Genomic DNA, 68490 nt, shown 5'->3' with positions numbered 1-68490 from the left:
GGGGAATGGGGAATGCCTGGCGGACCTGTTGCCATCATCATCATCATCATCATCGCAGCCGTTGTGGTCGTCATCATTTGATGCGTCAAACATGCGCTCAAACGCCTCGATAGCGACAGCGACTGCAACAGCAGCAGCATCACCAGCAGCTACTGCAACTGCAACAGCGACGCGTTGGCGACTGCAGAAAATTTTTATTATTATTATGACCATTTTAGCTACCAAGCAATGCGTGGAGCAGGCAGTCAAGTGGGCCGAAACGTGCACTGAGAAAATAAATAGATAAATATGAAATATAAGAAAATCTTAGTAAAAAGTCACCAATTTTTTATTTGTATTTTGCATTTCATTTATCATAACAAGGAACTACTATCTTATCGTCATAATTAATGCCAAGTACAGCTCCCCCTTTCCATTTTTTCCCACAGTGCAACTGCAATGTCTGAGATGCGTCTGCGCCGGCGCAGCAGTCGGCCAATAAATTGTGACGCTAATGTAAAGTGTGGCAAGCCATTAGTAGAACGAACGGCAGCTCAGTCAGGATCGGTTGTTGAACCCCCGGGACAGCTGACGGGTCTGGATTGTGGACTCTGGAAGCGGGATCTCAAGCTGGTGCCATAGCTATCTGTGTGGGAAGAGAAGAGAGATCTGTGTACTGGGCGTTGGTAGTTGGTAGCAGCGACTGCCACGCCCTACAGCGATTGTCTATTTATACCTGCCCACTAAGTTGGCATTTTTATGGCATCCGCCGCAAACAGATTTCACTTCCAGCGGAAAACGGAAGCGGCCAGTTGGGTTGCACTGGACAGATCGGGTTGGGGCCAATTCAAATCAACTCCCCAGCGGAGGCAACTTCCTCAATGATGGATATATAGTTATTCATACCCTGTAAAGGGGGTATATGGGGTTGGATAAGGAAATAGCCATTCATAAAAGTTAAAACTGTGCAGAATTACTTTTGTATTCTAAGAAGTTTATTCCATTGTTAATAGGTCATTAACAGATTTCCCCTTTGGCAAAGATCTGCTTTATTTTCCTCTTTAAAAGTGTATTATAAAATTCGCTGTGCCCAGGAGGCTTCCTTTCTCGTTTTTTGTAGGCGCGTTGGACTCTCGTTTGTGGTTTCGATTTAATAGATTAATTAGAGGCCACACCGGACCACAGGCCGCCCAGTGATCAAGCAAAAGTAGTTGTCGCCGTCGGACTTCCGTCAAAAAAAAGAAAAAAAGAAGAAAAACCATGCAATTGTCGCAGCAGCAAAGGCAATTTCAGCAAGTTAAAGTTTATAAAGCGCAGCAATCGCAGAGGTCTTCGCCTTCTGCGGTGGCTGTCCAAAATTCTTCTCTTTTTTCTCTTTGTTTGCCCCGACCTCAACTTTAACCTCCATCCTCAGATGCAGAAAACCACAAGGCACTTGATGCCAAGCGATGGCGGCGCTGGTGGCGATGCCGCAGTTCACTTGGAGGAGGAAAGGCTGCAGGAAAAGCGGGTGGCGGCGGCAAGAGGAAGAGGGAGGAGGACGCAACGAGGACAGAACGTGGTTAGCAAATTTATTATGTAAACGGAAATACGGCATATCCTTGCCCAGGCGCTGTCGGCGCCGCAGCAATAGAAATAGTTTTCAGCCCGCTGGTAAAAAAGCAGGACAAAGGACTCCCGATTCGCAGTTAGTGATGCTAAAGGTTTAGCTTACAAAAAAGTATTAGTAATTATAAATGTTTCTTTAAAAAATTCCTTAATTATGTTTCTTAAATATCATTTATTAAAATTTGTATATATTTTTTATACTTATTATAAGGCCAACTCAGCATCTCTGGATGTAAGGAGCTCGAAGGAGCCTGCTCGTAAATCGCATAAATTGTATAATTCTGGGCACTCCATTGCTGTTGTTCTTGTTGCATGTTTGTTGCTTTGTTTTGTTGGCTGTTTGCTGTTTGCTGCATTTTGTTGCCAAATTGCGTTTGTAGGTGACTCCATGTCCTTTATCTCCGCCCATCGCCTTCCGGAGTTCAAATGAAACAATATGCTGCCAAGCCAAACAGGAGGCGTCCAAAGTGGCCGCCCGTCCGATGACAGGGGCGTGGCATTAGTGGGATTAGTGAATTAAGGACCGATGGCGACACCTGCGCCAGGAGTCAGCAACTTTGGAAAGTCTCTCTCTTCGGATTGAATCCCATTTGCCGGCTCAATTAACAGTAACTTAAGGGAATCGGGTTCATTTAAATTCATGAAGTTTCCTTGCCACGTGGTCAGGAACTTTCCGTGGAAAAAAGTTGAGGGGGGAAAACTACATGAAAGGAAAAAGGTCAGAACAGACAATGACAGTAGACAGGACGAACGAGCGTTGACCACAACAGCCGCAGGATAACGTACGGAAAAAAATGAATAGAGAAACAGGGAAAGGAAAACAATTTTATGGAGGAAAAACACGAAAAAATAGTGAAATGGCAAAACAAAAAATAAATGAAGGCAAGAGGAAAATGAGTGCAATTTGATTTGGTCTATGGATTTTGGAGCCAGCTTTGGAAGAAGCTTCATTTGGTTTTGAGAGTCTTAAAACGGCATTGCACTCTTGCTTAACTCAAATCTTAATCTTAAAATTGTTGAAGAAAATCATGTTGAAAGGATGATCTAAAGAGAGATTTCTGTACTACCTCAATAAATTACTTTTATCTTAACATTAATTTGCACTTTCATTTAATTAATATGACAATGTGATATTTTATGAAATTCTGCAATTTAAAGTATAATAATTGGTTTAAAATCAAAATCCCAATCTCAGGACTGAAACGTATGAGTAATATCTTAAAGTGAAATGACTCTCTATTAAAACTTCCCTTCCATTTGAATAGCCAGGGATCGAAGAGGTCCACGAGGTCCATTACCAACTCCTCCTGTCCACATTGGACTCCACTGCTCTCTATCTGGTTGAGGTCACACGAAGGCATCAAATAGGCAAAGTTTTTTTGGTAGCCAGAGCGACGCCTTTGGGCCAAATTTATGACATTGAATTTATGTGCAGCAGGGCATGCCGCCTCTACAACGGCAAAGTGGGCGGGGCAGGAAGTGGAAGTCGGGCAGGAGCTGCCGATCGATTTGGCAGAATTAACATCTAAACAAGTGTCGGCCAGTAAAGATACTCGTGGAGAAAAAGGAGAGCCTAAGAAGCCCATGGAAAAAGCGCGTTAAACTGCTTAACACTTCTGCATGGTCACCCAAAAGAAAATGGAAATGAAAATGGAAATGGAAACTGTGGCCATAACTCATGCGACACACGATTGCCGGGGTAAATTGTCTAAGAAAAGCCAAAAAAGGAAATGCCAAATGCATTAAGAAATAAGCAATTTTCTGCAAGCAGAAGAAGAGGCAAAAAGTAGCCAGGAGATCGGAAGAAGGAGACAGAGAAAAGAAGCCAATCGGGGGAGGAGTTTTCCCCGGGAAATGGTTAAGGCGAGCCAAGGACACCAAGAACTAACCCCCAGCCCCGAAGCCTCCATGCTAAGTAGTTGCATTAAAAGCTTACAACAAAACCTGCGACAGCAACAGACAGACAGGACAAGAAACAAATTTTGGGTAACTCCCTGCGCCTGGGTCATAAAGTCAGCCCCCTCCGCCGACCTGCCCGAAAGTCCTACTCCCCCTCCACACCACTCCCCCTCCACACCACTCCCCCTTCATTACCAGTGTAGCCTTAGTGCCATTTTCCTGGCAGCGACTCAAAAATGTGCTACTCCTTGGGCGGCATTCGGGTTTGCCGCTTGTAAATCATGCGGATTTGTATGCACAGTTCAAATGCTTAAATAAGATCCCTTTAAGGTTAATTTTGTATTTAAAAGTTCATTTTATGTTTATTTTATTAATTTATTTTCGCTTAAAAGATTTAGTAAGATATGGTATTATAAAATATTATTAAGTAAAAGTCTAGCCTACATTAGTAGCTTATATTGGTTAAATTATTATTAAGTATATTTACTAATTTATAACTTTTATTTTATAAATTAATTTTTTTTCAAGAATTTTGAATTTTTTTAAATGTAACGCATTTTTTATCGCCTCCTAACGTCTATTTTAAGAACTATACACACTGATCCTTAAAAGCTGCAATAGAGGACGCCACAATATATACCAAAAGCTTAATCCAATATTGCCACTTCTTTAAAATTAAGTTATTCCACGCGTTGCCATCAACGGCAATATTCAGCTTTTAGCAAGTACACCTACCAAATCTGTCAGCCTATCGTCATCGAACCAAAAACATATGTTTCTTTCGATAATTTCCCGAACAGAGCGATTAATTCGAGATTGGAAAGTGAATAAGAATATACGTGAAGAAGGCGAGATAAGCAAACGGCAAAACGTGAGACTGTGTGCGTCCTCCGTCTCCTCGCACCTAAGTGGAGCGCACTTAAAAAATATTTTGTGGATGGAGTGGAATAACAATAAATAACAAATAATCAAATGCATAAGCAGAAAATGCTAAAAAGCTACAAAGAGAGCCCAAAGTGATAAATAGCGAACGGTGAAAAGCACGCGTTTTCCGCTTTTCCAGCAGCCGTGTGCCAATTCGTTTTGCACATTTCAAGCAGCCGGATATTGTGGAGGCAATGGAAAGCGAAAACATGTGTGCATGTGTGTCGCTGGGATAACGGCGAAAAAGGCGAAAGAGGAGCTAGTGAATTAGCGAAAAACTTGAGCTGAGATCCAAAAATCGGATCTTAAGTTTGAGGAGGACAAAAAGAGAGAGAGACGAAGCAAAAGTTATTCACATACACACAAATACACATACAAGCGCGACACACGCTCTCCCGTGTAAAACCAATACAACAACAAAAAAACAACAACATGCAATATTTGCAAAGTAGTTAAATAATTCTGCCCTGTCTGCGCTTTATTTCCTTCTTCATTTCGGTTCTTCTGGTTTTTTTTTGTTTAATTTCAACAAGTTTCTGTTTCTCGCTTTTCCCTTACACACACACAATCGCACTGTTCTTTTTTCGTTACTACTTCAAAACAACAAAAACACACGGCACACGAACACTAAAAACACCAACACCAATACAACGTCTCGTGTGACGTGCGAGCGCAGAAATTGTCGTCTTTAGATTTTGTTTGTGCACTTTTCGCCATTTCCCTTTGTGTTCCGTTGTTCGCGGAAGAGGAGGGGCAGAAGGAATAAGGAGAGTGGCCGAGAAGCACCTGCGAAAAAGCGGCACGAGATCGCCAGAAAAGCAGAAAATCGCAAGAAGCAAAAGCGACCGGCTCCCCACTCATACTCAAACAAAGCACACACACACATATCCAACACTTGTTGCAGCGGAAGAGGAGAAGGGGCAAGAGGGCGATAAGAAGGGTAGACAAAGGAGAGAGACGAGGAGGAGCAGGAGAACAAGTGCCTAAGAAAAAAACATCGCCCATCTGCTATCAGCGAATACCACTGCAAACGTAAGCACGGGGATAAATAATGGGGTGGAATAGACCTTGAAAATACCCTATAAAGAATATTGTCCATAGAAAATGGGCTGTCTTATTCCTTATTATTTATTATTTAACGTACTCCCAATACCTTCAACATTTTGCCAAATACTAGATAACCATTTCTGAAAACTAGATTTTAGAACTTCATCGGCTTTCTTATCTGCCTAATCCATTTTCGAATCGGTTTTGTATTGCAAAAACATCGATCGATCATCTTTTATATTAGCCGCCTGCCCATAGTCCTGACCAGTTTCCCCTTTCCCTAGTCGGTTGTAAAAAGTAATGTCATAAAAAGTTCATATACCATTCACGAGGGACACAATCAGCACGCTATCCGCGGAGAAAGACCGGCTGATAAGTGATAAGCCGCACGGACAGGCGGTGCAATTTGCCGATGGCCCGGCAATCTCGCATCTGATAAGGCCGGAATCACGATTTTCATGTGCCGCACATTCAAATTAAAGGCGTCAAGCTATAAAATGATATATGAAGAGCTTAGCCTTTATCAGCGATTGTTATTTTTGAACGTGTACATTAATGGGTAAAATACTGAGGGGATCATGAAGGTTTAATTTAAGGCCCACGAATGCGTTGATCTAAACTTTATTTTTCTATTTTCCAGATGGTCAAGGAGAAGCCCAACTCGACTCGTATCTACGACAAGGATGGATTTAGGCGGCGAGCTGCTTGTATTTGTGTGAAATCGGAAAATGAGGCGGAGGTTAGTGGGAATAAAGCATTAATTATTAAAGAAGAGACATCGAAAATGAGATGGCATAAATTGGCTTACCTTAATAGTTATTTTAACAATTTCAATATTTTACAAAATCTATTTTAGAAAGAATGATATATTTTATTTTAATACTTTTTGTTTTATCAAGGTGCTCTTGGTAACCTCCTCTCGTCGTCCGGAGCTATGGATAGTTCCAGGAGGTGGCGTTGAACCCGAAGAGGAACCCTCAGTGACGGCAGTACGCGAAGTTCTTGAAGAAGCCGGTGTTGTTGGCGATTTGGGTCGTTGTCTAGGTGTTTTTGAGGTTGGTATAAGCTCTATCCCGTTCGAATTTATTTTAAATGCGATCCTATATTCCAGAACAACGACCACATGCATCGTACTGAGGTGTTCGTGATGAACGTGACCCAGGAACTGGACGAATGGGAGGACTCGCGGAGCATCGGCCGAAAGCGTCAGTGGTTTACCATCGATGATGCATTGTCGCAGCTTGCACTGCACAAGCCGACGCAGCAACATTATCTGATGCAGTTGCAGCACTCGAAGACACTGGACAACACGAATCGCGTGGTTAACGCCACGCATCCGCCCAAGTTGACCAATACCGCCACTCCAGCCGCATCGCCTACAACGGCATAAAGACATCGGAATGCAGAAAGCAGGAAGAGGAAACCACACATGCACACCACACTTAACCCCGAAACTAATCCAACACACTAACTCTAACCCCCATATACATTTTGACATTTTGCAAATTTACAAATAGACAGGCAGTCTTCTAGATTATGTTGATTAAGCAATACTTATTTCCCCGCATCCCCACACATAGACCCATTTGCGTTTAAGTTTAAGTCAAAGCGTTCATTTATGTCTTTAGTAATTGTATGAGAACTAAATTTATGTGTTTACTCCAGAGCGAGTGAAAAGGAGGTGAAGAAAACAAAAACGCTACTCGATCAATGCTAAGCGATAACTTATATTATTCGAGATCTATATAACACAACACAGATGAAAACGGAAACAAAAACCAACATGTAATAATTTTTGAGCGAATAGCACTTTTTGCAAACACGAAAAAGAAACTAAAACTAGATGAACTAAACAACAAAATCCAGATGTAACGATATCTATTAGATTTTTCTACTCTTTTTTATAATTTACTCAAAAGGCATCTTAATTGATTATTGTAACAAACAAACCAATTGGAATCGGCTTTTAAGAGCGTAAAGAAGATCTTAATTAACTATGCTAAGCGGCCTAAACAATAAATCGAAACCTATTTAAGCGATGACTAACAAAACGATTTCGTTTTGAATCTAACCTTGAAGTCAAGCAAGGATCATTTTTCAAAAGAAATCTGGACTCTAAACTTTAGACTCTCTGACGGACGGACATAAGACTCAAGAAAAATCATTAAAAACCCTTAATATAATTAACAACAGTTGCCTATGCAAGAAATAAAACCCACTGCAGGGGAAATATAAAGATAAACGTTAACTTATTGTAAAAACAAAATGCGAGAAATTAGAGAAGCCAGCAAACAAACATATTATGAACTAATTCAACTACTAAATATGTGCACGTTGTACTTTTCAGAAACAAAAAAAAAATAACAATAATTACGATTATAATATTAACACAGCTAAGGAGAGAAGCATGTTTTCAATGTGATTTAAGAGATACAAGATACATACGAGTTGAACAATTTTATGTGACATTTTTTCGATGATTTTTTGGCACTTCAAAAGCGCGCAACAAACGAAATTTTAATTCAAGCTCAATGGAAGCAAAGTCTGGCAGTTGAATCTATGATTTTATCAATCTATCAATTGAACTTTAGTTGCAAACTAAAGCCGGCAAACGAACTTTATCGGATCGCTAAATTATATCACAAATTGTTGCAATTAAATGATGATTTACAACCAATAAAGAAGAAAACAAACAAAGAATGAGTTTTTATCTTTGTTTTACTTTTGACCATCTGACCATCTGAAAACTTTATCTTTTCAGAAAGAACATCCAAAATAAAATTGTTTTCTTACATTTAGTTTATTTTGTTTTCAAAATTGCGCTATATTAAAACTAAATCCTTATGTTTATAAACTACTTTTTCAGCTGGATTCTTTGGAAGGGATGAGCCTCGATGTAAGCCAAAGCCCTGAGGATGTAATCCGGGATGGGAGGTGGTGTGGGCAGATGGGCACCAGTAGGACGATATCCGTTCTCATCAGCGGTATACTCTAGCTGGATTGGCGATCCATCGGGAGCAGTATACTTCACAGATCCAGTTGCCTGAACACCACCTACTCCACTCTCTTGGGCATCGATGGCATTGGACGTTCCAAATTCCCAGCTGTACGAGCCATCCGGGTTGATCTCATTTTGATACTTAGTGATCTGGGCCTGTGATTCATCTGCAGCTCGGATGACGGCCACCAGGAACAGGGAAATGATTAGCGCCTTGATTTCGAATAAAAAATACCTTGGTTAGCTGATCTATTATAGCTATTATCGCATTTTGTCTTACGGTCTTAAACATTTTGGTGATGATTGTGCTGCAGTTGCCAGTGATTACTGATCTCTAAGTTCGTCGACAGATCGTTTTATACTCATGCCGATCACTGACCTACACCTACAACATCTCTGAACCGGCGACTCTTCGCCATTCCGAATTATTAATTTAATTCGCGCATCTGAAAATATGAATTTGACCGAGTTTTACGAGCGTTCCTCGCTTAATGGCTCCGTTTGTTATCGTCTGTTGTTTGTTTTTACTACGACTTTACGACCCAGGTGCTCTATAACCCGTACACCTGTCTAGTCATCTAAGGTAAAGCATTCTCCTTATCTGCGCCTTACAAATCACAGATCAACGATGCTGCTTCACAATGCCTCTTTTCTTATCTAATCTTGACTTAAATTCATAATAAATATATAAATTGTAAGCCAAGCTTGGTTGTAAGAAAATTATCCAAGCGACTTTTGAATGCTCTTTATTGAATTTTTCAAAATATTTAAATGCAAATGTTACAATTTATACAATCTCAATGGAAATTAATATACGACCTCATTAAGCTATTTGAATCTAATAATTCGATTTTAAAACTCTTTCATTTGTTACTTACTTAAGAGAGTTAAGACATTCCACATTGGGACCATTTACTGATACTGATAATGATTCTTTAACGCCAACTATCAGGATTCAGTTTTTTGACCAACTTATTGTTAAGGCATAAGCTAAATCCATTTAAACAGAAGTTAATCTTATACTTATTTTTAATATATATATTAATTTTTCATAAGCGTATAATATATATACACAAATTTAAACAACTGAGTAACTCCACTTTGCTTTTCCATACCCTTGGGATTAACGAACCCAGTCAGAGTTTCGATCATCTTGGCCTAAGAAATTAGAGTATCCACTGTGGAGGCGCCAAGTGACGATTCGGGCTGTCACTCGATTAGCGGCTTTTGTTGTTAATGAGATGCAAATGCGAATATGAATGCGGGCAAATGCCGGCAGCTCTGTCGACGTTTTAAGCCAAGCCGAACTTGAAAAGTTAACAAAACGCAAAGCATCATCGTAAATTTCTACCAACTGCTGCCGATTTTATATTTCGCATTTAAATTAGATTACCACTCGAATGCTTTTTCATTTTATCCCAAAAGTATACTCTGCAATGTTTTTATTTATGAAAAATTTACTGCTTTCGGGGTTTAAATTAATTGAAGTTTTTAGAACAGAAAACTGATATGTAAATATTGACAAAATGAACAGAAAAATAATAACTACCAAGAAACTGACTTTTTCAAGAGGTAGGCTTTTTATGTGGTTAATTTTTCAGTAAGATAAATCTTAATAGTAAGAATATTAATGTTCCTGCCGTTTTAATAACACTTTCATTAGGAATTCATTTTTTGAGTGATGTATTAAAATGTTTTATTTTTTATGAGATGCCTAATTCAATGGATGACATTTTTATGGAGATATATCATTGTACAGTGCGTCATATTCACCAAATAGGTTAAACATTTCATGAGGTACAAATTTATATGTGGCAAAGTTGTTCCGATTTCAATCATGATGAGTGCGTTCTACCGTTTTTTGTCTACTTATATTTATATGAAGAAATTTTCCCACGGTCAAATTTCCGTGTGGTGAAATTATCATGGGGTAAAAAAATCAAGTTAGGAAATTTGTATAAAAGGTTATTTAAAAAATTTTCTTTTAAACTTTTCGTTTATTTCAACATTCTTAGAAATCGTAATAAAGCTTTCAAATCACACAAGAGTTTCTATACGCTTAACCCTGGAACTGATAGCGGTTGTACTTTTGGGGCTCGACGTACTGGGGATGGGTGCGGATGTACTCCAGGCTCTTCAGGATGGCAACTGGGATTGGGGGAGGAGTTGGCAGCAGAGCTCCCTGGGGCTGGTAGCCGTTCTCATCGGCCAGGTAGGAGATCTGGACGAGCTGACCCTCGGGCGAGTAATAGGAGTAGCCTCCGGTGGCGTGGTGTCCTCCGATTCCAGACTCCTGGGCGGCGATTCCGTTGCTGGTCTCGTACTGGAAGTTGTAAGGACCCTGGGGATCGATATCGGCACCTTGCTTGGTGATGTAGGCAGCACCATCCTGGTTGTAGGTGGCAGCGGCGTAGGCGCAGGCCAAGAGGGCGGAAGCGACGAGCATCTTTAAAGATCAAGACGTAAATGCAATTGTCTTTTACTGAGCTTTATGAATAATTTGTTTGACGTTTTAAGTAATCCTTTGGGTTTTATTTTATTTAGATATCCTTTGCTTTACTTACGTAGCGGAACATCTTGATGAATTGAAGGAGTGCGTGTGCCTGAGACTAAGAGACGACTCTGAATGATGAGTCTGTAGCAGACTGCTAATGTTTTTATAGGAATTCTCGATGCGAAACCCGATCCACCTAAACAACTTTTACGGCCGACTGCAGGAAACTCATCTGAATAACAATGGCCAAACTCGAAATTGGCCAAAACTAGAGCGCCACGAGCGGCTCAAAATGGTAAAGATCCACGCACTCGCCGATACTTCGGCTCATGAATTTTACGTCATTAAAAGCAACGACAACAAACCTGAAATGACGTAAAAATGATTTAAATTTATTCATATTTTTTCACAGCTTCCAATTAAGTTTAGAAGATGGTAAATTACTTATTATAGAACATTGTTTATAAAGTTTTCGTTTATTTAATTTTATAGGAACTTCTTAGGTATTCGTAAAGCTTCTTTTAAAGTGGTTTTTGGTCTCTAAATTGTAAAATAAAAGCAAAATTTAAAGTGAACTACGTAGGTTAAAAAGATATAGACACTTTTGTATTATTCCTAACATATACACTTTATTATTCCTTCATGATTAGGTGCGTTCACTTTGGAAAACTAAGAAAATTATCATAAATCTAAGTGGACTATAAGTTTTAGGCCCATTACAAATCAATAATCACTATTAAATACATTTTACCCTTTTCATTAATTTTGAAATTTACCGACATTCCATAATCAAAATTAACGCTGTATAGTTTGAATAGCATAATTTATTTCATATCTATCAATTAGTGGTAATATCAAAGCCCATGTAGGCCTTATAACCTAAGATACTTATATTTAATAGTAAAATGAGGAATATTTATTTATGGTCTCCCAATACTTTTGCTGTTTGTAAGCATAAGAATGAGATCGACGCTGCACGGCCATCCTTATAATTTGCATGATTAAGCCCAACATTCTAGCTCTTAATAATGTATTAATAATTTTAAAGTTCTCAGCAGTCCTACGGATATACGCAGAGATTGATGATCGATGATTGATTTTTTAATGCACAATATGATTTACGATGTACAAATATAAAAATGATAAAGTTTTACAATATGATATTCCTACCGGCATGTATTAAAAATAAGATTTTAAACGATATATACAAAAATAATAAGCCTTTACTGAAATTCTTTATCAGATTATAAGCTTTGCGTGTATAATTTTAGAAGCCAAAAGATAAAGAGTTTCATAATTTTTCGTTTCCAACTTTTTTGTTTATTTCAACCGCACAATAACATTCTTAAAAATCTTAATAAAGCTTTCAAATCACATTTGACTTTCTGTACTGCTTAACCGGCGAAGGACTTCCTGTTGAGGAAGTTGCGCTGTTGGGGCTCAACGTACTGGGGATGGGTGCGGATGTACTCCAAGCTCTTCAGGATGGCAACTGGGATTGGGGGAGGAGTTGGCAGGAGAGCTCCCTGGGGCTGGTAGCCGTTCTCATCGGCCAGGTAGGAGATCTGGACGAGCTCACCCTCGGGCGAGTAGTAGGAGTAGCCTCCGGTGGCATGGTGTCCTCCGATTCCAGACTCCTGGGCGGCGATTCCGTTGCTGGTCTCGTACTGGTACTTGTAAGGACCCTCGGGCTGGATATCGGCATCTTGCTTGGTGATGTAGGCAGCGCCATCCTGGTTGTAGGTGGCAGCGGCGTAGGCGCAGGCCAAGAAGGCGGAAGCGACGAGCATCTATTGAAAAAGGAGGGTCACATGTTAGGGAAGAAATACCATATAAAAAAGTGCTAAACAATTTTTCAATTATGAGTTTTATGGCTTTTATAATTTATGAATTCAATTTGAAGCTGAGTTTTTGTCACTAAATATCCTTTTGACTTACGTAGCGGAACATCTTTGCTGGAGTGGAGTGCGTGTGTCTAAGACTGAGAGACGACTCTGAATGATGACTTTTTTGCAGACTAGCAACGTTTTTATACCAATTCTCGATGCGAAACCAGATCCACCCAAACAACTTTTACGCCCTGCTGCAGGAAACTCATCTGAATGACAATAAAACCAGCCGAAATTGGACAAACTAGAGCGCCAAGAGCGGCTAAAGAGTTGAAGAGCTAGAGAGCCACGACTAGTTGAAAATTCGACTCTTCGAATTCCTAATCATGTCAAGTACAACTAAGTTGAAAATATAAGCAGTAAGTATATATCTATAAGTAAATATATATAATATTATATGTATAATATATATTATATATATCTATAAATAAATAAAATGAATAAGAGGTATTTTATCAGTCTTATCATCATATAAACAATACCTTTCGCGACTGTCATAAACTTATTATAATGGAAAATCACATAAATTCTATCTATAATAGACAATAATAGTTTAGTTAATATGAAAATTTCACCCATTTTGTTAAGATTTAATTTCGAAATAAGATAGATATTTAGTTCAGGTTCCTTAATTTCAGCATGAGTAAACTAAAACCCTTAGTTAATCTGTCCTAAAATCTTGACCTCAGCTGTTAGTGTGGGCACTGCAAAAAGCAAAACTTTTCGATTAAAATATCGCCCCATGAGGCAATGTCAATGTCGCAGCCAGGTCTGGTTTAAGGTTTGCGATCTAGAGACTTCAGTTTCTGGTTCAAAAATTCAGTTTCAAGCGGCACACCCAAAAAGGCAGTCTTAATTAAATGCATTTGAAACAGACGAGTCTCGTCTCAATACGGTTTTTAGCATAATTTATGGTTCCACTCCGGTCTGCTCAATGGTTTACTTTTCCAGTTCGATCCAAAGATCCGACGATCCAACGATCCCTTCCTCTACTCCACTCATTTGTAATCTCCATTGGCGAGGCGCTGAAATGTGTGCGTTTAACAAATTGGGCCATAAAAGTGAGTTAGTGCTTAATTGATACGCCAAGTGAGATATCAAACTGGATTAACCCGTTAACACCGACCAGCCGCGCCTAATCCGCCTTATCCAAATACTACAAAACGTCTCGTGTCACCAGCGGCACCTTTAATGCGATTTTTCAAATTTCATATTCTAGCACAGTGGTACGCAACCTGTTCTCAATAGGAAGCTTTCAGAAATAATAATATCAAATAACACTAAATAATGACCGGCTTTATGTCTATTCTTTAAAGATCCGATTAGTATAAACAGTTTGATATTTGATATATCATTTTATACACTATACTAAAGAAGATACTAAATGAATGTTTGGTTTCTTATTAGATTAATTTTTATTAGCTGCATAAGTTTATAATTTGCGGACCAGTTTTCACATTTTGTGACCTTGTAAGGTTAGTAAGTATTAAGAACATAAAGAGAACGTTTTGAATCTGATTCTTTGGATTTTATAAAGATTTAAGATCCTGAAAGTAGTATTCAATATGTACGTATTTTTCTGATATTTATCTCCCAAAAGAATTCTCTTAGACGAATGAAATAAAAATAATAATTTAAGGGGAAATATTACTAACAACCTTATCTTAGAAAAGCTTTTCTTAGATCAAAGATGTATCCTTTAATGTCTGATTTTTGCCCACTGTGTTGATAGTTTTAGCGATGTGCCAATAAATTAAATCAACTTGGGGGGCATGGCCTTGAGAAGATATCCGTTCGATGAGAACACGGCGGTCGTAAAACTAAACTTTATGACAGCCACAGAAAGTGAAATCATCCATCTGCCTTATAGGAAATGCTGGCGTTGCGTTTAATTCGAAGTCAGAGTTGTGGGTTTCGGTAACATGGCAACATGTCCAAGACATTTCGAAGATTTATTGATTAGCCAAAAGTTTTAGACAAAATCTAGTGTTGATTTCTGAGAACAGATTGTACATCGATTACGTATTTAGCACCCTTGGCTTTGCTGTCGTCACTAAAACGGGGATCCCCTTAGCATTTTCCCATAATTATGCATATTGCCGAGATACGATTATGGTTATTAATTTAATTCTACTAATTAATGCCATTTTATTAGAGGCTACCTTAAAAAGCGTGGCTCAAAAGTGATTGGATCCCATGAAGCTCAAGTCTTTATTGGCACTCAAAAAAGTAACCTTCCAGCATTGACGAAAATGCGAATAAATTTAAATAAATCAAACTAAAATAGACTTGTATTGGTCACACACTGAAAGTTGTAAATCGATAAAAGGTCACTAAATTTAAACAAGATCCCAAAGATGGGGATAAATCCCAAAAGACATGCTCAAACACAAAAAGAAGTGTAAAGCCAAATTCGAGGTTCCAAAATTATGACATTTGATATATTTGAGTGACTACTTAATAGCGATTATCTTTTGTATTGTGTTCGATATTTAGAAAAAAAAACTGCATCTTCCGAGCGGTCAGCAACACTATAAGCATAAACTAGTTCCAAATATGATATTATTTTTAGCAGATTTATTCGGTTTTCTTGTTTCTCGTTTTCATCAATAAACAAATTGGTTTTGCTTAGAGATGCGCGTCAATGACTTTGGCGGCATCAATATTTCACACCGATTCTGGGCTATAGATATTGCATCTAATCGTATATAATCTCTCTGGTTTCGATTCAGTATTATGCAGATGAGGCGTCAATATTGGTGCAAGTTTTGTCAACCAAATCGAGACGAATTTTTAATTTATTTTTCCCATGCCAATCTTCATATAAAGTGTATCGTATTGCTAATGAGAATTTGTTAAATTAAATGGCTTAAAGCGAAATGCAGATGCCCTTTTGGGAAAATTCACGTTTAAAAATAGAAAATATATAATATATATATTTGTGTAGGAACCATAATTTTTTATGAAATAAAAATCAACTTATTATTGCAAACGAAAAGTCTTATTAATTTTTATTAATTGTCTTCAAGAATGAATAAGAGAAGAATAAAATAAATTAATAATTGTTAATTTGTATTTAAAAAAATATACAATTATATTATTATTGTCAATGAACTATTTTAGTTTAATTTTTCAGACCAGGTCAAAGCATACCAAATTCAATTCATTTTTCCAGCAAACAATATTCAAATCAAAAAATTAAGCTAACATATTCGAACTTAAAAGGTTGGCATGTGTCCAAACATGAAGACTTCATTCATTAGTGTATTAAATGAAATGCAAATTAATTGGACCGAACTCGTGTTCATATTAATATCACTGAAACTGATACATATTATACATATAGTATTGCCGAATATGTCATATTGACTTTTAGCATTTTCCCATAACCTGTTGGCCTTCCGGGAAGTCTGCTATAAAGTGGGTAAATATTTTTATGGCTTTGACAGCAAATTGCGTGATTATTAATGGAGTTTTCCAAAACTTAACTGGCTTTTAATTTATTGGACTGTTAAATTATAGATACATTTCGGCACTCTCCAGATTGTCGATTGAAAGTGTGAAAGGCTTAGAGATAAATCTTGTTCTGACTTTGATTCTTTTTCTAATTTATACCAGAAAGTAGTCCAAAATGTGTTTCTTCTTTGATTTTGAACATTAAAATAAATATTTTATTTTATCTTAAAAAGATTCGAATGGAAAAGATTAAAAATATAATACAGATTATATAAAAAATACTTTGCAGGATCGCTTAAAAAGTGTGACTGTATATTGCTTGAACTTATTTTACTAAAGCAGAGGCAAGGTATATTTTAGTAACTTTTTGTCGCAGTGCAAGCATTTTAGTATGTTTTGACATTGTTTTCTTTGCAAGTTGTGAGCTCTTTCTTTCAAATATTTTATTTTTTATTCTACTTTTTAAAATAAATCCTCCAAAATGAATGCGTCGGATGAGCAACTCCTGGCTGATCTAAGTAAGATGGAGAGCAAGCGCAAGACGGCGATTGTGTTTGAACAAATCAAACTGGATCAAATAAACAGTACTAGAAATGAGATTTATCAAAGAAATGGTATGGAATATCAACCCGCTGAAGTGGACAAGGAGAACAGGACACCGCAAAGCACCAGAGAGCCTATACCTGAAATAAATATAATTGAAATACCAAAAGACCGGCCAAACCCGAGTATTCAGAGGTTTAGGCAGGCTCAGGAAATAGCCATAAGAATTAAGAACAACAATTGGAAGACGCCGCCAATAAGACCAGATCAGTGCAAAAAGTGCCGGGCAACTGTAAGGGAAAGGGATTCCCATGATTGCAAAATTGAAAAGTGCTCTCTGGGATGTGCATGTGGTTTCCTAGCCAAAAACATGGCATCCCTAAATGCCCACAGTTTTCACTGCGCTAAAAAGAATCGCGATTTGGCCACGTATGTGGCCCAACTCGATCCTCTGGCAATTTAGATTGATCCACCGAACGACATCTGAGTAGGTATTTCTTATAAAACGTGGATCATAAATTAGTTGATTTAATTAATACATGTTATTTTCTTAGATTTAAACCAAGATGTGCCTGTTATGCAGTCGAAATTTGTTATTTAGTTTAATTTATATCACCATGCTTGAAATGCAATAGGATACCCTCATCTGTTTAAAATATATTTTAAATTCATTAATTTATTTAAGTAAGGCTTTATCATGAAAAATGTTTAAACTTGGAGTTACATTTTAATTTGATTGTTCGCCACAATAACGAAAAGTTAAGGCTTAAAATTCTTTAAAAATATGTGTATTAAATAAATGATTTTAAGATCTCAAAGAGCAGGCCATTAACTTTTTGTCTAGAACGATTATTCAAAATAAATTTCAGGTCGACACATGGTTTTAGCAAAGTTAACTTCCACAGAGGGCTGAAGTAGTTATTATAAACTAGGCTGGGGCTGTACCACTCAAGTTCTTAAGTAAGCATAATTATTTATATTATTTAAGCATTCGATTGTTACTCCAAATATGTTTTAATAAATTTTCGTATTCAAATTTCAGCGGTTATCAATAGTGCTACTAAATCCCGCCGGAGGGCGCTTTGCCCGAACAGCTGTGACTCTGCTTCTTCCTTACCATTACCCCGTCAGTTAGTTTCTTCCCATCTCGCTTGCTCTCACGAGGCGATATAAAGTAATTTTAGCAATTTCATTTTGGGCCAAATTGCAAACAAACTTCACAAAATGTTGGCTCACAGGATGCAACTTTGGAGGACAACAAATTCGGCGATGGCCCTCAGTTCCACAGTCAGTCGATTTTCCCCACAGGTAAGTAAAAATCGTTTTAAAAACTGCCGGCGACCTGTGACATAACCTGCAAGTAGCCAATGTTTGTGGTCAGAAACTTTAATAAATTTCAATGAAAACTCTTTTTTTTTAGGGTTCCACGGAGAGCAAAAGGGAGCTCCATCTGCAGAGAATTACCCACGGAAGCAGTTTACCCTTGGTCGCTACCCAAAAATGGTCAAGTCATGGACAGATGCGTTTCGCAAGTAGTGGAGCTGCTACAGCGGGAGTCGCGGCCACGAACAGTGGAGAATACATGCAGGCGGTTCCAAAAACAGAACTGGTGGACCTGCCCGACATACCAGCTGCTCCAGTGCCCCCACCCACCGATGGTTTGAATGTAATGGACGTGGTCAATCTCTCGGGTGAACCATCTTTCGCTTCAATTGGCTTAGGCGGCTGGTCGCCGGTGGGTATGGTCCAGAATTGTATGGAGTTCCTGCACTGCACCTGGGAAATTCCGTGGTGGGGAGCGATCGCTATGGGAACCCTGGCTGTGCGCACCATCATCTTTCCATTGGTCATAATAGCCCAAAGGAACTCGGCGAGGATGAACAACAACATGCCGCAGATGCAGATGCTCCAGCTGAAGATGACCGAGGCGCGGCAGTCCGGAAATGCCATTGAATCCGCTCGATATGCCCAGGAAATGATGTTGTTTATGCGGGAAAAAGGTGTTAATCCTCTCAAGAACATGGTGGTGCCGTTGGCGCAAGCTCCACTCTTCATTAGTTTCTTCATGGGATTGCGACAGATGGCAAATACACCCGTGGAATCAATGCGGGACGGTGGACTCTTCTGGTTCACGGATCTGACTCTGGCGGATCCCTATTATCTGCTGCCTATGATCACCAGTGCCACCTTGTACCTGACTATTGAAATCGGAACGGATTCCGCTCGTTTATCTGCCGCTAACATGAACACCATGAAATATGTGCTAAGAGCGCTGCCCATCGTGATCTTCCCATTCACGATGAACTTCCCCGCTGCCATCTTGACTTACTGGGCCTGCAGTAACTTTATTTCACTGGGACAGGTTGCTCTGCTGCGGATTCCCTCCGTGAGGGACTACTTCAAGATCGAGAAGATGCTGACCCATGCACCAAGTGCACTGCCACCGAAAAAGGGATTCGTCGGAGGAATGAAAGAATGTAAGTAAAAAGCTTTTCCTATTAAATGATGGCCTTTTCTGATCAACATCCTTGCTAATTCCTTTTCCAGCCTGGGATAACATGAAGATCTCGAAAGAAATCGAGGAACGACAGCGCCTGGACGAGATTCGTTTCGCCAAGGCCGGCAAGGGTCCATTGGTTAAGACGTACAAGTTCGATCCCACGAAAACGGCAAAGCCCATCTCCGTGGAGCCGCACATGAGGTTAAGGGAGCCGCCAAGCAAACAGCGATAGTTCCTGTCATCCTGTGACCGCCGCCGAGCGCTGTGTCTTGTTACGTTAATTTAAACCTTTAGTCGATAGTTTTTCACTTACAAACCCCAAACTTTTTGCTGCTTAAATATAATTTGTAAATGTACAAACGCAAAACTTTATTGATAAAACTTAGTTTGGAAAGTAAATCATCGGAATGTACCATTATCTAAAATAAGTTGCATAGAAAAGGGTCTGTTAAAAAGGTTATCAACTAAGAATTAAAGTGTTTTCATTTGAGATAAAAAAAAGTGTATTAATAGACACTTAAATATCAAATCGATTGCGGAAAACTATCTCTTGAATATCACTTTTACAATTAACTCATTAAACAGAATTAAACTCAGTTAAATATATATTAGCCAACATGCTTTGTAATCTTTATAGCCAGAGAAAAAGATTATAAAGCCTTTATAATTATTACCAAATGCAAAGCTATCAATCAATTCATTAGTTGATGACCTTGATTTTCAGTTAGCAATAAGTGCTGAAGTACTCAATACCGCTCAAGTAATTCCTAGCAATTTTAATAGGACTAGAATATTAAAATCTCAATTGGACAATCATAATAACCACAAAAAATAACTATTGTTGATAAATAAACAGTAGACAACTTGAATGAGGGACGCTAGAGCCATCAATCAACCATGTTTGGCGTAAATAGCTTCCGCAATTATTTTTAGTTACTACTGCCAAGTTAAGTAAAACCCAGAATAGGGATGATTTGATACAGAGTTCATAAAGTTTCTCTATAAGGGTTTTCCTGTAGATATTATTAGTAATCATAAAATCAACTGGTTACGTATTTAAAATGAGAAAATAGAGAATCACCTTCTAGACTTAAAGATAAAAATAACGAGCTTCATCGTAGATATAAGATGTATTTGAGACAATTCCATACCACCTAGTTCATCTTCTCATATTGATGTAAAACCAAATTTATATTAAATCAATATTTTACTAAACCAACAGCATATACATATACATATATATATCCAGAATGAGGATAAAATAAACTAATTAACCCCTAGCGGAGATGCATTGGTTTATCACCTCGGCGAGATGTTTGTTCTCCAATGCAGCAGCCACCCTTTCCTTATCCGCCAATTGCTTATTAACCGCCTGTTCGGAGGCATGAGTGCCGGGTGTAATCTCCACGGTGACCTTGAAACGGGGTGGCAGCGATCGCAGCAGCTTCACCCGAATGGAAAGGCCAATCAAAGTGGCCATCGAGCAATGAGGAATCGTCGGGGTAAAGCTGATGTGCACGGAATTCTGGCCATCGCTTATTCGAATAAGATCCTCCTGCACCACATGTAGTTCCTCCAAGGTCAATGGATGTTCCGGGTCATTGATGTTTCTTATGAGATCTAGGATACTATTTTTAAGACCTTTTTCTTTCAATTTTCCTCGTACTTACCAAAAATCTCTCGCTTGTCAAAAGGATCGGTCACATTTTCGTCCTCTTCATTGGCCGTCAACACTCTTTCCTTGATCTTGTCGTAGACATTAGGGTTTATATTCTCGATTTCTGTAGGCATTCTCGTATTGTTTACTTGTTAAGCCTTTATTTACACGTTTTTAGGGAAGTCGCAGAAAGAAAACCAAAATAAAGACCAGTGTGTGCTTACTTTCAAAATTAAAAGGTACCAAATTACACCGTTCTTCTTTTTCGAGGGGTGCACACACTAATTGACCGCGTAATTTATTTGAATTTGAAATTCAGTTTAGTTGTTTTTGTGATAATTAAGAAAATTGTTTAGAATTAAGTTTAAAATTTATGAAGAGATTACACAATTGATACATTAATTAAATTAGATTAGATTTATAAACCCTTTTTAAGGCAATTGGAAGTTAATCATGTCAATGTACGTGTCACAAAAACACCTGAATTGATTTATTTGAATTGAAATTTGATATTAATTCAGATCAATTACTAGTTCAATCAAATCGACGCAATTCTCGAAAGTACAGTTCCAGGAAAACACAGTCCAATTGATATGTTTACCTGTCATCTTACGTAAAGGGCGTAATTACAGACGCTTCGCGATCCATATTTATGTGCTCTTCAAATTAGCTGCGGGAATACTTAACTTAAGTTAACCAAGCTTAACTTTTTTGCAAGCCAGTGCTAACTAGCCGGCAGATGTGGATCTGCGATCCGTGCTTGAGGCTGACTAAGCCTTGAGCCCATTTCGCCGACTAAACTTGCTTTTATTTTCCATATTTTTATTCCACTTTTAGAGCTTTTATTCGAGAAGCCGGTGCACTTGACGGCGATTTCCTCGGGTTATAATTAGCCAGACTTATCAATATCGTCGCCGGGGAAATTTACATAGCGAACGGGTTCCGTGCACTTGGCGTGCATCTATTCGCAATTAGCACCGAATTACAAACTGGTTAACAGCCACTGCCAACAAAGTGGATGTGGAGAAGCCTCCGATCGGTTGGACACATAAAATGGGTTCGCTGCTTTGCTCCCAGCAGCAGTTTGGGTTACTCGTTCAAGCGGTCAACATGAAGTCGGTTGTAAGTTGAGATTTCAGTTTTTTAACTCATAATTATTTTGAGATTACGAAAAGTGAAAAAGAAAAGTTATGAACTTGATATGGTATTTCGTGTTTGATTACACAGGATTACTTTTATGGTTTAGAAACTCTTTCATTTTGTATTCTTTTTGTACTTTCGTAGATTATTCTTCTAGCCTTGGTGGCTTATTGTCATGCGGCGCCTTTGGATGTCAAAGAGTCGTCGTCTGAAACTCTCTCCAGACCCAGTCCAATTAGTCCCGATGTGATTGTCGATCCCAAACCCACTGCAAAGGTAGTCCTGCTGAAGGATACACCTGTGCTGAATCGGGAGAAGCGTCATGAGCCCGAGAAGCCCGATAGTGTGAAGGCCCACGAGCAGATCCAGCCCAATCCTCATGCCCAGAAGCCGACTCCAGCCAGTCCTCATGATCAAAAGCCATCTCCTGTCAGCACACATGATGCTAAACCCCAAGACCACTCTCACAAGCACAAGAGGGAAGCTCATCACGAGGAGGGACACACGAAGGTGCCCAAAAAGGAGGAAGTAAAAGATGCCCCCGAGGTTCCTGAGCCCAAGAAGGAAAAGCGTGAGACGGAACCCAAGCCAGAAGGTGGGGAGCCCAAGGAAACCAGTTACCTGGATGATTTAATTGCACTCTCCTTAGATCCTGTCGAGAAGAAGAAGGAGAAGCGAGAGGCTCACCACGAGGAGGGTCACAAGGATGATGATAAACCTCAGGTGGAGGACCTTTCGCTGCCCCACGCTGTTCCCACTGATGCGCACACCGCGCAGCTGCCCAAAAAGCAGGAAAAACGCGAGACTGTCGAAAAGCCTGACAGCGTGAAGGCCCGCGAATCCCTCCAGCATAGTCCTCAACACGCTGATGAGCTGCACAAAGCTATCGAATCTCTGGGAGCTAAGGTCCCGGAGCAGCGCCATCAGCGCGATATTCCCGTGCCCACGCAAACCAAAGCCACCACCGAACCTTCCACCACTAAGTCGGAAACCGGAAGCACAACTCCATCCACCCATCTGAATATTCCCCATCCCATCCCTGTGGCCGAACTCTTCGAGAAGAACAAGCACGCGGATAAGTCATCTTCCAGTTCCGAGGAAAGCAAGGAGAAAGCCAAGGCCTAAGCTAAAAAAACCAAAAGTTGCTAATTGGACTATCACGAGATTTGTAGTCATCGAAAATAAACTAAAATAAAAATATTTACATGCTTATATAAAAAATGACTGTGCTAATTTATTAACAAATATTTAAAGAAAAGGGAGACTTTTTAACTGGTTTTACTATGAAAATATATCCTCTATCTATCTAAGGAAAAATCAGACATTCAAAATGGTACAAAAATTGGTTTACTTTTTTAACTTGTCATAAACATTTCTTAAGTTACGACTGTCTGGCCAAAGTTTATTGTTTATACATATTGTTATTACATACGCCAACACTAGGGGTTCTAGCTAAAAACTAACAAAGTGTAATATTTTAGAAATGTTAAAGTTCAGCTGTATTTTTAGTTTATTTTGTACCTCTCCTGTAAACACAGTTCTTACTGCGTAATGCCATGGGCTTCCCCGCATAAATTAGTTCAATTTTACTAAGAGCAGCTCGTTAAAAACATTGTACGCTTTCGTAAGCACCTTTACGCTAATTATTTACTAAATATTTATGAATTTCATCTAGCTAACAGTTATGGTATACATTAAATATGAATAAATGAAAGTAAACAACACCCCAATATAAACAATGGAAATATGACTGTTTGACTCGGTTTTTTCCTTTCAATCTGTAATTATTCCCAGTAATTAAGACAATTATAGAAAATTGGTGATATATACCTAAAAAGCACCATTCAAATGCCTTTGTAGGTCCACGATTAACAAATGTGAATGTTAAACAACGTTATTATATAGTTTTTACAATAAATCAACAGCTTCAAGGTAAAACAATGAAATAAAATACAGTAAAACATCCATATTTTATTTGGGGGAAAGAAATATGGACCGATCCTAAAATTGTTCTATTTAAGATAAGATAACATTTAAAAGCTCAAACTACTTACATTTATTCTAGTTACTTAGTTAATATTCATTTGTCTAGCTAGTTAGTTTTTCTTAATAAGATCCTCCTCCACTGCTTCTACTTGTGACTTTCCAAAATAATCATCGGACTTGTAGATCTCTACAGGTTGATATTCCTCTTCAATAAGATTAGAACGTGGCAGAGAGTTTGTTGTCGTGGAATCGCTGGCACTTAGCTTGGCTTTTAAAGGTTTCAAAAGAAGACCTTTAATACTATAATCCGTAACATGCAGTTCTTCCTCAGCTATATCCACCGACCTCTCCACTTCCGTCAGATTTGCACTTACTACACCCACAAACTCCTCCAGGCTATCAATCCTGGTTTTTAACTCTTCGAAACTCTCGCTAAATCCGAGGATACTGCACACATTATTGGCCATCATTCCATTCGACTCGGCACGTACCTAAAAGTAAATAAACCATTAATAAAAGAACTTTTATTTTATAAAAATAACTAACTGAAGCCAGCAATGTTTCAAACTCATCCAATCTGGCCAGCATGTCATCTATATTTGTGCATAGTGGGTTTATCTCCTTTTCCAGATCAGCGCTCTTCAGGATCTTAGCATAATCACTGGAAACATTATTTATATCTGCTTGCATTTTAAAACAGTATAATTTGATATATGTAAATAAAGCAACAATTGTTTTCTCCGACGAAAAGTGTGTGCCTACTAATGGAGGGAAAAATATACAGAGGCGTTAGGTGTTTTATTTAAATAAATGTTTATAAATTTTAAAATAGTGTTTATTATTCAAAAAATATTTAAATTTATGATGTTTTCTCATATATAAGGCCTTAGGCTCACTTCTAAGCCAATTATTTAAAATTATTTTGGCCGTTTGGCTTGTTAGTGAAAGTAAATTCTAACCCAGAAAAGTTGTTATTTTTGCTCCGCGTGTGCTGCGGTCATACTATTTTCTTTATTGATTTTATTGTTTGCTTGGAGGAGCACTCGGATTTTGGAGCAAGATGAGCGGATACCGAGGCATGGGCGGTGGGGGATTTCCTTACCGCAAGCCAGCAAGTTCCGGCAACAACATGAACGCTGTTCCCCCTCCCCCAGTTCTGAATACCCGGGGCTACATTGGCTTCCGTGGAGGTGCGTCCATTTCTGGAGCTGCATCCCGTGGCGGAATTACGGGTGGTACTACTTCGACTACTAAGCAGGGATACTCTTCTTTGGATTCTATTAGTCAATATACCAATGCCACACATCTGGTGGGCAAAAGGAAACACCACACAGATGATGATTACTTCGACGATGATGATGAGCCCCGCGAAAAGGAGCTAGAACAGGCTTATATACCGGCACCAGGATCCCCTGGAGCCCCACCTACTGCAGCCAAAAAGCAAGATGATTCGGATTCGGATGAAGATCCTCTGGAGCAATTCATGGCCGGTATAAATCAGCAGGTGGAGAAGGAAAAACGCCAACAGGCTCCAAAGCCGCCAACTCAGGCAATAAGAGGCGACATCGATGACGAGGACGACGAGGAGAGCTACTATCGCTACATGAAAGAGAATCCCAATGCAGGACTTCGCGACGAGGGATCCGACCAGGAAATCGAATATGACGAGGATGGCAATCCTATAGCACCTCCCAAAAAGAAGGACATTGATCCTCTGCCGCCTATCTACCATTCCGAAATTGAGTACGAACCCTTCGAGAAGAACTTCTATACTCAACATGATGACATTGCCAACCTAGATGAGGATCAGGTCCGGGAACTAAGGCGTACACTAGGCGTTAAGGTTACCGGACCCTCGCCACCCAAGCCAGTAACCTCTTTTGGTCATTTTGGGTTCGATGATCAGTTGATCAAGGCAGTGCGCAAGGCAGAATACACACAACCCACTCCTATCCAAGCTCAAGCTGTGCCCACGGCTTTATCCGGTCGAGATATCATAGGCATAGCCAAAACTGGTTCTGGTAAAACAGCAGCTTTCATATGGCCCATGCTGATGCATTTAATGGATCAAAGACAACTTAAACCAGGTGATGGGCCCATTGGTCTTATTCTGGCACCCACTCGCGAACTTTCGCTACAAATCTACAACGAGGCCAAGAAATTCGGCAAAGTGTACAACCTGAACGTGGTCTGTTGCTACGGTGGAGGCTCTAAATGGGAGCAGAGTAAAGCCTTGGAGCAGGGAGCTGAGATTATAGTGGCCACACCGGGACGAATGATCGATATGGTTAAGATGAAGGCCACCAATCTGAGACGGGTGACCTTCTTGGTGCTCGACGAAGCCGATCGCATGTTCCACATGGGCTTCGAGCCCCAGGTGCGTTCCATCTGCAACCATGTACGTCCAGATCGCCAATGTCTGATGTTCTCCGCCACCTTCAAGAAGCGAATCGAACGTCTGGCTAGAGATGTCCTTACTGATCCGGTGAGAATAGTTCAGGGCGATCTGAACGAGGCAAACCAGGACATTACTCAGGCCGTGTATGTCTTCCCCAATCCTCTGCAAAAATGGAATTGGTTGTTATGTCATCTAGTTAAGTTCCTATCTGAAGGCAGCGTCCTGATTTTCGTGACCAAGAAAGCGGATGCAGAAACCGTTTCCAATAATCTGTTGGTTAAGGAGTATAATTGCCTACTTCTCCATGGTGACATGGATCAAGCGGACAGAAATAAGGTTATCACTCAGTTTAAGCGAAAGGAGTGCGATATTTTGGTAGCCACCGATGTGGCTGCCAGAGGATTGGATATACCCCATATAAGGAATGTGGTCAACTATGACATTGCTAGGGATATCGACACGCACACCCACAGAATCGGAAGAACAGGCAGAGCTGGCGAAAAGGGTAATGCTTTTACTTTGGTTACCGATAAAGACAAGGAGTTTGCAGGCCATTTGGTGCGAAACTTGGAAGGCGCCGATCAACAGGTGCCCGATGATCTAATGGAACTAGCCATGAAAAGCTCCTGGTTCCGCAGTTCGCGTTTCAAGCAGGGCAAAGGCAAGAGGCCAACAAATACTCACACAGGATTAGGTTATAAGGAGAAAGGACACGGTGGTGGTTATGGATCTGCAGGTGGAGCGGATTCTGGTACTAGTGGGTCGGCACATAGTGCCGACGATGGACCCGCTAGCAAATCCTCTTCCGGCGCAGGACCTGCTACAGATCGGTATGCGGCGATGAGGGAAGCTTTTCGATCCCAGTATAATAGCCAATTTCGAGCCTCCAGCGATCGGACTTGGGAGAAAACTCTGCCCGATTCGGGAGTTTTTGCTGCGCCTATGGCACCACCGCCATCATCATCGTCGTCCCAAGGAGCTTCCTCATCGTCCAACAGCAGTAACCCGGAGGTCAAGAAAGCCAAGAAGAGCCGCTGGAATTGAACGATGCGCCCATAGTAAACTTTTGCTGCTATTTGGTTTATTCTCTTCATATTATTTAATGTGTATTTGCTTTTGTTCCATCGTTTAAAATTACAGCTTATGGACTAAATTTAAACATATTATATATAATCAGATATATACCATGTTCATTCATAAAGATTACGTTAGTTAAATACTCGTATGTACAACTCTCTTCCTTCGCAGCCGGAACCAGCGAACAATCGATCCCACAGATCCAAATAAAAATCTTCATTAATTGTAATCATGGTTATGTGTATTTTATTTTGAATAAAATCACATTTGCGCATCCCAACTGCCTATCGATATTGTTAATCGTTAATCGTGTCGTTTTTTTCATTCATTTTCATTAAGCGAGAGAAGAAATCGAACTGGAATATCGAAATCTTGAAGCTAAATTGTTCGTTAATCATTATGAAATATTGTTTTACAATGAAACCACTACGAATTTTGTTTCTTTTTCGCTTTTGGATATACGTGTGTGTTTATATATTAAATTTAATTACGTGTTTTCTTGATAACATTGAGAAGAGATTTGAGATTCATTTAACTACCACATCGAGGCGATTTTGCGTAAATTTTCGAGTTTTCGAATTTTATTTCGTTTTGTTAAGCGCTGAACGGGGAATTAGCTTAGACAAAGCTTAAAAATTTCGCTATATTTGAATATCATATCAGATACGTACATGAATATATATTTTTCGTTATATATAGTTCGCATATATACTCTATTCAAAGACTCGTCGGTGTGTGGGTGTTATACATATATATTTTTGTATATATAAAAATTGGTCCATGTTAACCACATCGTACGAAAAATATCGAGGAAACTCAAAGAAACTAAAAGAAAATTCCGAAATAAAATTAAGTTGTGTGGAAAATAAAACGCAAATTAAATCATAACACTGTAATTTTAGTTTTCAAATACTTTGTTTTTTTTTCATTTATTATTATCATTATTTAAATGTATTAATTAGCTTTGTGTGTGTGTGTTGTTTTTTTTGGGGAGGGGTTGTGTTTTTGTTGTTGCCGCATATATAACATACATATCCATATATACAATATATTTTAGATCTAGCATTAAATTTGATTTACACTTTTAATAGTTTGTTTCTCTCTTGCGCTAATTATGTAGTTTTCATTTGTCACTTAAATATACACATTTATCTTCTGTTCGTTATAGTTAATAATTCTTAATATTTTCTCCGCTGGTCTGTTAAATTTCGTTTATCATTTACCGAGCTAAATCAATTACTTTTTATATGTAGATAGGTTTTAAAAAATAATTAAAATTATGCAACAATTAAAATGTAAATGTTTTCATTTTATAAATGTAATAAAATTGTTGGGATTTCACTTGTATGTATTTTGTATCTCTCATTTTTTCTCGCTTTTGTTTTTCTTTGCTCATGCTTGTTTTGTTGTTGCTGATTTAAATATTTTTATCGTTTTTTCTTATATTTTTAATACTTTTGTAAATGAACAAGAAACATTTTGCAACAAAAGTCTGGGATAAGGCAAACAAAAAATGTAATTTCCAAATAAACGAACAAAGGACTTTCTGCTGCATTTTAAATTCGTAAATTTCATTGAAGGAATTTTCATGCTCTCAACTGAATTGATTGTTTTTCTTTTTTTTTATGGTATAATGACTGTTTGTTATTTTTTTACGCTTTTTTGTATTTATGTGGGTGTGTATTTTTTTTTTGTTTTTATGGGTTTTTTCGTCAGTTAGCTTTAAATTAAATGCCAATTAATTTAATTAATTAATTTTTAAATCACATTTCATTGTTTTTCAACACGGGCAAATTTGAATTTCCGCTTCGATTTCTCATCCAGTGTGTTGTTTGTAATAGTTTATCCATTTTTGTGGTTTTACTTGTTGCTGCTGTTGGTTTGTGTGAGGAAACGAAAATGTTTGTTGAAGTACGCGACTTGCTTCTAGTGCACATTTCATTAAAATTAATAATACTATATACAATGTATGGTATTTTTGCCATGTCAATTCTCCAACTCTCTCTCAGCTTTCGGCCGCGATTCTCCTTTACTTGAGGGCTTGGGCAAAATTTAGTCAAATAACGTGGCCAGCAGGTCGTCGCTGGCATTGTTGTTGCTACTGCCACTCGAGGGCGGAGTGTTAAGATCAGGCTGAGGATCGAGATAGGACAGGATTTCCATGGGATCCACATCCTGCAGCAGCTAAAAGTGATTTAAGATATATACAAATTAGTATTTCATATCTTTAAGATCTTCTATATAGAAATACTTACATTCAGATCGTGAGCGGTATCATTAATGCCCGCTGCCGCCGCATCGAAGCTTTGCAACTCGGCACTTAGATCGCTTTCGCTGAACTTCAACTGGGTCTGACTGCTCATCAGCGAGTTGAGTAGCTGTTCCTGCTGCTGCTGCTGGCTGTCTGCTCCGCCGCCTCCCATACCACCACCACCCATTCGACTGGGCGTTCCCGGCGTCTGGGGCGAGTTGTGGCCCCCGCTGCTGTTGTTGTTGCCGCTTCCATTGCTGCCACTTCCGCTTCCGTTGGCATTGGGCGTTCCCCCACTGATCGGTTCATTGTGGGAGCTGCTAACACTGGGCGGTCCGCCAGGTGTCATCGGATGACTGGCCGCTCCAGGAGTGTGCGGGGTGTGGGGCATCTAAAATTGAGATAGAGAAAAATATTGTTAGCCTTTGTAAATATGTTGAAAATTTTATTATTTTTATGGTGCTTACCTGATCGCTAAGTGACTTTTCCATGGCATTCAGCTGGTCGAGGGAGTTGACACCATCGCTGCCGGCTAAGCCACCGCTGCCATCACTGTGGTTACCATTGAAGCCATCGTAGTTGCTGCGGTTGCCACTAAAAGTTGCAAAAACATAGAAAAATTAAACACTTGAAAATAAAATATATCACAAGGGGACACTTACTGCTGGTTAGCGTTGCCGCCGTTGCCCATCATGTTGCCGCTGGCAATGGAGTTCATGTCGTGCATGTTATAGGGACTCATGGCCTGCGCACTGTCCCAGGTGGGCAGTTGGGTGGATCCCGGCGACATGACCTTGGCGATGTCGTCGCACAGTTCCTGTTTAATGGCCGGCAGGGTGGGGGGATTGCCACTTCCGTTTCCGGAATTGGAGCCACTGCCGCCACTGGGATTGCTAGGAACATTCGAGGGTGGCGGTGCATTTGGCATGCCGCCATTATGTTGCAATGCCCGCCAATTAGCCGATGAATCGATGATCACCTCATCCACATCCGAGTTGCTCAGCGTATTGAGTATGGCCCAGATGTACTGATCAATTTCCAGGGTATCAGTAATGGCCGACTTGTTGCATTCAGGACAACGCCAAGATCCCCTTTCGCTGTTGATCATTAGATACGCCTCCAAATCGAAACACTGGACGTGCTTGCATTCGTGTCCTCGGGCCGGAAGTCGTATCCGGGACTTCGTGATCGGGCACTTCAATGAGATCTTGGCGCACTGTTGACCACCGCCGCCCTGTTGCTGTGAGGGCGTGCCCTCCGATCCGGGATTCGTTTCAGGTTGGCTCAAATTGCGCTTGATCTTCTGCACACTGTGCTCCAGGGGCAGCAAGTTGCGCTTGTGTAGCGTCTGCAGCACCTGACGAACCGATGGTCGATGGACTAGCTGCAGCACAAACAAGTGTGACTGGAAAATGGATAGGCAAGGGATATACATTAGTCAGTTTTAGTATATATTTTAGGTTTAAGGAATACTTACACAACAGCAGGAACTGGCGGTCAGTTGGAGAGTATTCCTTCCGGGTTGGCAGACGGCCTTCAAGTAAAGCGGACGCAGGGCGGTACTGTTCTTTTCAGACCGCTCAATATTCAGAGGCGTGGCATTCGCGGAGACTGTGACGGTGTGCGGCCAATTGGTATTCATCTGGCGATCATCCTGGTGGAAGCACTTCAGCTGCAGCTCTAAATCGGTTCTACAAGTAACAAAATAAATTTATAAATATAAAAGTTTATAATATATTATTTTTTAGTAGACTCACCTGCACATCAGCGTGTTATAAACATTCTGCTTGAGATGGAACACGTGGTTGCTGACCGAAAGGTTGTGCAGCAGGCGGAAAGGAGCCAGGATGATGCCATCGCGCACCGGGAATGTCAGTCTCATTTCTTCGCCTTTAAAAAATAAAGTTAAGAAGTCAATATATGTAAGTACAGGGTTAAGTTAGTATAACTTACTGTTGTCCATGGGTGGCTTAATATCCGGATTTGGGCTGACATACGGCACACTGCAGGCGGGCGTCAACGGAGGCGTGGGATTGCCAGGAACTGGACTGTGCTGATAGTTTTGCTGGAAACTAAAGATACGAGAATATATTATTAACTAATCAATCAAGGTTTTAATCCGAAACTCACCCTTGATTCTGGTAAGGATTGCCGGTGGTGGCCACGCCGCCCGGACCCGCCGGGCACATGCCTCCTGCCTGTTGCATTCCAGCACTTTGGCCGCTGCCCGGATAGAACTGACCCTGATGCGAGCCAGCTCCTCCGACTCCTCCGTAACCAACTCCGGGCATTCCACCGCCGGATCCTTGAGGCATGAAACGCTGCTGGCTCATGCAACCGGGTCCAGGACCCATTCCTCCAGCGGTCATACCCCCGGGACCCATGGGTCCCATTACAGGTCCACCATTGGGACCCATTCCATTGGCCCCCGACATACGGCCGTAACCTCCATTTCCGGCGCCCATGGGTCCACTACGTCCGTAGCCATTGCCAGCTCCACCTGCCTGCATGGGCAGTGGAACTCCTCCCCCGGATCCGGGATGCATCTGCTGATTTCCGTACATCTGCGCCTGTTGCTGCTGTTGCATGGGATTTCCCGGATACATTCCTCCCGCTCCACCCACTCCACCTGCCGCCCGCTTCTGGGCCATGTGCATCTGGGGGTGGGGATAAGGGGCCATTCTTCGCTGCTGTTGCTGTTGTTGTTGCTGCTGAGAAAGACTTGGTGGCGCCTGCTGGGGATATCCACCATTGGCCATGCCCTGCATCTTGGCCATTGGGTTCATGCCGCCCATTTGCTGCTGCGCCGCCTGTTGCTGGAGGGGGTTCATGCCGCCGCCCATGCCGCCACTTCCACCGACTCCCGGTCCCATTGACATATTCTGCATCTGGTTCATAGGCGTCATCTAGAAAAAAAAAACGGTAAAAATCCAATTAAAATCGATTCTCTTGTTGGTGCAAAGGGATTCCCATCGATAATTATTCTGGTTATCGATTACTAATGGTAGAAACAGCAAAATAACTCATAACAAAGGTACTTGGAAGTTAAAAAGAAGAAAATTTCCATGAAACAATTTAAGATGAGAATATTAAATTAAGAGAATTTTGGAGACTGCGGCAAATAATGTCACTGAGCTTGAGCGGATTACTGTCGCTCGAGCAGTCACAAATTTGTCATTTCCCAAGCCGCGGACTTCTGTTTTGGACGCGATTCCAGTGATTCGTTAATGGGTGAACGTTTTAAAAGCAAAATCTGTTTACCGACGCAAATGAATTGTCAACAGCTGGTCATATAAAAATCGTGCCAGTGAAGTCACCCAGACTTTCCCCTTAAACCCTTAAAATATATCCAAAATGGTACTCACTTGATGATGCCTCTGGGGTCCAATGTTGCCACCTCCCCCATAGCCCATTCCCATGCCTTGGCTGCCATTGTAGCCACCTTGGCCGGATCCACCATTCATGTACTGGGCATTCATGTTGCCCATCATGCCGCTGTTTGGTCCGGGGTGCATACCGCCACCCATCTGAAAGATAAAGGAGGAAGGACTTAAAATAATGTTGGACAAAAAACGATTTAAATATGTTTTAAATGTGTAAAAAAATATATTAATTATTATTTAATAATTAGTAATCCTCACCTGACTGTAACCGCCCATTGCATCCATGCTGGACATGTGTTGCTGTTGCTGTTGGTGATGCTGTTGTTGGTGGTGTTGCTGTTGCTGCTGGTGTTGCTGACTGGCAGCAACCATGCCCGTGTATCCCTGACCGTTGGCGTTGCTTAGTCCGCTTAGCGAGGAACTTGCAGAGCTGGTGGCGCCTCCGTGAGACGTGAACTCTGAATTGGGACCGAAGGTATTGTTTAGGCTGCGCAGGCTGTCGCCGCCGACAAGGTCATTGCCCAGCATAAAGTTACCACCGCCGCCCACTGATCGTTGATGTTGCTGCTGTTGCTGTTGCTGGTAGGCCAGAAAATTTTCGCGCTGATGTTGCTGCTGGTACTGTTGCTGCTGCTGCTGGTTGTAGTATTGTTGTTGCTGCTGCTGTTGCAACTGTTGTTGCTGGTCCACGCCGACTGTTGTGGCACCTGGCGGTGAGATTTGGCCCCCGGTGGCTGGCGCCCTTGAGGAGCCCGCCTGCTGGTTCATTTCATCATTTTTCCTGCGAAGTTCATTTAAATATTGATAAATCCATGAATTAGTTGGGATCGTTAAAGTAAGAATATAGCCAGGCGTCTCCATATGATATACAACGGATTGACTCCAATCCACCGATCTATTAGACATATTTAATTTTTAATTCCTAAATTGAGCAAAAAAAGTTCCACATCAAACAACTACTTGACAATTTGGCTGAATGAGAATGTTCCCAGAAGCCAAATGAGAAAGACTTCTAACTCACATGCCTCCTTATTTGATTTACTTTGAAAAATAAAATATGAATACTTTGAAACTAAAAACGGCTTTCGTGAAATTAAAATTTATTCATATTAAAATACATTTAGTATTTCCGCTGGAAATATTCCTTAGTATTACCCTTATCGCTTATCTTAGTCACATTCACGAAACGTCTTGGGTTTTTGGTAATTTGTACAGTTCTTAAAAGTGTGCCACAGATCTGTTTCGGAAATAATGAATAAAGAATTTCAGTTTCTTCCCAGAAACTTGTACTTGTTCTTTTCCGATTCTCTTATCTTGCGAATTGGTTAGTCACATCAAAGAACACAAAGTTATTTCTGATTTAAGTTGTTCTCCGCAGCTGGAATCATTATTCGACCTCCATGGATGATGTCAGCCTAAGGCGGCTTATGTTCGTGATTTTACCCCAGTATCCGCAGCACCCAACCATACACTCGTTCCTAACGCCACTTAAACACCCCTAATGGCCCCCCTCTATTGTCCAACCACCCAGCCATATCTCCATCATCGTCATTGTCAACGTCATTCATTGTAGTATTGCTGTGTGGCAATTGCAATTGCATTTTCCATCTTCTCCATTTGCTTACATATATTTCCCATTGCACTTGTTTCCCCTCGATTTGCTGTGACATTTAAGCCCGAAAATGTCAAATGGGCTCAGGGTTTTAGGTTTAGGTTTAGGTATAGGTTTGGGTTTGCTTTGCCCTCGACATCGCTCCCTTCAATTGTTCCATCTACCCATTGAAATTGTTTTCGCATTCGCTTTGATGGCGCGACTTTTAAGGTAAAAATAATTAAGCATATTTGCCAGGCCAGACAATAACAATATGAAGCATATGAACGCAGTGCGAATGCGAAGCAGAAAAACACATCGAAATCAACTGGAGAGTCGAAGATGTTAATACACTGGATAAAAAATATATTTATTGAAAAAAAGCTTTGAAGAACTTCTAGGAATATGGCAAAGCATGTTGAAATTTTAATATAAATTGGGTAAATATAATATTTTGTTATCAATTTGGGAATATTATATTCTTGCGACCTTTTCTGAGAACATATTCCACCGGGACTAATGAGTAATTTCGAGATTATCAAGAATTTAAACAAATGCTTATTAAAATATTCTACTTAATATTTCCTTGATTATTGGATTATTTTGACAGATCATTATATGATTCTAATATCTAGTTTAGAACCCAATGTTCTTTTTCAAAAAGCTATCTTTTGCAGAGTAGAATTCTAAGCGTTACAACAAAAAAAGTCGCACATTAAAAATATAAAGTAACACGCTCACAATAATTGCGCATCTACAAAAGCCGCTCGGAGCAAACACACAGCGCACAACAACACAAAAGCAAATAAAGTTGGAAAACACATAAAAATAAACAACAACACACAAAAATACAACAAATAACACAAAAAAGGAAAACGTAACAAAACGTAACACCAAAAGGCAACAACAAATGCAGCAGCAGCAGCAGCGGCAGCGAGCGAAATGCAAATAAATGGCACACTAAGCGATTGGCTGATAATCGCATGACGAAAAGCCCGAGCCGGCAAAGTCTACAAAAAGATCGCTGGAGAATCGCCGCGGGGGAGAAGAGAACTGTGAAAGGGTAGTGGGAAGAATCAAGTGGGGGGAAGAATTAGTGGTGGAACTGAACCTGTGATTGCCGCGAGACTGTGACGATAAATTAGCATCGAGCAGCTAGCAATTTCCAAGTGCAAAAACAGAGCGGAGAGGTAAACAGAGCAAAGCGGGTCATTGGGTCGACTGAGAGAGGTGTGCAATGAGACGGAGAGAACATAGGTACAGTGTGCCCAAAGGCAGAGGGAAATTGACAGTGGTCACTTGATATAAGAAATGCTATTTTAGAGATCGTACTTTGAGATCGTACTTATATTTTAAAATACAGATTTTAGATATTTTCAATTTTCATTGAAAACTATCTGCCGAAAAGTCTGCTGTAGAACATAGTAATAACCTGAACTATGAAGAAAACCACCAGATGCCAAGAAAAACAATAAAAATCCCAAAAACCACATTAGTCATAGTGTCTTATCAGCCATATGCACTTAGAAACCAAGTGACCTTCATCGAGTGCTAAGATAAAGTACCGAGAATTATGGAAAGAAGAAGCCGAGATGTGAGATAAATAAACCACAGACTGAAGCTCGGAATCAAACTAAATGCTAAAGATATAGACGAACGGAGAATTATAATGAGCAAACAACCAACTTGTGCACTTGCGATCATATAATCGTCTCATTATGTGACTTGCACTGAGAAAAAACTTGAAGGTTTAGGAGCTTTTAAGGGGTGAGAAGGGTGTGATCTCTGATGACGTCGCATTGCTTTGTTTCAGTTTTCGCGTTCGAGTCGCGTTCTCGTTGTTGCTGCCTTTTGTACTTTGATTAGATATAAATTTCTTCATTGATTAGATAAAAATAAAGCAAAACAGGTAACTCGCAGACGAGTGAGATAGAAAGACAAACCGAGAGAGAGAGATAGGGTGATATGATCAAAGTTTAGAACCACTAAAAATCAGTTCAGAGGCCATCGAAAAACACGTGCTCGAAGATACACCTTCATATCGGAATCAGTGCACGATCTCTGGCCCCTCCCCCTGCTCTTCCTCTCGCCGATTCTCCCGCCTTTCATTTCAGTTTGCTTGTGTAATTGTAAATTGTGCGCACTTTGATTTGCTGTGGTAATAAAAATTATTTCTCATTTGGCACACGAAATGATTTCCGTATGTCAACAGACAGGGGCGTCGTCAAAGGTTTTTACCCAAGGGTTACGTTTCTATATACGTTTTTCAATATTTTTGTTTTTTGTGCAATTTATTTGACTATATTTTTACAATTTATGGACATTGTTCGTGGCGATATGAATTATGGCCCAGACGGCAATGCGACATTCAGGATGGATAAAACATCCTTTTTGGAGGACATGTCTGGTAAACTTTATTACGCTGCCGAAGCAGAACAATCCATCCACAAAAAAATCAAACTTTTCTCCTGTTTTCCTCATCTATTTTTATTGTTATTGTTGTTTGCGTGTTTTTATTTTTTGTTCGATTTGCCTTTGCGTTTTGTGTTATTTCGCTTTTTTTTTTTGGTTGTTTTGTTTTATTTCACAGACGACAGTTGGCGTCATGTAACAAAACAAGTAATATATACAAAATGTATGTGTGCGTTTTTTAGAGGCCATGAAAAATTGTGAGACACGTGCGTGGAGCCAATGACAGAACGATATGTTTGGAATAAGTTTTCTCGCCGTAGTGGGAGGTTTCAATCAAATTGGCACAGGTAAAGAAAGGATTTCGTTTTTTAACTACATATTATAGAAAAATAATTCCCTTTCTTTACTTAACTTAGAGTAACCTTTATTTTAGGACAAAAACATAAACGGGACTTTAAGAAATATTGTAAAAAATATTTCTCTGCCTCTTGCTAAACCAATAACACATCAGCAATATTTGATTTGCTCTCTTTGCCATTGGTGCCCCTTTTGGACTCATCAGTCACTCAAACTCCTCTATATTCGCCTCATTGTTTCGCTGCAGTTCCCCCGCCCGCCTCCCACCGCTGAAATGCGTTTGACAGTTGTTTTTCAAGGGTGTTTGCAAACTGAACCACCGCATCGCTGAAACCACCCGCTGCTCGCTGCACTTTTCGCATACGAAATACTACTACAAAAAAAAAGTACAAAAAATGCAAAACAAAGAATATTTTTTTCGACATTTTCTTCCACTCTTTCCAGTCCAATTTTGAGTTGGCAGTTGTCGTCTGTCTGTTTTTTGCCCCTGACTCTGCTATGGTTTCATTTTTTCCATATTGCCCTGTCAGGGGAGGTTGTGTATGGGTTTTTCGTCCTGTTTACTCGATTTTCTTTTTTTGAGTGGCAAAGGATGGTAATAATTTTTTGTTCGCCGCTTAGTTTCAGGACTTTGTATGCCATTCGAATTTGGACGTCGCCTGTTGGTATGCAACACTTTTTGTCGCCTTAAGCTAACTGGGAAAAATTCTTTTCGCTCTCTCCACCCCCAACCATTTCGATTGAATTTCCCAGCGAGTTTTCCTTGCCCACTTCGATCGCTTTCATAATTCATCCGCCTCGCATAAATTGCAATCAGAATGAAAATAAAAATAAATCAGCATAATAGACTCGACCCCAGAAAACAAAGCAAAAAGTAAAAGAGAAGAAAAAAAGCAACCACCAGGAGCTGGCAGCAACCCTCCGCTCGAGTGGTTTTTTCCGAACCTGGGGGGTGGAGGGGTGAACATAATAAAAATCGAACTGTAAACAGAAAAAAATCAAAATAATAAAGGCGAAGAAAAAGCTGCGGCACAAAAAAGCGAAGAAAAATCGCGCAATTTTTGATTAAAAATCCAATGCAAATAATACAGATGGTCAGCAGGCGAATTTGTGGTGGTGGTGGTGGTGGTGGTGGTGATATTTCAGAGGGATGAGCGATGGGGGTTGTGGCAGATTTTTGAATATGTGCAAAAACATATTCAGCACTCAGCCCCCTTTTATGCGCCGACAAAATGTTTGCCTCCAACTTTGTGCTCGGTTTGCATTTTGCGGATTTGCAAATTCATTTTTATAAATGTTTTGCCGCTTGCGGTGGACAAAGGGAAAATTGGGTGGTTGTCTGTCCAACATGTGGTATGAGTAATATTTGAAATATTCTACCCTCTCCTGCTGCTGTTACTCTATGTATTGGAGTGTGTATGCATGTTTTCAGCACCTGTAACTGGTTTTTATTTATTGGCCTGGCCGGATTGTTAGCTGGCTGCCTTTTCTGAAATTGCGTATACGCAGTGTGCGCTTGGCCCTAAAACATTCGTTTTCCGGCGTGTGTGTGTCTATGGCTGTTTTTAATAGAACTTTGTATTTGCTAATTTGCATGCTACATTGTAGGATTTTCTAGGATTATAGTTCAGGGTACAGTGGTAACCATGATTTATGGAACACTAAAACTGGCAAAGTGTACAAGTTTGGTAATTAGACAAAAGGTATACATGTTTTAAATATAATTGGAAAATGAATTCAAGCTTAATTACTGGCATGGTTCGTATCGTTAAATGAATAGTTAATCACACATTTTATGACCTAGCACACCAAAGAGATAGCTTAAAGGTCAAAAGACCATGCTATACATGCTAGAACGATAACATTTAGCACGTTAAGTCTGCAATAATTTTACACAGCGTTGTGTTATTAAACTTTATGGAATAGCTACTGTGGCCACTGTGATTGGCACTTGGAATACATATTTACAGGTGTCTATGCATTATTCAATTCGGAAATTGCATTTCACTGCTGGCTGTTCTGCGTTGTTACCCATTTGTACTTGTTGTTGCCGTCGTCTGCTATTTTGTCCTTGTGGTGTTGTAACCAAAATCGTTTTGATGGCTGATGGTGTCGCCATTGAAGTCTGCTCGTGTCGGCGATAAAAAAGAAAACTAAACAAAAAGCTCTGTGGTTGTTGTAACACACGCGCTAATCAGGTCGCTAATGGACGAACCAGCAGCAGAAACCCCTTGCACCACCGACCACCCACAACCCCCAGTGACTATCAATCAGCGATGTGGTTTTTGCACACCTTACCTAGCCACTTTTTTTTTTGGTTTGGTTTGGGGATCTGATGTTTTGGGTTCGATTTGCTGGCGGGTCTGGTTTTGCTTTGGTTATCTTATCTATCGCGTTTTGCTCAAACTAAATTTATGCCAGTCAACGGGGGCAAAGAAAAAAAAGCACAACCAAAATTCGAGAGGGGTTTTGAGCTGAGGATGGCGGGGATTTAGTACTCAGTGCGATCTATTCCATTGTCATCGGCGTCGTTGCGTTTTTGGCATTTATCTAATCGCCAATTAAGTAAGAAAAAACCCAACGAAAATCATAAACAATCGGACAGACATAAACATTAAAAATAAATCGAAGGCTGCGACTGTCAACACTCGAAAACAGCAACAACAACCAGCGAAATATCCACAAAAATAAATGAACGAAACAAAAAGAAGCTGCAATAATTTTGTTCAAGTATTTTTGCACACTCACACATCGGAGGAACATGCATAAATCACATTAAAAATAAAACAAAACAAAACGAAAATTGCAACAGCCAGCAAAACTTGAAGCGAGTCAAAGCCCAACGCATAAATCGCCAACCGAGACGTTGGCAGCGACGCGAGCGTCGTACTTGAAAACCAGTTTCGAACAAAAATGTCTACTGAAGTACAGCTAAATAACAGCCGCAAAAACAACAACAACATCAACCAAAATAAACTCAACAAAATGTGTACAAGAAAATTTTTAGCTAAAAATACTTGCCATCGTTAAAGGTTAGACAGAAAAGATACGGGAAATATGGGACAGGAAGCGTGGCGATTGATAAGCGAACCCGTACTTAGTTGATATGTTGAGAAGCGCGTAGAGAGGCCCTGTGCTCACGAGTCACAGCCAGCAGGTGGCGCCACCTGATATAAATCTTTAACTTATTTACTTGAAATATTCCATGAATAAAGTGTTTATAAAGAAGTTCCTACAAATATTTACAACCTTTTACGCAGCTAAAAATAAATCGAATTACTTTTTAACTTGATTGGAAAGTTAGCGATCTAATCGCATACTCTGATTTGGCTATCAAAATTATCTAATGCACTTGCTTGGTTCGATTGTTCTGGAAAATTGAAGATTGTATATTAATCAGTTGGATGAGTTAACATATGGTTTTAAATATTTATTTGCACTCACTAATCAATTGTTCCCCACAATCACTTTTCACCCGCCGCACACCTTGATTACGTTCCATTCACAAAAACCCGACGACCATTTTGCCAAGAATGCTAAATGCCGCGAGAGTGGCGTACTATATGAAGGTACTACCTGGCCATAAACAGCGATAAGCAATTATCGATAACTGAAATATTTCTGCATACCTAAGCGCGATTTAATGTCGGTCAAAACAAGAGCAAACCGAAGCAGATGGAAGTCTACAGGTAGAGCCATTCACTAACTGAAAATTTCCATTGTTCCAGTTGTTCTTTTTCACAAAAAAAAAAACGAAATAAAAACAAAGAGAACAAAGATAGTTTGGTTTCTGTTTTTCTATATAGATATAGTACGATCTGCGGGTATAATTAGCTTGTCAGTTCACCCCACAAAACGGTGATAAGAGTTGGTTACCTTTGATTTGGGCTACAGTACGTTCTGTGCCCATCGATTGTGATAGTATGGTGTGTGTTATTTTTTGGTGGTTCTCGTGGGGCTGGCAGTTATCTGTGAGGTTGTTGTGGCTGCTAAGCATATATTTTACTATATCTATGCGAATGTATGGGTTTCGGTACGGTCTAGTTTGATATCAGGTTCGTTCAGGGGCTTTTAATTGGGTCGTTAAATGTTTTCGTTCGGTATTCGTTGCGTTTTGGGAACTTTTATCATGTGACTAAACGAACTCTGAATGGAGTGGTAGAGTGTGAGACTCTTCAAGGTGCCTTAAAGAGCCACAGGCGAGAGTCAAGAGTCAACTGTTTAACCCATTAATGCCCAATCAAATTCAAATTTTGTGATTAGATATGCACTAGAGTTGGGCGCTCTCTCACACTCTCGTCACATGTGTGACCTTCAATCGGGTTTGATGGCGGGGTTAAAGTCGTCTCGATTATTTTTAGGGGTGGCTACGGCTTACACATGTAACTATTGTTGCGCCCTCGAGTGTGGATTTCGTTACGGGGGTTGCTCAGTTTCCAGCCCCCTGTCTGATGGGTTTATTAATATCGGACGCTCCTCCACTCTCTCTAAATGTTCCGTGTATGTTTCTGTTTGTTTCTTTCGGGGTTTTAATCACCGAGAATTCCGGGCGCTATCCCTCCTCAGCCGGTGAGGGTTGTTGTTGCTGCCCTTTCTGCTATTTCGCTATTTGCAAATGGTTTTCCGCGTTTAGGTTTTGTTTTTCTGTCATTTACTCGTTTGTATCACATTTTTATTTCCCGTGTGAAAATCGCAAAGCGGTTGAAGGGAAACAGGAAGTGGCCAGGAGTGGAAAGAAGAAGAGCAGAGGAGGGATTCCCCTTTTTAGTAGGTAGCAATCTTTCTCAAGTCCTTTCGGTGGTTGCTTGATGGGTTGTGATTTGGTTGCCTCGGTGGTTGATTGATGATTGTCTCGCGCTTTCGCAGCTTCTGTTTAAGGTTTTCAAGGTGTGGGGCGGTGGTGGGTTGATGGCATTAGAGGGTGTTTACGATAAGCCCAGGGCGTTAATTAACCGTTGGATTGATCTGCTAAACCGGAATTTTAAACTGTTTCAAAGCTGCGCAAAATTCTTTCTTTTAGTTACGAAAGTCTAAGTTTATATCTTGTTTTTCTGGGACTATCAGTTACTATAAATTAACATCAGTAAAAATATAAATAATTTATAAAAATTCCTTGTTATTGTACAGAAATTAATATTTGTAAGGCCCTTTCTGAATGACTTAGAAACCTTCCTAAAATTTCCCTTCAACGGAAACACCTTTTTGCTGAATGATGTTTCCTTCTTATCTTCTAAGAAGGTTGATTCCCATCTCATTCGCATACTCTAGATGATTTTCCACCAATCGAGAAGAATGATGCTTGCAGGCAAAAAGGTTTCCCAGTTCTTGGGAACTCCCAGCTGCCCAAAAGCGAGTGCAACTACCTGTTTCTTTGGGTTAAGAGCTGCGACTATTGCAAATGGGTTAAGGTTTACCTGTTGTCGGCATTTTTCTTTTTCTTACTGTAAGCCCCATACCTTTTTCTTTGCTTTCATCTTCTTTGCAGCGATGATGAATTACAAGCGAACCGAAAAAATGTCTGCCGAGAGTTTTCCATTGTCTGGGCAGGGAAATGAGAGGGGGAGTTTGGCTGGGGGAAAAAATGCGTGGCATGTGAGAAAAACGGCAAACGAGATACTCGTACGGGAGGGAAAATGGTAAGGGAAAACTGTAGTGGGGAGAGGTCGCCTCGCTTGGAGTGACCTTTTTTTTTTGGGTTCCCCCTTCAACGTCTTGCCACAAAAGAAACAGAAACAGAAGAGGCAACAAACACACGAATACACACGAGAAATGGGCGAAAACATTGTCGAACTGAGAAATAAGTGACAGACTTGAGCGGTTGTTGTTTTCGGTTGTTCAGTTGTTCTGCTGCTCGGGCAAACGAAGCGGATCGTTGGGAAAATTTCTTTCTCGGTATCGATATTCCCTACTTCCACATCCACTTCTCGAGAACGATTCAATGGAAAAGGAAAACTCCGGCCTCAAATACCTATTCTGCGTACGTAAAACAAAGCAACAGCAGTAGGTCGATATGTGTGTTTTCTTTTCGGTCTGAAACTAAATGCTTTCTTGGCTTCTCCTCTCAGATACTTTCCGAGTGTATCTGTGTGTTCGTTTGGTCGTTCTGTGTCTGGCTGTGTGCGTGTCAATTATGGGTCAGCTGTGCGTGAGAGCGAGAGAGCATTAATCGAGGGGGCGGCATTGGGAGGCGGTCTAACTAACAGCTGATGTGGGAATTCGGTCAAAATTAATCTGTCGGCTGGCATTTTAAAGTGTCTGGATGGGTTTTCCCCGGCAATGAGGGTGTTTTCTTTTTTGTGTTTTATAGAATTTAATTTTGAGTGGAGAAGATACTTTTTCAGAAAATGCTGGTGAATGATATGTTGAGAATAAACATTTAGCTGAAGTTAATTAGGTAGATAGTTTCTTAAGGAAATGTTTTTTATTTATGTCAAGTTTTTAAGTTTTTTTGAGTTGAAAGAGTAAAATCAATTCTGCCAATATTTTTACAACAATAAAATCCTATTAAAATATTTCTGCCCAGAAAATGATTTGTTTTGATATTTTAATGCCCAAATAACGTTTATGGTGACTAATTAAAGTCATTAAAATTGGAATAATCTTTTTATAATTTCTTCCGAAACTATATTTTTATGATATATTTGGACAACTTGCTTGATAATTAAAAATTTATTTATGTTATTTATTTATTATTGAATTAAATGGGCCAAAAATGTAAATATCAAACTTGTTGATGGAAAATAAAATGAATTAAATATTTGTTGACACCTTTTAGGGGAACTATAAAATATTACCAAAAACTGAAACACTAGAACCCTTGAAAATTTGTAACTTTTTCTTGCTCAATTCTTACAAGCTAATTTAACTACCATTATAAACTATTATTATAACTTATATGTAAATATGTTTCAAACAACAAACAAACAAATGAAAAAGACACAAAAAAATTTACATAAAATATCTAAAAACAAAAGCACATTCCATTTAATTATTTTGATTGTTTTTAACTTTGATATACAAGCACAACAATTAAAAGTTTCTAGTGGAGAACAAATATAAAATTGTTGATGGCCATAAAGAATCTTTGTACTTTGTGTTTATAAACTGTTTTTATTTTTAGCCAGGTGGGTGATTATTTTTAGCTAGTCAAATTTTATTGACTGTCAAAATGAGAGGCACACAGACTTGAAGAAAAGTTGAAGTTGAAAAATTCTTTTGGCTCGTTTGCTGTGATTTTTTATCGTTCTTTTTTTTTTTTTGGTTTCTGTTTGGTTTAAGTGGAATTTATTTTTAGATATTTTACCTAAGTTTTCTTTTTCTTTTGGGTTTTATGGCAACAGCGCGTGGTGTGTTAATTGTTGTAGTTCGTAGTTGTTGTTAAAGATGTTTGTTGTTTTATTTAATTTTTTTTTTGGGTGGGACAGGTGCACCACGTGAAGAAGAAGAAGAAGCGACAGCAGCAGCTGTGGAAGGCTATCTCTTTTCCTCCGGCTTGTTGCTGTCTCTATTGGCGCTGTTATCAGTTTATCAGTTCACTGGAAGGGTTTTTCCTTTCCGCTTGCTTGTTTGTTTGTTTGCTTTGGTTTGGACACTTTTCACTGTTTGTTTGTTTGTTGTGCAGTTTTCTTTTTTTTTTTTGGTAGAGGTTCTTGAAACTTACTTTTTGGAATTGCGCTTCGTTGTTTGTTTGGAATACATGGGAATTTTGTCAACAATCAATTGCATGGCATCAACAAATACATGGGACAACAACACTTGTCTCTCTGTGTTGTTGCTGCTGATGTTGTGGACTTATATTTTGTTGATTGGTGTTTTTTTTTGTTTTGTTTGTTGTGGTTTTTGTTTTCTCAAAAATGGTTCACTGCAGCATTTTCAAACACTCACTCTTTCGTACTTTTCACTTTTTTGTTCACTTTTTGCTCATTTGTTTTTCGTATATTTTTTGTTTGTTTGTTTGTCACGCTTTCACATTTGTTTTGGGATGTTGCACAAGTTTGTTGTTGTTTTATTTTTTTTGTTTTTTTGGTTGCCTAGCAAATTGTTGTAGTTTAATTAAAAAATGATTTTTTATATTTTTTTTGTCGATTTTTGTGCTAGTTTTAAGTGATAATACTGTTGTTTGTAGTAATCCAAGTGGTTGATGTGTTGCTGCTGCTAACAGGAACTTTGTGGCACTTAATCCAAGAAATGTGCTGCGTTTTGTTTTGGGTTTTTAATTTCTAAATTTTTATTAACTTTGCCACTTAAAAATTGTGTTGTTGTTGTTTTTTGATTTTTTTTCGAAAATATTTTACGCGAATTAATTTTTCGAAATTTTTCTGATAACTGTTTCACTGAGCTCGATTGAGATTTGGCTCGATTCGATTCGACAACGTTCGACTCTGGAGCTGAACTTTTCTTCGGCCGCTTTGGCGCAACGTTCGAAAGGAACTGAATGAAGTTGGCAGTTGGCAGCTGAGCTGACGTCCGGCGACCAACTGAGCTGAGCGGCATGCTATGCAGCTGCCATCGGCGGCTACTTCGGTTGCTCACCCACACAGATGCAATCGAATGCCGAGAGCCGAGCGCCGAGTGCCGAAACGAAGAGCGACGAGAGTCGAGCGCCGTATGTCGAGACGAACGGACCCGAAGCGGTACAGTACGCTCTCTCGGGTTGATTTATTTCAGGTTGGTAGTTGGTATTTCGTATTTCGTATTCATTTCGGTCTGTTAAGGGGCGACGACGCGCGAGCACTTAAGTAAAATAATAATTATGTATACGTATGTCAATTTGTTTGACTTCTTCGCCTCGCGGGCCCCTCTTACATACGAAAAAAAAAAGGAATATACTAGTAGTATTTCTGCTGCCTTTTTCTGCTACGTTTTTTGAATGCGTTCTCTCGGGCTTTCGTAGCATGCTCTCTCGCACAAAAGCGTACGTTTTCTGCTACCTTTTCGGGGCAGCTGACATTTATTGGGTTTGTTTTGAAAGCGTTTAATGGCTAGCGTGTGTGCGTGTGTGTGAGTGTTTGCGTTAAGTAGATTTTTCAGCACATTTGTCTTAATTGTTGTGATTTGTGGTTGATTTTTGAATGATTTACGGCGTGTGCAGCGCCAGCGGGATTAATTGTTTTTTAAATGTCAGCAGGGCCAAAGACATATATTCTTTATTACCAACATACAGCATAATATAAGTAAATATTTATTTGTTTTTATAAACAAATTAATAATAATAATAAGAAGAACTAAAAATAGAACTCATTTTATCTAGCAAATTAGCTAGAAAAATAATATCAAACAGACTAATAAATTGCCAACTCTTTATCGCCTAGGCCGCAAAATTGAAATACTTTAATTACCCGAATAAAAAACATTTAACAATTTAATCTGAGCATATCAATTGCCCACACACGCAAACACACTCGAACTCTCGTACACACACTCTACTCTCTCTCTCTCTCTCTCGAAATCCACTCCCAATTTATCACTCAATTAGCACAGAAAAATGTAGTAGTGTATTTACTACGCTTCTGGGCTCGCGCTCTCTCAATCGCATGCCATCTCTTTCGCTTTGGATATACCCATCTCTTTCGCCGTCGACGACGCTGCTTTGGCACAGCGTGAGAAACTCTCGTCGGCTTTCTGGTATCGGGTGTTCATCTCAATGAAATTGTAGCATATTTGTTGCCATATCGAGATTAAATTTTCAAAACACAAACGAGCACAGCACGAGAGAGCCAGAATGAGAGGGCAATAGGCGGCGTGAAAGGGACGGGATGAGCCGAAGTGAAAGAGAGAGAGCGAACGGAGTTCGTTTGTATGCGTGGCTTGTAAGCTTTTGTATAATGTTTGAGGTGGGCATACAATATTTGGGGAGTGGGGCATACGGAGGTGGTTCCAGTGGGTGGTTGGGCGGTTGGGTGTTTTTTGTGGGTGGTTCGTTGGGGTCGCGATTTATTGATGACGTCGACGTCGACGACGACGTTGACGTTGACGACGACTGCGCTACAACCTACGCCGACAGCGCAGCGACGACCGTGTTAATGTGTTTGTTGCTCTCTGGCATAAAATTATGTTTTATTTTATTTAACATGTTCTGCCTCGATTTTTGGCAGTCCTTGTCATAATTCCCATGAAACGTCCAGTAGAGTGAGCGAGAGGGACAGCGAGGTCCTGGGCGAAAGGAAGTCCTTTTTTCTGGCTCGAGTGCTAAGCAACAACAATCGCCGGCAGTTGTGCGATGACGATGATCATGATGGAAGTAATGATGATGTTGGTATGTTGGCAGAGGCTGCTTCATTGGGTTATGCTTATGGGCTTGTATTTGGGTTTAGGTTTGAGTTTTGGTTTGAGTTCAGGCCTCACACTCACACACGAGTGGCTAAAATCCCTGTGTGATTGTACAGTGGTCACTCGTTAGTATTCTGGGTCTTGCATTTTGAGATATCGAATAGACTTTATCGCATTTGGACTGGATAAGAATCGTTTTTTATATTTTTAGTTTTTATCTGGTGTTTTCGGAAATTACTTTGTAAAATCGTTTTTTCTATTATTTTTAAGATATATTATCTTGGGTTAGGTCCTTTTTTTTAGATAAGCCTTACACTATTCTTTTGGTTCTGGTTCTTAAATATCCCATATTCGAGGTATCACTGTGTTTATGAGTGTGCGTTCGCTTAGTGTGTAAAAGGAAGTGTACAGCGTTGTAGGCCGTCGTCATCGTCATCGCTTGCTGTTGCTGCTGTGCTGATGTTGCTGATGTGCCGATGTTGCTGCCGTTGTTCGCAGTGTGGTTGTTGCTGACGCCGAGGGCGAGGGAGGGACAATGGGTCTGTTTGTCGCTCGGTACCCGGTTGCCTGTCCTCTGCCCTTTTCCCCCGCGCCCTGTTTGCCCCGAACTGCCCTCCTTTCCCTGCATTTCCCTCATCCTGCCGGTATCTGTATCTGTATCCGCATCTGTATCTGTGTAAATGCGTTGGTTGTTGGCTTGTTTCGTCGTTCCTCCCCCTCACAATGCCGCCCCCCCTCTCAAACCCAGTTCGAGTGTGTGTGTTGTGTGTTGGTTCCTGTGCCTGTTCCTATTCCTGTTACTTTTGCTGTGACGGCGACGGAGACCAGAGCACTGAGTATACAGGGTGTCTTAGGATGTGTGGGGGTGGGCAGGACTATTAGCTAATGGTAAGGCGAAAGGTTAACCACAAGGTATGTCTATGGAAAATTAATTGAAAAAGGGATTTTTCTTCTATTAACAAAATATAATATTTTATGAATGGTTGGTTGGTTAAAGGGTTAAGGATTTCTTTCGTTTTTATACCATAAAATATATAATAAAAATGTTTTGTTTTTATATTTTTTAATCATTAAATATTATATAGAATTCCCTAAAGTAATCAAAACATTTAGTATTTAATATTAAAATCCCATAAATCTTAAACTGTCACCCACCTTGTTGTCACTGCAACTTGCTTACGAATCACCCTGTTCTTGCTGCCAAAAGCGGCTGTAAAAACAATTTAATGCATAAAACGACAAAAATCTGGTTTTCACAAAAACCAAAAACCCAAACCAGGACCAACAACAAAAGCGAGCGACGAAAGCGCTGCCAGTTGTTGGATCGAAAGAGGGGGCGGGGTGGTTATTGTCCCGAGGGGGAGTTAGGAAGTTGATGTTGCTGCTGGAAGAAGAACTCACAGCAGCAGAAGCAACAACAACATTAGCAACAGCAACACCAAAGACAGCAGCAGCAGCAGCAGCAGGAACAGCAACACCAAAGCCAACAGCAACAACGACACTTGCAGCAACAACATGAGCAGCAGCAACAACAGCAGCAAATGTTGAGATTACACTAAAAGTAACTGCCAACGGGAGCAGCAACGCCGGCTGAGGCAGAGCTGCAGCAGAATGCAACGCATTTGGAGAGTGCAGCACTAAAATCAATTATGTAGCCAGCGCTGCAGCAGCAGCAGCAACAGCAACAGCGACTGCATCAGCAGCAGCAGCAGCGTGAAAATAGTAGTGAAAAAAAGAGAAATAGCAAAGCAGCAGACGATAGCAAAAAAAAGGAAGGGTGGGAGGGGATGTTGGGTGGAAAGGGGGGGGAGGACAAGGTGGAAAGTGGGGAAGTGGAGATGGAAACCGGGGTGGAAGTGAGGTGGGAAAGTGGGTGGCCAGGGGGAGGTAGAAGTGTCTGTTTGTCGCTGCGTCGGTCAGTCGGCAAATATGTTGCGCATTTGTGAGCGAGCGAAAGAGAGGGCCATATGCCGTGCGACAGAGACAGAGCATCATCGTCAACTGCTGTTGTAACTGTTGTTTTGCTGCTACTTGCTTGTTGTTGCTGTTGCTGGAGGGTGGCTGGGCGGAAAACCGAATGCTAGTAAAATGCGTGCAAAGGCAAAGCCAAAGAAAATACATTAAAAAAAAACTGAAAAGCTGAAGGGCGAAGCTCGGAATACACTTACACAGGCGATTACACGGTGCAGGGGCGAAAAACGAGTCCAATTTGAAAGGGAATTATTAAATATAGCAACTCTTTTGCAAATATATCTTGAATTAGAAGGAGAATTAGGGGAGATACTCCATTATCACACAAAATATTGAGTTGAAATCCAACAACTAATAAGAAAATATGCAAGGATCGTACAAAGTTAAGTTAGATATACTACAATGTCTTTAGAGTAAGATAAAAAAGCCTATTTATATTGTTTGCAAATTTGCTTTATTATTGTAAACTTAAGTTTTAAAAATTTATATATTTAAATGAAGATCATAAAAAGGTTTTTAAATCTGTATTCGCAATTTGCGAGGAATTCGAATCAATAACATTTTGTAAAGGTCAGCAAGTAAAGATTTTTAAAGCCTAATGATTGACTTGATGATGATGATTTGTATTGAAAAATATTAATAAAAAGTTATTTGTTGTTAACTTATATCAAAAAACAATTATAGGGTACACAGAAAGCACTGACAAAAACCTTAAAAAAAATGTATAAAGCCAAAAGCAGCAGCAGTAAACGATGAACTTTGCTGGCTGCTTTTTTGTTGTGGATGGTTTGGGTCTAAAGCAGACACCTTTCCACGTGCAGGTCGGAACCGCCACTTCCCGCCTCCACCGCCTGTCCTGCGACAGTCACCCGTTTTGGGGTCTGCAGAAAATAATCAGCGAAAAACGTAGGAGAAAAAGAGCGTGCAAAATTATGCTGAGTGCTTGGCTGGCTGCCACACAAAGTGAAAGAAAGGCAACGACAACGACGACGTCTTCACCGCCCACCGGTCTCCACCCCCCCTCCCCGCTGGGCAACTCGGGAGCCCTCCTTTCAGCCGCCCCTGGTCAGCCCTTGTGTACCCTCCGGGCTCTCCTTTCCACGAGAGCAACATAAATACGAGAAAAAAAGGCAGAGAAAGAGGAAAAATCAAGGAAGAATCTTTGGGGTGGTGCAGGGGCGTTGTCGAAAGGGGGGAGTTCTCTTTGCCGGCAGATACTTCGAGATTTCAGAAAATATAGCCCCCTCACTCCACCTCACTGGTTTTCATGCATTTTATCAGTCGACGCTGACGATTTTCTTGGCGTTTTTATTTTTATTATTTCTTTTCTTTTTTTTTTCTCTCGCTCTTTGCTCGGTTTCGTTTATGATTTTTCTTTTTTTTTTTCGTTTTGCCTCTGCTCTGGTGTTGGGTTTTTGTTTTTATTTGGGTTTCGTTTTGGGATCGGGCAAATGTATCTGTATCTGTATTTGTATCTTTATATGTGGCGCTGCTGTTGCGGTTGCTGTTGTTGTTGTTGTTGTTATTGTTGTTGTATCGCTTTTGTATCTTTTAGCGCTGTTTTGAGTTAAGCAATTGATGGATATGGTTTATTTATAACGCTTGGCGACCGAAACCGAACCGAACTGAACCGAACCTCATCATCCTCTCCATCGCATCGCATCGCCAACCTCATCATCGCCATCGGAATTCCGACGACGTCGAGCAGCTCGCACAATGAGTGCGGACGTGTATCTGAGTATATCTGAGTATCTGCAAGATATACTCGTACTCGTACTCGTACTCACTCGTTGGCTGCCTGGCTGCGTTCGATAAACGTAAGCGTAATAATATTTTATTGAAATTTGTTTTCTTGCCTGTACTTGCCTCGCTCTCTCTCCCCACTCTCTGAATATTTTCTTTTCATTTCTGGTGCACGGTAAATAAATTTAACAGCGAATTTTAAATGTTCTAATTAGTTATTAGGATTTTGTCATTATAGAAATTAAATATTTAAATAAACTAATATTACTAATTAGATTAAAATGTTCAAAGAGAAGAGACTTCCATTTATCAAGAGGTAAACGATTAGGCAATACAGATATATAAATAAAATGCGAAAAATATATAAAAATAGCCCAAATTAGTATTGTTAAATGTCAAATTAATATGAAAGCAAAAAGTGTGCATTGTGTTTCAGTGCTTTGGGTCTTTGGGGACTGAGGGGCCTTCATTTCTTTTGTCGCTGCTTGCTTTTTTACGCTCCGCTATAAGTATCTGTTGGATAAATATGAGGTTAAAGCGCTGCCTGCTGCCTGCTGCCGTCTGTCTGCCTGTAGTTTCTTCACTTCACTTCAGTTCAGTTCACTTGCATCTGTATCTGTAGCTATAGCTATAGCTGTAGTTGTATCTGTATCGGTTGTATCTGCATCTGTATCTGTACCTGCAGCTGTAGTAATACCCATGCCCGAACTCAAACTCGAACCCAAACCCGCACCCGTATCCGTATCTGCATCTGCATCGGTGTGCGCCTCCTTGGGTCTCTTGGTCTGGAGTCGAGTGCAGCGCATTTTGATTGTTCGCCTGCTCTTTTGATGAAAACATAAATATCACAACGCCGCTGAGAGAAATGAGCCCGAAAAAAGAAGCCTCAAGACATCCAAGAAGTGGATGTGGATGAGCCATGAGCCACAAGATGGTCGTAATGATGATGATGATGATGGTTTCTACCATTGGAATTTCTATTTATCTCTCTCGATTCCTGTTCTAGCAATTCGGAATGAATGAAAATGGTTTTCCTCTTTTCCGCTCTCTTTTTTTTTGTTTTTGGTTTTTTGCTCTGTGAGAGTTACAAACTTCTGGGATCTTCTGGCTGTTTGGTTTTTCGTGTTTTCCGTGTGCGGTAAATTGATACGGCAATGCTGGCTTAACACTGGGCGTATGACTTCTCTATTAATAAGCCTAATTAAAGCCACAGAAAATACCATTAGCCGTTAGGTTTTGCCTGCAGGCAGGCTTAATAGTGTTAAATTAGGTTTTATTAAAGATTAAAATTGATTTTGAAGTTTTGACAGTGAGTTGGAAAATCAGGATATTGAATTACTTTTCGCAAAAAGATTCAATTTCAGGATATGAGGGATGAAATTTAATAAGTTTACTGAATGAGAATTTGTGGAAAATGTTATGGTAGTGCCTATAATGCATAATCATAACCCATTAAAGGTATGAAAAGGAAATTCTGATTAAATACTTTAAAATAAAGAAAATTCCTTTTTAAATTTAATATTTTGTTAAAGGTTTTATTTTATTCTCAGAATTATTCCCCAAGAGTATAAATACTAGTCTCCGACATTTAAGTTGATAAAATTAAGTTGTTAATTCCGTAATTCCTAAAACATAATTAAAAAATTTGTATAAAATTGATTTGAATCCATTTTAAATCTTTGAAAACAAAAGAAGGACGTTCTTTTATTTCCAAATTATTTAGAAATATTTTGAAATGATTGAGCAAGACTAAAAATACATCGAGTATCAGGGGAGAAATCCCATAAATATTCGGGAAGAGCGAGAAAGCAGTACTTCCCCCGGCTTTATAACCCCATTTAATGACCTCTCCTCGAATAACTTAATAATTATTCATGCAGTTAGCCGACGCAATTACAACAAAAGTGGATGCCACATGCCCACGCTTCAAAAGAGCAACAAAAAGAGCGATAAATAAAAACAACGATCGACAGCAAACAAACAAACAAACAAGCAACAGCAACAACAACAACAACGAGAAAAGTGCGTTGTACATAAACGAAATCGAAGCGAAACGAATAATAAATGAGAGGAAGAAGGAACGACAATACTTTATATAGTTGAATGACTGAACGAACCCGTCAACCAAACCAACAAAAACCAAAAAATTAACACACACAAAAAATACTTATGCGCAATAACAACAACAACAACAACAACTGGCCCTCTTTACCAACAAAATTACCTTAAAAACACCAAACAAGCTGAACAGAAAAAAAAAGATGGAAAACACAAGCCAACAAAAAATCTGAAAATAAAAATACATTAAACGAAATAAGATGAATACCAAACAAATAAAAAATTTATGCGTTGCACTTGGTTGGCGTGAGGAGGGGGATAGGGGGGTTGGGGCAGAGACAGAGCGAGGGATTGTATAAATGGAGGCGAGCGAGAAATTATGCCACAATCAAGTACAAAACACAACAACAAACAGAGAGGAAAATTCCCCTAGAAAAGTGCGTGGCAATGGGAGAAAACGAAGTTAGAGATGGTGACGTGATTAAAATTACTTAAAAAATAATATATTCCTATGGGATGCTAAAAAAAATAATGAATCATAATATTTAAAATTGAATTCTTGAAAATTATACATTCATATTTCTGATTAAAATCTATATCAAGCGTGGAAAACATTTTAAGATTGCAATATTGAAACTATTTCTGTAGGATAAGTATCCAAGATGAAAAATAAACCTTCTTAAAAAAAAATACCTTGATTTACCATAAAGATTAAGATAAAGATAAAGATAAAACATTCCATTAAGTGGTGAAGTTGAAAAACACCTCTAATGTATATAACATATAATTTTAACGCACTTTTCCCAAATTATATGGTGAGTGATTTTCCTTTGTCATCTAATGGAGGCAATTCAAACAAACCCTTAACTTTGGGCCAACAAAAATCCCTGGCGTCACCGAATAATCCAATCACGCCGTCATCGCCCAAATAGATCACACAATTTGTGATCATATCGGATCGGATCGGATCGGAGAGAGTGCCTATAGTAGAGCAGATCACCTCCAAAGCAGAAGGCAGATGACGATGGTTGATCATCTCCCATCTCGCCATGATGATGAGGATGTGGATGACGACGATGATGATGATAATGATCAGCGGTCAATGATAATTCCATTTTGTTTTGTTTTTGCGTTTGCATGCGACGCTGAATTGGAATCTGAATCTGTATCTGTATCTGAAACTGAGTGACTACCCAACTGTTTGCCTACGAGCTGATGTATCTGTATCTGAGTATTTTTTCTGGGCAGCCGTGTATCTCTCTTTGTATCGGCTGGGGCACCAACAAGCTGCAGTGGAAGATGCTCGAATGCAATCGGCTGCCGTCTGCTTACATTCCATAGATACACAAAAATAAAAATGCGGCTATAATAAATAATAAAAATCGAGATGAGAGTGTGCGATGGCAAAACGGGACCAATGCAGCTGGGCTAGGTAAAAAAAAGAAACCAACGAAACTGAACAAAATCAGTCCACCTCTTTACCAATTTTCCACATCGCCGCGTGATGTACTCCCCTGCTCCTATAAAACATTATCTTTCATCATAATAAACGAAGATAGCACTTAGGTCGGGCAATTACCAATAGGCGGCAACACCTTGACGCGACTTCACTTTGCCGTCTAATTGCTTAACAAAAGCTTCAATTAAACACTTCAAAGAGCTTATTACAAACCAATAAACCGCACCACTCACCGTAAGGGAAGCCCTGAGCGAAAGAATCCGCAGTTCCTCAGGCGGAACGACTGTGAATGTCAAGGATATGCCACAGATATACATAGATACGTACGATGCGGATACTCGTACAAATACAAATACAAATATAGACACAAATACAGACACCCAATTCACAGAGACACTCGCGGAACAAAGAGAGCACGCTCCACTCCATTCAAGTCCACTCCATCGATGTTCTGGATGGCCTGCTGGAATATCGCTTTACACACATGATATAAGTGTCATGACTGCGTGGCCCGATAATTGTCTGTTTTGTCTGCCGGTTTGTTGACTGCCATTCAGTCAGTCCCTCTCTCTCTCTCTCTGTCTCCTTAGTCCTTAGTCCTTGGTCCCTGGTCCCTGGTCCCCCTGCTCTGGCTGCTCCTGCTTATCCAGCCTATCCAACTCATCATCGTCGTGGTGACGCAGTTGTGCCTACTCGAGTAGGCTTCTGTTGTTCCCTCGATTGACAAAAGGCCTCGTAGCCTCTTTAGTTGCCTGCGACCAGCCGATAGCCCCTGTGCGGTGAGGTTCGGTTTTAGTGGTGACTGATCCTATCTACACTGGGAGAAATATCTATCTAAGGGTAGGGTAAGATAATAAACAACATCTTAAAAGTAATAAGATTAAACAACCTGTTTTACAGATTAATTTCTTACGTTAATTTTTTAAAATATTATTATTAAAAGCCATTAGCTAGTAGGTGCTAAGGCAACTTGAAAGTCATCATATGATGATGACCTCTAATATTTTATTTCAAGTGATAGAAATGATAGGCCAAATCCTTTGTTGTTAGAGTAAGAAATATATTCCATTCCAGGAAATATTTTCTTCTTAGTGCACTCACATTCTTTCTTTGGTGGTGACTATACAACTTTCTTTCACTGCTTTCTTCCCTGAGTCTTCCCTTTCTGCGATCACTGCTGGGTAGCATTTTATTGGACTCTTAGCGGTTCCTAATGTACATCCTGTTGCGCTCTCTCTCCGCGCGGTACAAGCGATATAAACAGGGTGTCTTATCGGTGGAACATCCTTGTTCGACTACCTGAACGACTTCCGGCTCAGTGGCAGTCACATTCGGTTTTTCTACCTCTCATTCTACGACAACTCATTTGCATGATGATGATGGGAAGTCGAGGGGTAGATCATGTCAGCGAAACGGAATCTCTTTTAAGTCAAAGCTCAAACTCGAAATAATTTGAACAACAATCATCATCATAATCACAATAATAACTTCCCTGAATCGCACATGTTTGGCCGAGTGTAAGGGTTAAATGTGTCCCCGGTGAGGTGTGGGTTGTGCACACCCCTTGGGTAAGCATCTCTTTTGGCCCATCAGCCGCCCCTGGTCTGGTTATGCTTTTGGTGTTGGGGTTACTTCGGGGTTCATAATGCTGCCTGCCTGCCTTCTTTGAACTCTTTTTGCGTCATCGTTTGTGATTAAATATACCGAAAAAGAAATACAAGAGGATATGTGTATGTATGTGTGGGCAATCGTATATAAACGCATGGCTATATACTTATGGGTATACCTAGAGATTCATGTATTTTTATTTGAGCTTTTACTTTTCATCGGTTTCGCTTGTTTTGTTGTCGAAGAAATCCTTTTCTCTTTTTTTTCGCTACCTTTTTTTCGGTGCGTATAAAAAATACCGAACCTTTTGCCCCGCAAGAGCTTGGGTGTGGGGTGTCCCCGAACACACGCCAAATGTAACCTCAAAGGGTTAAACACGCAAAACGCAAAAGCTAAAAAAAAATTGGAAAAAAATAAATACAAAAAAGAAGAAGGGCAAAAAAAAATATGAAAAGCAATAAGCAGCCTTGACGGTTGGGGAGGGGGAATTAGTATTCCAGAGACGGCGAGTTACCCAATTTCAATGTAGAACATATGCAAGGAGTGAGTACACAGAGAATACCCTGTAATAGGACTGCTTCTATGAACATATGCGACTAAAGAGAAAGTTATCATAACCATAAAGCAGATAAGGCAGCTTTTCATTAACAGCTGGGCACATTAGAAGAAGCAGTGTGACCTTAATATATAAAATTAGGTAAGAACTAGGATAATTTTTATTATCTTAAAGATATCTTTTTCATTATAAAACATTTTAATTCAAGGAATTCGTTTGAAGTGGTAAATCCATCCCATCTATAATTCCCTGAATAGAAATCTGAAATAACCATCTACCCCGAAGTAATGAATAATTCATCTATCGAACAATTTGTATAGCTCCGATCCTGGATCCGTCTCACTTAAGCCAATTCAAAGCTCAATTCATAACCAATTCTGTCTAAACAAACATTCAGATTGGAATCTTTCAAGGAAACGAAACCCCCCTTGGCCAAAGGGGTGTTTGTCTTTCCCATTGTTACGCTTCTCTACACATTGGTTCGCGGTGAGATCGCTTCATTATCATTGAAATCGCTGGCATTATCAGATAATTAGATGGAACAATTGTCTCATTTATCTACACCAAATAACAGCGTGTTGTATGTCAGGGTCTTACCTAACCGAAAGACCCGAGAAAACCTTACTCCCTCCCTCCCAGCAACCCTCTTCGCTTCCCTCAGTTCTTGTGTTGGGTTTTCAGTAAATTTGTTTGCTAATAGAATCTGAAAAGAACATTTGCCACGGAGGATAAGTCGCGGGGCGGAAAAAAAAGGTTGCTTCGAGTATTACGCAATACCTTTTTGTGTCAGGGTCTCGTTTTTCGGTAGCCGTCTTCGTCTCCATTCCCAGTCTCATGTAGATTTCTTTGTATTGACTTGAGATTATCGCACGCCGGGGTTAAAAACTTCCAATTTAAATTCAATTTCCGTGCAAAATGGTCAAAAGTCTGAGCGACAAGAGGTAGAGAGCCAAGTAAATACCGTGCACAAATAAAAAAAAAAACCCACCACTTAAGGGTTTGCCGACTGAATCCGGAATGCTGAGTCCTGAATCCTGAAAGCTGAATGCCAGCCGGATATCAAAGCGCAGACGGAGAGAGATAAACAAGGAAGCCAAACAGGATGCATGACCATGCAGGCGAAGTCACTTCATTATCGAGATTATCGGCGCAACTTCCAACCCTGCTAAGGCATCAATCCTTCAGCCTCTTTAACTACATTGTGGCACGGGGAGAAATATTATCTCAAAAGTGTATTTTGTTAGAATTTTTGTTAGTTTTTATTTAAAGAAATTTATTATTTTAGGTTGAGATATACAATTTTTTAGCCCTATATCTTAAAAATCTTCAATGAAAAGCAAAAACTTATGAGGGGAGAGGTGAAACCTAATTAGGATTTGATGTCAATAGGCAGCTGGTCACATTAAGGAGTGTGGCCCTGCTATTGAATCTCAGGTCAAACTTAAACGATTTTGCCTTTTTTCGACTTCGCAATCTGCATCTCAATTTAAAACTAATGAATCCTTTTCCTCTGTGCACATCATCATCACTCTTCCCAAAGCCCATCCACTTTATCGTCGTGGTCCACATCCTTGTGTGCATACGTTCGCGCGTCAGCACAAATGTCAAACCACTCACTGAGCCCTGTCGTGGTGATACGGTGGTGGTGGTGGTGATGGTGGTGGTGGCGGTGCGAATAAGTTCGTATGGCGGCGGGGTTGGTTACCCGCTTTGCCACCCGGTTCAACTCCGTTTCGGTTCTGGCCTTGCTGAGCGCCTGTCCACGGGTATCCTTGAGCCCAGCTCTTTGCGAGACGTGCCCCCAGGATGGGCTAATAAAATTTGCCTGCCAAATCCGCAACAAACCCCGAGAAATCGCTGCTGCTTAGAAAAGGGAGCTCAAGGCGATCTGCTGAACGATGCGATTTGTGCCGACTGCCGACTGCCGATTGCCGGCAGCCTAAGCAAATTAAAAGTGTTGAAAGTCAGCAAGGGAAAATTGGAAGGCATAATGGAGGGAAATTGTTTCAAATTGTAAGCCGTCCTTGAGAAAATGCTATAGGGTGGCAGATTCAAATTGATATTAGTCTTAATTGGCAAAAGGTTTGGGCATCAGTTTGTTAAAATTATGTTTGATTGCCAGTGAGGTTAAAATCATTCACTTTTAATTTTGAAAGGTTAAAATTTGTGAATTTATTACAGCCTTTGATTACCAGAAACGCCCAAAAAAGAATTACAAGTTTTGAATATTCCTTTTCATCTTCTGGAATAATGGGATTAAATTATTTTTAAAATCCCGAAAACCTTTTAAGGGAAGGTCCCTTCCTTAATCAGCAAACTGACCTTCCCACAATTATCAATCCCCAGAGTGGTATTCAACCACTGATCTATCAAATCGATTGGGCATTCACACTCGAATGTATCTCGCATCTCGCAGGTAACTCAGCCGGGCAATGTTGCCATTCAGAAATGGGAAATGCTCATAAAAGTTAATTAAATGCAAGGCAAAGCAAACAGCAATTCATGGGTAGGGGTTACCGGGAGGAATAGGAAGTGGAAGTGGATGTGGATATGGAATTGGAAGAGAGAACAACCCAACAAAAGCGACAACATCGATGGCAAATCAATGGGCTAAGTGAAGGCAACGTAGCTAATCGATTCATTTGGAATTCAATACACAAACATGTGGGACAAAGACGGCAGGCCATGGGGATAGAGACGGGGCGAGAGTTGGAAAATCAATATGGAAAAGCATAAATGGCAACACGCTGGCCAAGTGTCAAATAGAGGTATGAGCTAGCACCCACCCCGCCCAGTTACTCCGCCTCCTTCGCCCATCCAACTTTGTGTGCTGAAAATGCAATTGCAATGGAAACCGAAAAAGCCGTCAACCACCAGCACCACACACACTCACGGTCGCTGCAAAATGTTGACAGACATTCAGGCAGGGCGTTCGGATCGAATAGATATATACAGCAGAGGACAAGAAAATAGTGGTTCTATGAAAAAAATTATTTTATCTTTATTTCAGTTTATAATAAAACTTAGAAAAATCTGCTCTTTATCTCCGAAGTTCAACTCAAAGTTCATAAAATTTAACCCTCGATCACACTTTTCTTACTGTTAAGCTGGAAAATTTGAATATATTTTTGATTCTAATCAGCATACTGTTAAATTGCTTCAGTGGTTGGAAACCACTATAGTTCTTCCCTTATCTGTAACATCCACTCGTAAAATGGTACAATACCTTCTGGTTACGAGTCCGCTTCCCGTTCTGCCCTCTGACAGACCGGCACCCACTCGCTCCGCCGGTCTGCCATTTTCAATTTATTGTTATTATTAATTTTGATGCCGAAAAAGGGATGCCATGTCAGGCCAGGCCAAGCCAGGCCAGGCCAAGCCAGACCAAAGGCAAAGAAAAAATCGAGCCAGGGACATGGATCGCTGGCGGGAAGGTCAAGGGGGTAGCATCGACTGGCAGTCGACGAGTTTATTTGTGTGAAATTCAAATGTAAATACTTGAGGGTGCTTAAGGGTGTCTTTAGGGGTTTAATGCTCGACTGCTACGCAATTTTTCTCTCTCTCTTCGCTCTCCGCTGGTGTATTTTTCGGTTTTGGTTTCGGTTTTTGGGATTTGCCATCCGCATGCCAAATGATTCGGTGGTTGGGCTTCCATTGTAACACGCTGCACTCCCAGTCAATGGGCTGATGATGCCCGGGTGCATGTGGAGAAAGTCCGTACGAGTATTTCGTACGTCGAACGACATCAAAGGGTTTGGGAAAGATACGGGGAATTTGTCTCGAAGGGAAAATGCAGCTGGTAAGGAAGGAGGCTACCCTTGAAGGAACTGATACGGATTGAATTCGAGCGGTTGTCGGCTCAAAGGTTTGTGTAGAAAATGTCAACATGCATGGCTTTTACATGCCACATTTAGAGTCAAATGTTTTGGGATGGCGAAACCAATGAAAGTAAAAATATTGTTGAGCTTAGCATTTTGAAAGATTAAGTTTAGGGGAGATCTCTAAAACTGAGGACTTATTTGTCTACCCAGGAAATTTGATAATCGGTTTTCAGTTTGAAGAACGGAAGTTGAAAAGTTTTGAAAGACTTTAAATGTATGTCACCATAGGAGGACTATAACTTAATATCAAACAAAAGCATGTCTGCGAAACCCTTTTAATGCATTAAATAATAAATGAAATAATTTAAAATTCCATTTGACGTAACGTAATGTGTGCAACTCTTTTGGTGAAACTCTCTCTAGAGGGTACTTTCTAGCCGAATACATTCAAATGGAATACCTCACCTCCACCCCCACAGAACTTCCTTTTGTTTCTTCACAATTTCGTTTGCAAAGACGATGACGACAACAAAAGCCACCGTCAAAGATTAGTCATACGCAGTTGTTCTTTGGAGTGGGTGACTTTCAGGGAGGGATTTGGTGTGGGAGGGAGGGTAGACGAGATGACGAGGACAACGACTGCGGGACGCCTGGCGACATTCATTTCAATTGACACGTGCACAATCTGCCCGTTCCACCGTCACCGAAAGACAGTGGAAAAATGTTCGAGAATATCAAGGCGAGGCGAATGCTAGAAGCTGGGATTACGGGCGGAGAAAAGAGCCGGAGACGGGAGATGGGAGACGGGAGCCTCATGAATATGAAAACGTCTGATAGGAGCTAAGTAGATGTCTCCTCGCACCTTGACAGGGAGCTGCAGCTCAGGGGCGGGAGAACGTTTTGCTGGCATCAGCAACCTCAGTCTACCGAACTTTCTGACTCTAAAAGTGTTTATAAATATTTTGGTACCCAGAAAAATATCATAATTATTTATTATATCTCAACTGATATTCATTCCAAGTGGATTCAACAGAAATCTTTAAGTAAAAAACACTTTGTTATGATTGGATTATTTAAACAATTAATAAATAATCTTCGTCACTTGAGACGACCTTATGCAGCTGTTGTTGTTATGATTTTTTTTTCCATGTGTACGCTCATTTTGACATTTTCGTCACCCAAACAGAACGGCGGGGGGTCGCACCTTCCTCCCCGATCTCTTGGCGGTATTAAAAAATTATATGCCAAATCGAAATTGCATGTTTAACATAAACAGCGACAAAACTAAACGAGCCAAGGAAGAACAGCTGTGGCTTAGGGAGTTTATTTCTAATGCCTCTTTTTGTTTTCTTTTTTTTTTTTTATATTCGCTGATCACCCGCTGAGGCGTTTGGCAATCTGCTCTTTTGATTTGAACTCTATTCTGTATAGTTTTCCCGGGAGCTTCGAGGTTGAGTTTTTAACCCTTAAGTACTATGACATTTATTGGCATTTATGAGGCTCGTTTTGGGGGTTACGCATATGAGCCGGCGGCATTGTTGTTCCGGCATCGTTATTTATGGATATATGTATTTAATAAACTCTGTAGAACGATAGAGGATTGAAAATTTGTTCATTTGCCATGGTAAATTATATGGTTGAAGAGCAGCGTGATAGTGAGGGAAGTTGTAAGGGGTCATGGCATGGCAGGGCAAGGCAGGGCATGGCAGATTATTGAAACATATTACAGGGTAGGTATTAAATTAAACAATACTCGGATTAATAAACAACAGATTATAAGTTATGAAACATTATACAGGTTTTAATATTCAGCAAACCCATACATATGTTCAAAATCGACTTGGAAAGGGGTGCCAGACTAATCCTGCTTAGTTGAAGTTATTTTTGAGTTTCCAAAGTGAATTTTAAAGTGTTTCTTGCTTTTAGAAACGGACTAGCTTTTGATAACTACTGTAACTCAAATAGAAGTTATGTCATTGCTCTCAATCGGTCTCAGTCGGTTGTCCAATATATTGATATTTAATCAAGGCAATTAATTAACATAATCACATTAATTGCCATGAACAGAGGGTAAGCGCTGCGTGTTGCCATTCCAAAGCCCCTCTCCCTGAAATTCTTACCTCTTTTGTTAAGGGTATATTAGCATCTACAGTTGCTACAAAAAGCTTTTTAAATTACAAACCTTATTTCATGTTTATTCCAAAGGGTGTCTTTGTATCTCTTTTCCTTTCAACAATGCCACTTGCCTTTCGATGGCACTTGGCTGCCCCCCGCCACCGCCCACTTGGCTGCTCCTCAACTGTTTTGTTTATGATTTTGTGCCGTCATTGGATTTTTAATTTGCCTTTCCAACCAGCCACTGCCTTGCCCCTTTGAGCAACTGCCAAGTGCAGTTAATTTCGCAATTGCAGTTGTGGGTGACTTGTTGTCGTCATTGCTGTGGGTTGTTTTTTCTTTTGCCCCTCTTTCCTACTCCCACCACCCCCCCTACTTTTGGCTGCTTTATGTGTTTTTGCTCGCTGGCGATTTGCATAATTTGTTCTATAATTTATGGCATGCGAAAGCCTTTTCTCCGCATCACTATTATTATTGTTATTGTTCTTTCGCTGTCACTCAGCCAACGTCTCAGAGTCTAAGCTTTGAGTTTGAGTCGTACCCCTGATTGAGATGGCTTAATTAACTAAACGATGCGACTGGAATTTAATTGGGAATTGGCCCAGCAGAAGGCGGAAGCATTTTTCCAGAGTTTAATTTGGGCTTTTCGCAATGGAACTTTCCATTCATGGATCACATTCCAGCGAAGAAGCTTCGCCCACAAACGATCTGCTAATGCCAGATGGCTTTAATTTATTTTGTAAATTATTTCCCATATCAAAAGCAATGAAAATACATTTTTTTTTTTTTGCTTTTCACCCCCACCGCCCACCATGGAAATACTTTTTGTTCATAAACAAATTTGTTTTTGTTGGCCACCCCGAAAAGAAAATACACAGAAAATCTAGGCAACAATTCTTGAATTGTGATGGAAATCGAAGTGAAAATCGAGAAAGATGAGCCAAGCATTAGGGGAAGAGGGGTTAAGTGAACCGAGAACAATAAATAAAGTTTTTGCCTTGGTTTATAATTATAATCGTCTTAGGCAAGCGGAAGATCTGGGGAAAATACTTTCAGAACATATTGCAATCGATGTTAGTGTTAGGAAACCCATTAAAATAAAGAATATATCGCAGAAGACATTGAAAGTACCGAAATTTGTTTAGTTTATGTGGAGAAAAACTATAGAAATTATCCCTATCGTTTTCGGATTTAGTTTTATAATTAAATTTTTCACAAAATTTTTGAAACATTATAAATTTTATTAAAATATGCCCAAAAATTAATATTTTTATATTTGAGTGCCAGTCGACTGGGAATCAAATTTCGAGCCCAACGACATACGACCCTTGATAGTGCAACCTTATTTGGCTTTGTCATGGGTTAAGTACTATGATTTTTTGGGGCAAAATCAGGACTGACCAAAATTTGTATATCACTGAAAATTTTTTGAAAAAAACATTACAAATAAAAATATTTTAAGATATTAATGTCACTTTAATATGAAACGAAATTCAAGCTCAATGAGGTATGGAATTCCATATTATAACCACTAGTGGCTAAGTTATGGACATAAAACTGTCATGTTGAGGAGAAAATCTAAGGGAACTAATTTCCGCATTTTCAATAATCATTATTTTTGGCCAAAAATGTTCAAAATTTCACATTTTAAACTATGAATGCAGTTTGACTAGGAATTAGAAAACATGCTGAACAAGGTATGACAATCCATATTTGAACCTTTGGCTTGGCCATGAACTAAGCAAAGTTATTTAGGGAGAAAAATCAGGATTAACCAAATTTATGATTTCTTTACAGTCTACATTTTAAAAAATAAATTTAAAAAAATATTTTAGTCAGTTTAATTTAAATTGAATTACAAGCTCAAGAGGTATGACAATTGGCAGATTTTGGGGGCAAAACTGATGACCACTGACCATATTTTGGACTTTTTAGATTTAAAATACAGTTCAATATGAATTGAATTGTAAGCTTAATGACGTATTGTCTTCCATATTCCGACCATTTAAGGCTGTATTATGAACAAAATATTTGTGAAAAATTCAGTACTGTCATATTTTCGCACTTTTGTAAGGGGTACTAATAAGTAAACTCATAGTACTCATAAGTATTTGTGAAAAATTTCAAAAAAAATTAATTTCAAACTCTGCAAGGTATGACCAGTCCATATTCTGAAAATCCTTGGTTTAGCTTTTTTTTAAATATTGAATATTTCAAGGGGGAAAACCATTTTTTAGTTCTAACTTTGTCGAAATTCTGCACAAAAAGAATACCTTTGGCTAAATTTCTTGGCCTGTGGACTCAACCCATTCAAAATTTAGAAATTAGTCGTAATTATGGTTAGGAAAACTCCTCCTCCCCTGCCGTCCACAAATAGAAGACAAAAGTTTCAAAAGTTTTCCTGGCATCGCAGGGGTTGTTGCGGCCCCACTTCTTCAGATATCTTCCTACATTTCCTTCTGCCACCTCATTATCTTTAACTTTGAACTTTTCCATTTCGCCCAATAAGGAAAATTCCGTTTTCCTCGTCGCCCGCTCTCTATTTTTCTCCGTTTTAATTGCACTGGTCGAGCTAGCGCCAAACGATTCTCGGAATAATTTTCCATTTTGCTGCTGCTTTGGTCTTTTGCTTTTTAATTGAGTACACAATCGAAGAAGAAGAAGCAGACAGGCCAAAATAAAAACAACAAAAAAAAAACAACTATAATTAAATTATGTGCAAAGAGGACAGAAATCTTTGCCTTTTTCATTTGAATTTCGGGATGGAAAGCCAGCGAAACCATTATGAAATTATTTATTAAATATTGTGAAATCACTCAATGCACATGGGCCCATTTAAAACCTTGAAGTGTCGCTGTGTCTATAGCTTTGTAGGAAATCGTAGATGTAGCTTTGCCATATCGCTGTATCTGGGTTTTCTACACAAGAAGAAAATCAATATTTTCCCGATAGAAAGATCTTTTCTTAATTTTCTGCATTAGAAGTTGATGTTCTTGGCAGAAATCTATTATAAGTTCTATGGCTTACTGTTTGATTGCACACCAAACATTTCTTACTGTTTGATTTTCTTTAAGTTTAAGTTTTTCTCTCAGTGCATCTGTATCTGGTTATGGGCAACAGGGCAACGCTTGGATTCTAATTGTCGAAGTCGTCATTTGTCGTCGCTTTTTCATTGGCGTCATCCATTGCTGTCGTCGGGGTGTGAGATTTAAGTCAGTTTATCGACAGCATCGTCGCCGATTTTGGTTGCGTATTGTCGCCTATATATATATATATATATACATACATGTACAGTGCCTCCCCATCCCCTCGATCGATCATCATTTTCTGCCTTTGTTTGTGCGACTCGCGTATTTCTTCAATAAATTTTCAGTTTATTCGGTTTATTTATTTACTTATATTTGCTATTGCTCTTTAGCTTGGATCCACCGCCCCACTTCACTTCACTCAATTCCCTTTCCATTTTGGCTCTTTCGCTTTGTTTTCTCGCAGCCTTATGATTATTTTTCCCCAGTTTCCACCTCCACCTACCATCTTCGCCTTCGTACCGTCGTCTCCGTCGTTCGCGTAATTGAATTTCAACTTGTTTGCATTGTCGACGATGATGATAATTCGTCGGGGTATTTTGCGTATTGAGATCAGGGCCTCATCAATTAGTAAATTAATTTTATGCTCGCCGCTTTATGGAAATAAAGTTTTGCAGTTCACCAGAGGAAAGTGGAAAATCTGATGGATGCGAACAGGAAGGCAGCTTAAGATTGGAATTGTTGTTTGTTTACTAAGCAGGCAGTTAGGAAATCGATGGGGAATTCTTGAGATATTCCTATAGAAGGGCATTGTAAATATCAAGAATTTTGTTAATGTGAAGAAAATATATTTTACAGGAAATGTACATAAATTTTGGTAAACTGAAAGTTTTTCTGATTTTAATCATATGGAATATTCTTCGTTGCTATGTGATAAGAGGAACTATCTTTTCCCATTTTCATAATGATTTTGCTTTTGTATTTTAATAACTTTTTTCAAATTCGAGGACAGCAAAATACAAATTTGTATAACCACAGCCATAAACTTTTTTCCAACATTTTGAGAATATTTTTCACATTTTGCGAAATGAAATGCCAGTTACTATTTTCATAATTATTCGATTCATTTATTGCACCATTTGACGTGGCAAAATTTCAATTATAATCAGCTTTCGTTTTGTATAAATATGGCATACATTTACCAACCACCCACCCACTCCCACTTTTCAACTAACCATTCATTTTCTACCCTTCATCATCCCCATGAAAAGTTGCAATTATCATATTTGACTTTTCCGCATAAATTCTGGGAATTATCTCACCGCAACTATTTTTATTTATTTTAATTATTATTATAGTAGTTTTAGCAATTGTATTTGGTTGCCATATTTTCTGTTTTTTTCTTTTATGTTCCATAAAATATTACAGAACCCGAACGGAATGTTTGTGCCATTGATTCGTATTTGCGGTTGGCAAACCCAAACGAAATGTGCAACAAATTATTTTTGATATTATAATTTATTTATAGAGGAAAAACCTGAAAATGGGTAAGAAAAAATGGACATGAAATGTGACAATTCAATCACAAATTGAGATACGCTCTCTCATAATTTTCATATATATTTTTCATGTTTTTTTGTTGTTGTTCTTGTTGTTGTTGTTGGCCTGGGTGTTTGCCCGTTAAAACGCAATCTTTATTATTTAATTTGTTTGAATTTTTGCTGGCAATAAATATTCATTTCTACCCCTAGAGGGGATGGGTTGAAATTGTATGCAAATGCGATTAAATGTTTTCGTTTGAAAATTGTGTGGGCTTCGATTTGATTGCTGCCAAGGGAAATGTCATGGTAAAAGTGTTCTACGTGGCGGATACTTGATGAGCGATATAAAATACATGTTATGTCTGAAAACAGTTGATTTAATATGCCAATATCCAAACCAACCCCCCCTTTATACGCAAGATTAATCAACAGTTCTCGAACATTGTAAGCTTTAAGACGTTTCGCTTGGGAGTCTTGAATATTTAATTGTCTTACAATTCCTGTGGCAATTTCTGGGCATTTTAATCTTCAGCTAAGTCCTTCTTTTGTCCGGTCAATGTGTAAATCAATAATGAATTCAAAACTTATTAGAACAAACAAGGATTCATTAGGCACAATCTGTTTCGTCCGGTTCACAGTTGTTATTTATATCGATATAACAAGGTAATAACTGCACACTTAAGTATGCAAATAGCTCGGCCCGCACCTACGCAGCTATCTGTGTGTGTGTACGT

The 68490-nt window shown here is 39.7% G+C and overlaps 11 protein-coding genes across 15 annotated transcripts; 5 read left to right on the top strand and 6 right to left on the bottom strand.

Moving 5' to 3' along the window:
* Positions 1–4298: 4298 nt before the first annotated feature.
* Positions 4299–8154, top strand: LOC108114655 (diphosphoinositol polyphosphate phosphohydrolase 1). Its single transcript, XM_017225730.2, has 4 exons — positions 4299–5442; positions 6098–6196; positions 6357–6512; positions 6569–8154. Exons 2-4 carry the CDS (start codon positions 6098–6100, stop codon positions 6845–6847), a joined length of 534 nt encoding a protein of 177 aa, XP_017081219.1. The 5' UTR covers positions 4299–5442; the 3' UTR covers positions 6848–8154.
* An 84-nt stretch (positions 8155–8238) lies between these two features.
* LOC108114047 (endocuticle structural glycoprotein SgAbd-8) lies at positions 8239–8768 on the bottom strand. The gene is made up of 2 exons (XM_017224795.1): positions 8736–8768; positions 8239–8668 (listed from the first exon to the last, which is right to left on the bottom strand). The coding sequence occupies exons 1-2, from the start codon at positions 8745–8747 to the stop codon at positions 8312–8314; spliced, it is 369 nt and encodes a 122-aa protein (XP_017080284.1). The 5' UTR covers positions 8748–8768; the 3' UTR covers positions 8239–8311.
* Positions 8769–10432: 1664 nt separating this feature from the next.
* LOC108114051 (pupal cuticle protein Edg-78E-like) lies at positions 10433–11111 on the bottom strand. Its single transcript, XM_017224804.1, has 2 exons — positions 11020–11111; positions 10433–10901 (listed from the first exon to the last, which is right to left on the bottom strand). The coding sequence occupies exons 1-2, from the start codon at positions 11029–11031 to the stop codon at positions 10515–10517; spliced, it is 399 nt and encodes a 132-aa protein (XP_017080293.1). The 5' UTR covers positions 11032–11111; the 3' UTR covers positions 10433–10514.
* Positions 11112–12246: 1135 nt separating this feature from the next.
* On the bottom strand, positions 12247–12971 carry LOC108113998 (pupal cuticle protein Edg-78E-like). The gene is made up of 2 exons (XM_017224743.1): positions 12888–12971; positions 12247–12739 (listed from the first exon to the last, which is right to left on the bottom strand). Exons 1-2 carry the CDS (start codon positions 12897–12899, stop codon positions 12344–12346), a joined length of 408 nt encoding a protein of 135 aa, XP_017080232.1. The 5' UTR covers positions 12900–12971; the 3' UTR covers positions 12247–12343.
* Positions 12972–16725: 3754 nt separating this feature from the next.
* On the top strand, positions 16726–17657 carry LOC108114643. Of its 2 annotated transcripts, none has more exons than XM_017225713.2 (2): positions 16726–17324; positions 17392–17657. In XM_017225713.2, the coding sequence occupies exon 1, from the start codon at positions 16776–16778 to the stop codon at positions 17298–17300; it is 525 nt and encodes a 174-aa protein (XP_017081202.1). In that variant the 5' UTR covers positions 16726–16775; the 3' UTR covers positions 17301–17324; positions 17392–17657. The 2 variants fall into 2 exon arrangements, with proteins under 2 accessions (XP_017081202.1, XP_017081203.1); XM_017225714.2 differs by having other exon boundaries at positions 16726–17328.
* Positions 17658–17698: 41 nt separating this feature from the next.
* On the top strand, positions 17699–19736 carry LOC108114642 (mitochondrial inner membrane protein OXA1L). The gene is made up of 4 exons (XM_017225711.2): positions 17699–17797; positions 17880–18145; positions 18258–19314; positions 19385–19736. The coding sequence occupies exons 2-4, from the start codon at positions 18062–18064 to the stop codon at positions 19567–19569; spliced, it is 1326 nt and encodes a 441-aa protein (XP_017081200.1). The 5' UTR covers positions 17699–17797; positions 17880–18061; the 3' UTR covers positions 19570–19736.
* Positions 19737–20448: 712 nt separating this feature from the next.
* LOC108114644 (MIP18 family protein galla-2) lies at positions 20449–21262 on the bottom strand. Its single transcript, XM_017225715.1, has 2 exons — positions 21008–21262; positions 20449–20957 (listed from the first exon to the last, which is right to left on the bottom strand). The coding sequence occupies exons 1-2, from the start codon at positions 21126–21128 to the stop codon at positions 20608–20610; spliced, it is 471 nt and encodes a 156-aa protein (XP_017081204.1). The 5' UTR covers positions 21129–21262; the 3' UTR covers positions 20449–20607.
* A 745-nt stretch (positions 21263–22007) lies between these two features.
* Positions 22008–23355, top strand: LOC108114675 (pollen-specific leucine-rich repeat extensin-like protein 1). 2 transcript variants are annotated; one of them, XM_017225759.1, is made up of 3 exons: positions 22008–22116; positions 22279–22729; positions 22784–23355. In XM_017225759.1, the coding sequence occupies exons 1-3, from the start codon at positions 22048–22050 to the stop codon at positions 23257–23259; spliced, it is 996 nt and encodes a 331-aa protein (XP_017081248.1). In that variant the 5' UTR covers positions 22008–22047; the 3' UTR covers positions 23260–23355. The 2 variants fall into 2 exon arrangements, with proteins under 2 accessions (XP_017081248.1, XP_017081247.1); XM_017225758.1 differs by having other exon boundaries at positions 22279–23355.
* A 730-nt stretch (positions 23356–24085) lies between these two features.
* LOC108114676 (biogenesis of lysosome-related organelles complex 1 subunit 4) lies at positions 24086–24875 on the bottom strand. 2 transcript variants are annotated; one of them, XM_017225762.2, is made up of 3 exons: positions 24667–24875; positions 24189–24611; positions 24086–24135 (listed from the first exon to the last, which is right to left on the bottom strand). In XM_017225762.2, exons 1-2 carry the CDS (start codon positions 24808–24810, stop codon positions 24231–24233), a joined length of 525 nt encoding a protein of 174 aa, XP_017081251.1. In that variant the 5' UTR covers positions 24811–24875; the 3' UTR covers positions 24086–24135; positions 24189–24230. The 2 variants fall into 2 exon arrangements, with proteins under 2 accessions (XP_017081251.1, XP_017081250.1); XM_017225761.2 differs by having other exon boundaries at positions 24086–24611.
* Positions 24876–25108: 233 nt separating this feature from the next.
* Positions 25109–27875, top strand: LOC108114620 (ATP-dependent RNA helicase DDX42). Its single transcript, XM_017225686.1, has one exon. The coding sequence runs from the start codon at positions 25181–25183 to the stop codon at positions 27560–27562; it is 2382 nt and encodes a 793-aa protein (XP_017081175.1). The 5' UTR covers positions 25109–25180; the 3' UTR covers positions 27563–27875.
* Positions 27876–29322: 1447 nt separating this feature from the next.
* LOC108114318 (zinc finger MIZ domain-containing protein 2) lies at positions 29323–46089 on the bottom strand. 2 transcript variants are annotated; one of them, XM_017225231.2, is made up of 11 exons: positions 44893–46089; positions 33488–34010; positions 33212–33373; positions 31977–32752; positions 31800–31918; positions 31604–31736; positions 31324–31537; positions 30509–31251; positions 30314–30440; positions 29851–30237; positions 29323–29779 (listed from the first exon to the last, which is right to left on the bottom strand). In XM_017225231.2, exons 2-11 carry the CDS (start codon positions 33995–33997, stop codon positions 29648–29650), a joined length of 3303 nt encoding a protein of 1100 aa, XP_017080720.1. In that variant the 5' UTR covers positions 33998–34010; positions 44893–46089; the 3' UTR covers positions 29323–29647. The 2 variants fall into 2 exon arrangements, with proteins under 2 accessions (XP_017080720.1, XP_017080719.1); XM_017225230.2 differs by having other exon boundaries at positions 45250–46088.
* Positions 46090–68490: the final 22401 nt, after the last annotated feature.

Source organism: Drosophila eugracilis, unplaced genomic scaffold (assembly GCF_018153835.1).
Source record: "Drosophila eugracilis isolate 14026-0451.02 unplaced genomic scaffold, ASM1815383v1 contig_2154, whole genome shotgun sequence".
Lineage (NCBI taxonomy): Eukaryota > Metazoa > Arthropoda > Insecta > Diptera > Drosophilidae > Drosophila > Drosophila eugracilis.
This window is presented reverse-complemented; position numbering and strand designations above follow the sequence as displayed.

Excerpts from the sequence above, each read along its gene's own strand:
- LOC108114655 (XM_017225730.2), top strand. The coding sequence starts at position 6,098 with ATGGTCAAGGAGAAGCCCAACTCGACTCGTATCTACGACAAGGATGGA. Across the intron at positions 6,197-6,356 it reads AATCGGAAAATGAGGCGGAG|GTGCTCTTGGTAACCTCCTC; the intron begins GTTAGTGGGAAT and ends TGTTTTATCAAG. Across the intron at positions 6,513-6,568 it reads GTTGTCTAGGTGTTTTTGAG|AACAACGACCACATGCATCG; the intron begins GTTGGTATAAGC and ends CCTATATTCCAG.
- LOC108114643 (XM_017225713.2), top strand. The coding sequence starts at position 16,776 with ATGAATGCGTCGGATGAGCAACTCCTGGCTGATCTAAGTAAGATGGAG.
- LOC108114642 (XM_017225711.2), top strand. The coding sequence starts at position 18,062 with ATGTTGGCTCACAGGATGCAACTTTGGAGGACAACAAATTCGGCGATG. Across the intron at positions 18,146-18,257 it reads TCAGTCGATTTTCCCCACAG|GGTTCCACGGAGAGCAAAAG; the intron begins GTAAGTAAAAAT and ends CTTTTTTTTTAG. Across the intron at positions 19,315-19,384 it reads CGTCGGAGGAATGAAAGAAT|CCTGGGATAACATGAAGATC; the intron begins GTAAGTAAAAAG and ends TTCCTTTTCCAG.
- LOC108114644 (XM_017225715.1), bottom strand. The coding sequence starts at position 21,128 with ATGCCTACAGAAATCGAGAATATAAACCCTAATGTCTACGACAAGATC. Across the intron at positions 20,958-21,007 it reads TGACAAGCGAGAGATTTTTG|ATCTCATAAGAAACATCAAT; the intron begins GTAAGTACGAGG and ends ATAGTATCCTAG.
- LOC108114675 (XM_017225758.1), top strand. The coding sequence starts at position 22,048 with ATGGGTTCGCTGCTTTGCTCCCAGCAGCAGTTTGGGTTACTCGTTCAA. Across the intron at positions 22,117-22,278 it reads CGGTCAACATGAAGTCGGTT|ATTATTCTTCTAGCCTTGGT; the intron begins GTAAGTTGAGAT and ends GTACTTTCGTAG.
- LOC108114676 (XM_017225761.2), bottom strand. The coding sequence starts at position 24,810 with ATGCAAGCAGATATAAATAATGTTTCCAGTGATTATGCTAAGATCCTG. Across the intron at positions 24,612-24,666 it reads TTGAAACATTGCTGGCTTCA|GTACGTGCCGAGTCGAATGG; the intron begins GTTAGTTATTTT and ends ATTTACTTTTAG.
- LOC108114620 (XM_017225686.1), top strand. The coding sequence starts at position 25,181 with ATGAGCGGATACCGAGGCATGGGCGGTGGGGGATTTCCTTACCGCAAG.
- LOC108114318 (XM_017225230.2), bottom strand. The coding sequence starts at position 45,314 with ATGCAATTGATTGTTGACAAAATTCCCATGTATTCCAAACAAACAACG. Across the intron at positions 32,753-33,211 it reads GACCCCAGAGGCATCATCAA|ATGACGCCTATGAACCAGAT; the intron begins GTGAGTACCATT and ends TTTTTTTTCTAG. Across the intron at positions 31,737-31,799 it reads TAAGCCACCCATGGACAACA|GCGAAGAAATGAGACTGACA; the intron begins GTAAGTTATACT and ends TATTTTTTAAAG.